The sequence below is a fragment of the Musa acuminata genome, chromosome BXJ1-11 (genome assembly GCF_036884655.1).
Source record: "Musa acuminata AAA Group cultivar baxijiao chromosome BXJ1-11, Cavendish_Baxijiao_AAA, whole genome shotgun sequence".
Classification (NCBI taxonomy): domain Eukaryota; kingdom Viridiplantae; phylum Streptophyta; class Magnoliopsida; order Zingiberales; family Musaceae; genus Musa; species Musa acuminata.
Genome location: NC_088337.1, coordinates 12,255,425 through 12,327,513, shown reverse-complemented (window position 1 = coordinate 12,327,513; position 72,089 = coordinate 12,255,425). Strand labels below are relative to the sequence as shown.

Sequence of the window (72,089 nt, the reverse complement as noted above, 5' to 3'; positions counted from 1 at the left end):
ACATCTAAAGAGAAGATGCAAATGTAACACTTGCCAAATTGTTTGCTTGCCTCATGTAAAACATTGTCTCTTGGTAGTTTAGCATTTTGCTAAGAAAGCAAAAATGACACTTCTCAAAAGAGAAGAAAGAGCTTGTTATCTTAAACATCACAAGCTTGCCTATCTTAAGAAACAAAAAATTTGCAAAAGTGCTATCTTGCCCATCACAAGAAGCAAAACTTGCAACTTGTACATTGCAATAGGGAGCAAGAATCATGAGCTTACACAAGAAAGCTATCTTGTATTTGCTTTCGAAATTTTTGCTAGCTTGTATGTTGCAAAACTTGCTCACTTTTTCAAACACTTTGCTAGCTTGTACTTTGTAAAGGAAGCGAAAATAGCACTTCTCAAAAGAGAAGAAAGAACTTATTATCTTGAACATCACAAAAATTTGCTACCTTGCATGATGTAAAATTTGCTAAGATCACTATCTCAAAAGAGTTGCTATCTCAAAAAAAGGCAAATGTGCTATCTTGCCTATCTCAAAATACAAAACATGCTACGGAAGCAAAATTGCTAGCTCAAACATTGCAAAGGAAGCAAAAATTTGCTAGCTTGCAACTTGCATATCATGAAAATTGCTAGCTTGTAGTCTAAAGAGAAGCAATTAGTTGTTATCTCAATAAAAGCAAACATGCTAAACTTACACATCTTTAATTGCTAGATTGCATGACGATAAAATTTGATACTATGTTTTTCATGCAATGTATGAAACTTTTTTTCTCTAAACACATAAGAGTAGGAACTTCTCCTTTTTGTTGATGACAAAGGGGGAGAAGTATATTGATGACTTCATGCATTAAATTGAATATTTTATATATTTGCATGATGGTTTAAATGTTTATCAGAACAAGTGATGAATGTTACTTGGATTTGGGATAATCCAAGTGTTCTATCAATGGCATATTGATAGGGGGAGTTTGGTTAAACTCCAGGGAATTAAGGTTAACTCCGTTAGTCATCAATTAGTTGTCATCATCAAAAAGGGGGAGATTGTTGAATCTCGGATTTTGATGATGAAACTAATTGATTGTGTTTAGATGTTTAACTGCATTTTGAGCAATGCAGGTCTACTCGATCAGGATTAGACAGTTAACGCAGGAGGAATTGACATTGCGCCGGAGGAGATCACGTCAGGATATTGGACGACAGAAGGCTTCGGACGTCGGGCATCGGGCCAAGAGCGGAATTGTGCCAAGGATATCGGGGTTGCGGAGGTCAACCGCCGATTGGGCAACAAGGCGTAAGAGAGGAAGATGTTAGGATCGAGAGTGTTAGGATCGAGAGCACTAAGAGGGGGGGGGTGAATTAGTGCAGCGGAAATCTTTCAGCGATTAAAAATGAAAGCTGCGTTCGTTCGATAAAAACGATTTCGATGTAAAAGCCGATTTTAAGATTACTTAAGATTAAGCACAGTTTTACTTCTAAACGCAGTTTACGTCTAAACACAATTTACGTTTAAATGCAGTTTGCGTCTAAACGCAGTTTTACGTCTAAACGCAGTTTCAAAGGGATCTGAACTTAGAAACTCGTTCGTAAAAGCGCAGAAGACAGTTTTGCAGAATCAAGGCGTAAACGTAAACTGCAATGTAAATATCGTATGAAAACAATGGTTTACGTCTGAAAGCATATTCGGACAGATCAGCACTTAGAAACTTGTTCGTGAAGGCGCAGAAGACAGTTTTGCAGAATCAAAACGTAAACGTAAACTGTAATGTACGAAAACACCGATTTATGTCTGAATGCATATTCGGAAAGAACAGCACTTAGAACTTGTTCATAAAAGCGCAGAGAGCAATAGTTATGAAGGAGGTTTGCAGTAATGATAAAGTTCTCAAAATAAACGTAAACCAGAGATTTAGAGTGGTTCGGTCAGTCTTGACCTACTCCACTTTTGGCTTCCTCCACCGACGAGGTCACCGACGTCAACTAGAGGCCTTCCTTCAATAGGCGAAGGCCAACTGCCCTTTTACAGTTTCTCTCCTTTTGACAGGCTCAGGAGACAACCTTTACAGACCTTTCTCTCCTCACTTTACAACTCAAAACTTGAAGAACAGAAGGAGACTTAAAGGCTTTACAACACTTTTGAGCTCTTAGAATCACAGAAAAGATCAAGATTTCGGTGTAGGTCTGTATCTTTTCAATGCTGAATGGGTGGGGTATTTATAGGCCCCAACCCAATTCAAATTTGGAGCTCAAAACGATCAAATCCCGGAATTCCGGGATCAAGCGGTTGCACCTCTTGACTGGAGAGGTTGCACCGCCTGGCAGAGCTCGAAGACTAAGCCCAGGCGGTTGCACCTCTCTGTCAGGGGCGATTGCACCGCCTGAGTCTGGCTCGGAGACTGAGCCCCAAGCGGTGCCACCTCTTGACTGAGGCGGTTGCACCTCTCTGCCAGAGCTCGAAGACCGAGCTCAGGCGGTGCCACCTCTCTGTCAGGGAGGTTGCACCGCCCAGTCTTGCTCGAAGACTGAGCTCAGGCGGTGCCACCTCCTGGCTGGGGCGGTTGCACCGCCCAGTCTCACTGGGAGACTTAGCCCAGGCGGTGCCACCTCCTGGCCTCGGCGGTTGCACCTCCTGGTGTAATTAGGGTCCGAATGGTTAGCTCCATTCGGCCCAATTTCAGTCTTTCAGGGGCCCAATTGCCCCAAGATTAAGCCAATGGGATCACCTCCCATTTTCCAACTTAATCAACATGCTAACTACGATTAAATCTAAGACAATTTCTGCAGCTTTGCTTCGGTGCGTCAATCGCTTCTTCCGGCGAGTTTCCGGCGAACTTCCATCGATCATCCGATGAACCCTCGGTGATGCTCCTGCGGACTTCCGGCAAACTCCTGGACTTTGCGACGATCCACTTGGCGAGTTCCGACGAGCTTCGCTTGGCAAGCTTCTGGACTTCTCGGATCTGTTCTCGCAGAACCTCCGACGACCGTCCGAACTTCCGTCGAACTCTCGAACTCCCAACGTGATCATGAACTTGACTCCGACGCAACTCCTGCTACTTGTCTAACTTTCATCATAGTTAATCCTGCACACTCAAAACAAAAACTTCGATCGAGACAATTAATCCTAAGCGATTAACCAAGTTGTCCGGCATGTCATTGGTCCCTCGACGCTTCGTCCGATTCTTCGGCGCATCATCCTTTCCTGCGGCCTATTGCCCAATCGGCCAGTTGGCTTCGCAACTCCGATATCCTTGGCACAATACCTGCTCTTCTTGGCCCGATGCTCGAGTCCACGGCCCGAAGCCTTCTGTCGATACGTCGACCGATCCACCGGCCCGACGTCCAATCTTCTGACATGTTCCTCCGGCACAACATGATGTTCATGCTTTAATTGTCTCATCCTGATCGAAGCACCCTGCGTCACTTAAAACGCAGATTAAATCATAAACATATATCAAGTAGTTTCATCATCAAAATACGAGATTCAACAATCTCCCCCTTTTTGATGATGACAACTACTTGATGACGGAGTTAAACTTAACTCCCGGAGTTTAAACAAACTCCCCCTATCAATATGCCATATTGATAGAAACTCTTAGATTCAAAAATCTAAGCAACATGTCATCATAAACAGAGTTAACCTTAACTCCCAGAGTTTAAACAAACTCCCCCTATCAATATGCCATATTGATAGAAACTCTTGGATTCAAAAATCCAAGCAACATGTCATCATAAACTTATGCATAACATGTCATATCATCAACATACTTCTCCCCCTTTGTCATCAACAAAAAGGAGAAGTACCACAATCAAGTGTTTGTGATGTAAGTTTTAACTCATTGCATGAAAAAAATAATATCTATTGTTACCATCATGCAAGTTTGCTATCATCAAATGGTAAGATATCAACATGTAAAATTGCGATTCAATTTCTTGATATCTTAATATGATATGACATTCATAGCACCTATTCATATGAATGCTGCTTTTGATATCTCATCATAATATGGCATTCATAATATCTATTCATATTCTTCAAATATGGCACTCATAGTATCAATTTATATATTTCTCCCCCTTTGTCATCAACAACAAGTAGACCGATATAAGCAAATTTTAAATATAAGTGCGATGCCATAAGTTGGTTCATGTCATTTTCCAACAGTGAGTGATAAGATACCAATTATGCAAACATCTCGAGGAAAACATGACATGGAGATAGCTTTTATTGCTTCTTCCTTTTTATTTGTTATCTTTTTACATGAAGGAGGAAAGCCATATATGAAGTTCAAATTGATAAGATATTAAAGCATACTTCATTTTTGCAAGGATTAAGATATGTAAGTGAGTCAAATCCTTGTATGTAAAAATATCTTCCTTTTATAAGAGGGAATCATCAAATATGTTTCTCGAAAAATATTTTTCACATGATAAGTGCATTTGTTAGATGATTCCATGTCAAAAATCAATGATGTGAATTACACTTGATATGACATATGCTTGTTAAATTCGGAAGAGGATAATGTATCAAGAAAATCCAATTGTTAGGATCAAGAAAATCTGAAAATGAAATTTGACACTTTCATACATTCGGACAGGGTTTTACTAGAGATATTCAATTACAATCATGAAGGTAAAACATGCTTATTATCATGGAAATTTTTGTATTCAAGCACATAATTTCCAACATGTAATCATGGCAAGTAATTGTATAAAATCATTATGGCAATCAAGTGATTTGATCATTTAATCAAAAAAGTCTGAAAAATAATTTTAACAGGTTTAATCATTCGGACAGATTTTTGCCATAGTTTTTCAAATATAATCATGAAGATAAGGTATGCTCATCATCATGGTAGTATGATAGCAAGTTTACCATATTCAAGCTAGCAAAAAATTTCTACATTTTAAGGCCCGCAAGCTAGCAATTTTGAGATGTTCAAGAAAGCAACTCTTGCTTCTTGAAATATAAGTTTTGCTAGATGTGCAAGTTAACTTTTTGCTTCTTGAGATAGGCAAGATTGCATTCCTTGGTAATGTTCAATATAGCTAAGTTCTACATCATGCAAGCTAGTGAATTTTATAACATTTTAGAACATACATAATCACCAAAGCATCATAAATTTTAATGATGTGCAAAATTACAAATTTTGCATGATTGCATTTGTGTGTCTTGAGATTTGCAAGATAGCACTTCTTGGTGATGTTCAAGATAGCAATTTCTTCTCTTTTAAGTAGTGCAATTTTTGCTTTCTTCTTGAATTGTGCAAGCTAGCTATCTCCCCTTTTGTCATTGTTAAAAAGATGGGAAAAACCCTTTACATCAATTTTTAAATCATGACAAAGGTTAGTATCAATCTCATTTGTGCATCATTATATTTTCAAATTAAAACATGCACATTTTCAAAACATATAAACTCATTATTATATGCATGATTCCAAATCATTATTCATATTATTTCAATCATTGTTTCAATCACCACTTATAGCTTATCATGCACAATATATAAAATCATCTAACATGATACAATCATTTATTTTCAAAATATTTATCACTATTTTAATGTATGATAATGAATTATTCATGATACCGAACATTAAATCAATATGTTTTAAGTATTTATCACTTCATTTTAATCATGATTCCAAACATTTATCATTTAAAGCATTCATGATACACATCATAAAAAAAGCATATGCATTATTCCAAATCATAAATATTTTAAATCATCATGGTATTAATTTGTCACATTGCATTCTACCATGCATGATCGAAGCTTCTCATTTGCATACATCAAAATAAATTCATGAATATCTCATGCATTCATATCATCACTTGAGGAATATTGAAAAAGAAATAATTGGGTGATGAGATAAATATTTCATAAATACAAAGAATTGCATAAAAATCATATCAAGGAATACAAGTCACAATCATTCAAGAGAAAAATCAAGATCATGATTTTAATAAAACTCATTTCAAATTTGAATCATCAAAATCATTTTTATGGCTCACAAAATTTATAACATAAATATATTCATGATTTCATTGATAATATATTTTTTCCTTTTTAAGTGTTTCATTTTAAGTGGTCGATTTCATGTTAGCATGCCTTTTCATTTATGAAAACATGCATCAATTTTTTTAAAGCCACTGTTATTATCATGAAAATTGATAATCAAGAATCATCATACATAATTTCAAAAATATATACTCATTAATCATAACTTCAAATTAAACATAATTTCATATACTCAAAATCGAGAAATAACAATGGAAATCAACATGATACACATTATTACTTCTCAACCACATATAGCATGATTTCATAAGGTATTTTTAATCAAAATCATTTTGTTTATCATAAACATGCAATTTTCATGATTATTTTCAAAATTACTAGAATGATAAGCATGATTCCTAATTGTTTGTATTTTCATTATAAAATTGTTAAACATGCAATTTTCAAGAAAATTAAAAAAGGAGAAATGCTTTATGAAAAGCATCATGTAATTTCAAAGTAAATTAAAGGCATTTTGATTACCTCAGTGTCGAAAGGCGTAAAGGCGTAGTTTGCCACCTCGCCTTTGTTGATTTTCTCCTCGTCTTCGGAGGAGCTCGATTCATCCCAGTTTTTGTTCTTCTTCTTGCGTTCAAAGCAAGTAGTTCCGTTCTTTTTACTTTTTAATTTTTGTTTCATTTGTAGTTTAAGTTCACCATCACTTGAGCTTATGCTCGAGTGGTCTTCAAATGTTCGATGTCCCAAATCCTTCCTGTTCTTTGGAAGGTGGTTCTCAAGTTCTTCACGTGCATTGCACGTCATTTCATATGTGATCAATGAACCAATTAGTTCTTCAAGTGGAAATTGGTTCAAGTTTACCGATTCTTGAATAGCAGTTACTTTTGAATCCCAAGTTTTAGAAAGTGAGCGCAAAACTTTGTTAACGAGTTCAAAATCCGAAAAGCTTTTACCAAGTGATTTTAAACCATTGACGACATCCGTAAAACGGGTGTACATGTCAACAACGGTTTCGCTTGGTTTCATATGAAAAAGCCTGAAATCATGCAGTAAAATATTAACTTTCGAGTCTTTGACTCTACTAGTTCCCTCGTGCGTGATTTCAAGAGTGCGCCAAATATTGAAAGCCGTTTCGCACAAAGAAACCCGATTGAACTCATTTTTGTCCAAAGCGCAAAATAAGGCATTCATAGCCTTTACGTTTAAAGAAAAATACTTCTTCTCTAAATCCGACCATTCGTTCATCGGTTTAGAGGGAAGTTGAAAACCGTTTTCAACGATATTCCATAAATCCTGATTTAGAGAAATCAAGAAAACTCTCATTCGAGTTTTCCAATAGGTGTAGTCCAATCCGTTAAAGAACGGTGGACGAAAGACCGAAAAGCCCTCTTGAAGAGCCATTTCTCTCGGGTGTAAATCTGAAATGAGAAATACCCCGCTCTGATACCAATTGTTAGGATCGAGAGTGTTAGGATCGAGAGCACTAAGAGGGGGGGGGGGGGGTGAATTAGTGCAGCGGAAATCTTTCAGCGATTAAAAATGAAAGCTGCGTTCGTTCGATAAAAACGATTTCGATGTAAAAGCCGATTTTAAGATTACTTAAGATTAAGCGCAGTTTTACTTCTAAACGCAGTTTACGTCTAAACACAATTTACGTTTAAATGCAGTTTGCGTCTATACGCAGTTTTACGTCTAAACGCAGTTTCAAAGGGATCTGAACTTAGAAACTCGTTCGTAAAAGTGCATAAGACAGTTTTGCAGAATCAAGGCGTAAACGTAAACTGCAATGTAAATATCGTACGAAAACACTGGTTTACGTCTGAAAGCAGATTCGGACAGATCAGCACTTAGAAACTTGTTCGTGAAGGCACAGAAGACAGTTTTGCAGAATCAAAACGTAAACGTAAACTGTAATGTACGAAAACACCGATTTACGTCTGAATGCAGATTCAGAAAGAATAGCACTTAGAACTTGTTCGTAAAAGCGCAGAGAGCAGTAGTTATGAAGGAGGTTTGCAGTAATGATAAAGTGCTCAAAATAAACGCAAACCAGAGATTTAGAGTGGTTCGGTCAGTCTTGACCTACTCCACTTTTGGCTTCCTCCACCGACGAGGTCACCGACGTCAACTAGAGGCCTTCCTTCAATAGGCGAAGGCCAACTGCCCTTTTACAGTTTCTCTCCTTTTGACAGGCTCAGGAGACAACCTTTACAGACCTTTCTCTCCTCACTTTACAACTCAAAACTTGAAGAACAGAAGGAGGAGACTTAAAGGCTTTACAACACTTTTGAGCTCTTAGAATCACAGAAAAGATCAAGATTTCGGTGTAGGTCTGTATCTTTTCAGTGCTGAATGGGTGGGGTATTTATAGGCCCCAACCCAATTCAAATTTGGAGCTCAAAACGATCAAATCCCGGAATTTCGGGATAAGGCGGTTGCACCTCTTGACTGGAGAGGTTGCACCGCCTGGCAGAGCTCGAAGACTAAGCCCAAGCGGTTGCACCTCTCTGTCAGGGGCGGTTGCACCGCCTGAGTCTGGTTCGGAGACTGAGCCCCAGGCGGTGCCACCTCTTGACTGAGGCGGTTGCACCTCTCTACCAGAGCTCGAAGACCGAGCTCAGGCGGTGCCACCTCTCTGTCAGGGAGGTTGCACCGCCCAGTCTTGCTCGAAGACTGAGCTCAAGCGGTGCCACCTCCTGGCTGGGGCGGTTGCACCGCCCAGTCTCGCTGGGAGACTTAGCCCAGGCGGTGCCACCTCCTGGCCTCGGCGGTTGCACCTCCTGGTGCAATCAGGGTCCGAATGGTTAGCTCCATTCGGCCCAATTTCAGTCTTTCAGGGGCCCAATTGCCCCAAGATTAAGCCAATGGGATCACCTCCCATTTTCCAACTTAATCAACATGCTAACTACGATTAAATCTAAGACAATTTCTGCAGCTTTGCTTCGGTGCGTCAATCGCTTCTTCCGGCGAGTTTCCGGCGAACTTCCGTCGATCATCCGATGAACCCTCGGTGATGCTCCTGCGGACTTCCGGCAAACTCCTGGACTTTGCGACGATCCACTTGGCGAGTTCCGACGAGCTTCGCTTGGCAAGCTTCTGGACTTCTCGGATCTGTTCTCGCAGAACCTCCGACGACCGTCCGAACTACCGTCGAACTCTCGAACTCCCAACGTGATCATGAACTTGACTCCGGCGCAACTCCTGCTGCTTGTCTAACTTTCATCGTAGTTAATCCTGCACACTCAAAACAAAAACTTCGATCGAGACAATTAATCCTAAGCGATTAACCAAGTTGTCCGGCATGTCATTGGTCCCTCGACGCTTCGTCCGATTCTTCGGCGCATCATCCTTTCCTGCGGCTTATTGCCCAATCGGCCAGTTGGCTCCGCAACTCCAATATCCTTGGCACAATACCCGCTCTTCTTGGCCCGATGCCCGAGTCCACGGCCCGAAGCCCTCTGTCGATATGTCGACCGATCCACCGGCCCGACGTCCAATCTTCTGACATGTTCCTCCGGCACAACATGATGTTCATGCTTTAATTGTCTCATCCTGATCGAAGCACCCTGCGTCACTCAAAACGCAGATTAAATCATAAACATATATCAAGTAGTTTCATCATCAAAATATGAGATTCAACAGATGATGCGCCGAAGAATCGGACGAAGCGCTAACCAATGACGTGCCGGGCAACAGAATGTCAATTCGCTTTGTAATAATTGTCTAGATCGGAGTAGAGTTTTGACTTATGTGTGCAGGATTAACAACGATAACGATGAAGACATAAAGAGAAACAAAGTGTCGGAGTCAAGCGCGAAGGATTTGTTGCGAGTTCAAGAGTTCGACGAAAGTCCGAAGGTTCATCGGGAATGCTGCCGGAACTAGCCGAGAATTAGTAGGGAGCTTGCTAAAGGGTTTTTCGGAAGCTCGCCGGAAGGTTTGCTGGAAGTTCGCGGAGCTCACCGAGAAAGATCGGAGCTTGCCGAAGAAGCTCGTTGGAACTCATCAAGATCAAATCGTGAAGTCTAGGAGCTTGCCGGGAGTCCGTAGAATGGTTTCCGAAAGTTTATCGGAAAACCGTCGGAAGTTCGTCGGAAGCTCGCCGGAAGAAGTCTTGACTTACGGACTTTGTAATAGCTTAGAAAATATCTTTAAATTCGTAGTTAGCATGTTACTTAGGGTTAGGGTTAGTTGTTAATCCTATAAACCAAGTAGGGGCCAATTGGGCAATAGTTCGGACTGGTTTGGGCCAATTTTGGAGCCCAACCAGTGAGCTGAAATAGTGTAGGCGGTGGCACCGCCAGATTTGGTGGTGGCACCGCCCAGCACCCGAGAGCTGGGCGGTGGCACCGCTTGGCTGGGCGGTGGCACCGCCAACATCGGGAACCAAAGAGAATTTAAATTTGGAGCTCAAATTTGAATCCTCTTGAGGCCTATAAATACCCCTTAAATCTCAACTGAGACAACAACCTTTTGAAATGCAATAGTTTGAGTAGAGCCTTAGAATAGTCTTTGCAAGCCTTGTTTTTCATATTGCTTAAGTGTTCACCTCCTCCCATCTTGTTGAAAAGAATTGTAAGAGTGTGAACCACTTGTAAAGGTTGTAAGAGGGGTATTAGTCCTTCCCCTACAAGAAATTTGCTAGTGGAAGTTGGAAGCCTCTTCGAAGAAGGCTTCGCAAGTGGATGTAAGTCATTTTGACCGAACCACTTTAAAAAATGCTGGGTTATCTGGTTTGCATCCTACTCTTGCCATTTACATACTGCAAACTTCTCTACTTAGTTACTACGCTTCCATACGTTTCTAAGTTATCAAGCTTCTAAAATCGGTTTCCATTGATATTGCTTTTTATCGTACGAAAGATTTATCAAAATCGAAGTTTTAATCCGCTGCACTAATTCACCCCCCCTCTTAGTGCCGCTCCGGTCCTAACAAGAAGAAGTTGCCAAAAGACGAATCGAGCTCCTCCAAAGACGATGAGAAAATCAACAAAAGCGATGTGTCAAACTATATCTTAACGGCTTTCGACGATGAGGTAATCAAAATGTCCTTAGTTTACTTTAAAATTACATAATGCTTTTCATGAGTTATTGTTAATTTATTTTAAAAAAATTATTTTTCTTAAAAATTACATGTTTAATAATGTAATGAAAATGTAAAAAATTGGGATCATGCTTATCTTTCTAGTAATTTTGAAAATAATCATGAAAATTACATATTTTATGATAAATGAACAAAAATGTTTGTATCATACTTGATGATTTTTATGCACGAGGACTTGAAGTAATGATTTGAAATTATATGTTTTGGAATTATACGTTACACTTTTTGATCTTGATGATTTTTTATCTTTCCGTTGATGCATGGTTTTGACATAAGAATAAATATTTGGGCATGCTAATATAAAGTCAATCACACAAATTAAAACTAAAGAAGTTTAAATATATTTAAGAATCATTCAACATTATGTTCAACGAAACAATACTTGAAGTCTTAATGAAAATATAATGATGATTTGAAAGCATGCTCAACGAGTTTATATTTCAAACTTATGCATGATAATTTTTACAATCTTTTGAAAGTTCTTTTTTTGGTGTTAATGAATGATGCATCGATTTGAAAGAAAAGAACATGCATGTATGAAATCAATCAATAAGTTGGAACAGAAGGAGGAAAGCATTTTTCTTGAAATTTTTTTTTTCTCTATCTTATCGATTTTTCACTAAGAGACCAATAAAATTATTTATGCCATTTTGAATCTCTTGAAAGAAATATTGAGATTTTGATGATTTTGACGATTTGAATTTGAATAAGTTTTATCAAAATCATGATCTTGGTTACTTGGAATTACTTCAGATTTTTTCAATCAAGATCTCTTCTTTGTACACCTACAATTTTTTATTCTTGTTATTTTATTTAAAGAAAAAGATTTACTACATGAATAATATCTTTTGGTATTCAAGTGGTCTTATTTTTTATGACATGATTTCTTTGTATTTATGACATGTATGCCTTGAAATGATTGAAATATTTTACACTATTATGTTCTTCCATTATCCTTTCTTGTTTATAATGATAAAAGGGGAAAAAGTTATGATTATGCATGGTAAGATGTAATTTGACAAATTGATACCATCATGATGTGAAATATTTATGATTTGGAATGATGCATATAATACTTATGCTTTTTATTATGATGATGTATGTGATGTATTGCATATGATGTGAATTATGATTAAAATTGCTTTGATTTGAATTCAAGGTTTATCTCAATTATGATATTTTGAAATAAGAATGATTACTTATCTTTGTCATACTTTGAAAATTATTGTAAAAGGAAAAAGAGATACAAAATTATATTCTTCCTTTCTTTTTTACAATGACAAAGGGGGAGATAGCTAGCTTGCACAAGTCAAGAAGATGTAAAAACTTACTTACTTGCACATCTAAAAGAAGCAAAAATTACAAATATACATATCACAAAAAGAGGCAAAACTTTTTAGTTTGCTCATCTTAAAAGCAAAAGTGTCATCTTGCCGATCTCAAGAAGCAAAACTTGCAACTTGCACATTGCAAAAGGAAGCAAAAATCGTTAGCTTGCACATTTCAACAAAAATGCTATCTTGCATTTGTTTTTGAAAAGTTGCTAGCTTGCATGCTCTTAAATGACATAAAATCTGCTAGCTTGCGTATTCTAATATGATGTAACACTTGCTAAATTTGCTAGCTTACAAATTGCATGGTGATAAAATTGAAGATTATGTTTAGTATGCGATGATTTGAACTAATATCCAAACACTTGAAAGTTACACTTCTCCTTTTTGTTGATGATAAAAAGAGAGAAGTATGATCTGCTAGTCATAGGTGCCTAGCAAGCCAATCACGTAAGTGATGGCACGTGTGACTTGATACAGAATCTTTTTGCTTATTATATTTTGACGTATATCACTTTATAACTATTGCATATATGCATATATATATTGTGATGTCCTTGGATTTGTGCAATAGGAATCGGATCGTGATGAGATCACGATAATGAGATCGATTCACCTTTAAACACATATCCTAAATAATCCCGATCATAGGTTACTCGAGAGGGACATCGTGATTACCGGACAGACTGGTGTGCTGTATACCCGTCCATATAATGGATGTAGCTGGTCTCATAGTTGCTTGTGTAGGGACACTAGGGATATAGTACAGGTGCTCATTGGAGAATGAGTTCACTGATTGATCCACTTACGGAATGCTGGATGGTTGAGGATGCCTTATTGTCAGACAGCGATTCTGTAGTCCTAGTGGTGTATCTGGTCCTTAGACTTGAGACACCAAGTATGTCCTGTATGAGTGCTCCACTCTTTGATACCAGACTTATAGGTTTAGCTGTCCCAAATCTAATACAGCTGGTCATTGGGAGTGGTAGTCAACCTTATGAGGGCTATTGAGTGTCGATAGAGGATCATCCACTCTCGGCGTCATGAGAGGAATATCCCATGTGTTCTTGCTCAGAAAAATCCCTAGCCAGGGTCATTCGGGTTGAGAGAGAAAGAGTTCTCCGGGAGAATCCGATTAGAGCGAGACTCTAGTAGAAACCGTATGGGTCTGACAGCACCATGCTCGATATACGGTCTTTGGGATATTAGATGGATGAGGGACTATAGATACACGGTAACTGAGGACAGACAGGTCCAATGGATTAGATTCTCCTGTATCGTCTGGGGACTATGGCGTAGTGGCCTAGTACGTCCGTAGTCGATGAGTCAAGTGAATTATTACAGAGATAATAATTCACTGAGTTAGAAGGAGTTCTGATAGGTATGACTCACGGCCAGCTTGATATTGGGCCTAGAGGGTCACACACATATGGTAGGCATTGCGATGAGTAGAGGTTCGGATATGAGATATCTGACGGAGCCCTTGTCTTATTGGATGTAGATCCAATACCCACTAGGGGAGGACCCATTAGGGTTTGACAAGGGACCTCTATAAATAGGAGGGATTCAGAGCCTCATAGGCTAGAGCCTTTGCTTGCCTTTCCTATTCTCCTCCCTCTCTCCACCTCAGAGCAGGCTTGGAGTTTTGAGGAGCGTCGTCGCAGCCCGACTGTGTGGATCGCCGCTATAGAGGAGGACGCTTGACCTCCTTCACCCTCTCCTAAAGATCTGTAAGGAAACATGGATATACGATCTCCCTAGGTAACACAATATACTCTATACGTAGTTTTAAGTTTCGTGGATTTTGCGCACCAATCTTCGCACGACGACGAACATCTCTTTGGGAATCGGGGATTTTGTTTTCTTGTTCTTTCTCTGCGCATGTGATGTCGCCCTCAAGATTTCCCAACAGTGGTATAAGAGCCAGGTTGTTCGTGTGAATGATTGGTTTTGAACTACGTGTGTTGTGTTTAGGAAAAACTTTTGACGTCAAAAGCGAGAAAGGGCAGCAACAGTTGCTGCCCTTGATCTACGTGCGTGCAGCGCAACCGCAGGTAGGCAGCACAGGGGTTGCGTCTGCAACAGCCGCCCGGTGGCCTGCTTGCAGCAGGCTTGCGTCCGACGGGGCTGGCAGCCCGCGGGCAGAGGCGCCTACGGCCGCTTCTCCCGCGGGCGAAACCCCCCCACAGGGGCGGTCGCCCGGTGGGACAGCACCGCCTGCGGGCGTTGCCCCACGGGCAGAACCGCTCGCGGAGGCGGCGGCGCCCGCGGGGGCGCCCACCCGCAGCGGTAGCACCGCCTGCAGGCGAGGGCAACGCCCTCGCCCCGCCGCACAAGCTGCCGCCGGCAAGGTGACGATGGAGACATCAGCAAAGGGGAGTAGGGCATTAGGGTTTTATGGGAAAAAGATAGTTTTGCCCCTCGGAATGTGAGAAATTCCAGCTTCTGTCTTTTGTCCAAATTATGAAAATACCCTTATGAATTCAAAAATTCTCTAATGTCCCTGATTTCATAAAATACTAATTAATTAAAAGGTTTAATTGATTATTAGTTTTTATCATTATCTAATAGTCTTACATAATGATGATTATTTATACATGTGATGTATGATGTGTAGACGGATGATTATGGACCGTGTGATGTGTGTACTTGTGATTATTCTTATTGAGGTCTACGAGCCTCCATTATATTTCTTGTTTATTGTCGGGCCTGCGTGTCTATGATTATGTTGTAATCACATGAGGAGGCGCAGCGGGAGAGTGGATGCAATAGCGGGACCCACGAGACGGATGATCGCGATGCATGAAGATGCATCAAGATGTCGACGGAACCAACGAGAACGAGATGGACGATCACAGGGCATGGAGATGCACCATTGCACACATAGATCTTGATGTGAGTGATTAGGCCTATTGGCTCGGGCCTAATCACATTAGGTTATGGTCCATGATCATCTGGTGTGATTGCTTATACACATACTAGATATGTATATATATTTGCATGCGATGTAGATATATATTAAATATGTATATGTGTGACATGTCATATTAGGAGATCAAATCATAGAAACATCTCTCTCGAGTAGATGGAAAGGTAGAGACCTATAAAGCAAGGCTAGTGGCTAAAGGGTATCGTTAAAGGCAATGTGTTGACTACGACAAAACCTTCTCACCCATAGCAATGCTAAATTCCATCAGAATTCTATTGGCTATTGCAGCACACTATGATTATGAGATCTGGCAGATGGATGTGAAAATCGCATTCCTCAATGGGAACCTCGAGGAGGAGGTGTATATGATGCAACCTGAGGGATTCGTGTCCAAGAACTGCCCAGATAAGGTATGTAGGTTGCTTAGATCCATTTATGGACTAAAGTAAGCTTCCCGAAGTCGAAACATAAGATTTGATGAGGCAATCAGATCTTATGACTTCGTTAAGTATGAAGATGAGTCTTGTGTGTATAGGAAGGTAAGTGGGAGCGCTATCACCTTTTTGGTGTTATATGTGGATGACATCCTGATCATTGGGAATGACGTAGGATTGCTATCCACAGTAAAGGCTTGGTTATCTAGACACTTCTCCATGAAGGACTTAGGGGAAGCATCCTATATCTTGGGGATTAAAATCTATAGAGATAGATCCAAGAGGATGCTTGGCTTGTCCCAGTCCAGGTACATAGAAACTATTGTCAAATGGTTTGGCATAAAAAATTCCAAGAGAGGTCTCATACCGATGAGACATGGGATATCGCTTTCTATGAGTATGTCCCCAAAGACTCCATAAGAAAGGGCGAACATGGATATGATATCTTATGCCTCAGCAATAGGGTCTATCATGTATGTTATGCTATATACTAGGCCTGATATAGCGTATGCTCTGAGTGTCACGAGCAGGTATTAAGCGGATCCAGGCTTGGAGCACTGGAAAGCAGTAAAGTGTATCATTAAGTACTTGAGAAGGACTAAGGATCTTTTACTAGTATATGGAGGTAATAGCCTTAAGGTTAAAGGCTACACGGACTCAAGTTTTCAGTCTGATGTCGATGATAGCAAGTCGAATTCAGGGTATGTGTACACCTTGAATGGAGGAGCAGTGTGCTAGAAGAGTTCCAAACAAGATACTATTGTTGACTCGACCACAAAGGCGGAGTACATTGCTGCATCGGATGCAGCAAAGGAGGGAGTCTGGGTGAAGAAGTTCATCACAGATTTGGGAGTCGTGCCAAGTAGCGAGGAGCCAACTTCCTTATATTGTGATAACTATGGGGCGATTACTCAAATAAGGGAACTCGGGTCTCATCAGAAGTGTTCTAAGGAGGTTCCAACTTATTAGAGAGATCGTAACCCGAGGAGATGTAGTAGTAGAAAGAGTTCCAACCAAAGATAACATTGCAGATCCATTGACAAAGCCGTTGTCTCAGATTGTCTTTGAGCGTCACAGGGGTCTGATGGGGATCAGACACATAGGTGATTGGCTTTATGTCAAGTGGGAGATTGCTAGTCATAGGTGCCCAGCAAGCCAATCACGTGAGTGATGGCACATGTGACTTGATACAGAATCTTTTTGTTTATTATATTTTGGCATATATCACTTTATAACTATTGCATATATGCATATATATATTGTGATGTCCTTAGATTTGTTCAATGGGAATCGGATCGTGATGAGATCACGATAATGAGATCGATTCACCTTTAAACACATATCCTAAATAATCCCGATTATAGGTTACACGAGAGGGACATCGTGATAACCGGACAGATTGGTGTGCTGTATACCCGTCCATATGATAGATGCAGCTGGTCTCATAGTTGCTCGTGTAGGGACACTAGGGATACAGTACAAGTGCTCATTGGAGAATGAGTTCACTGATTGATCTGCTTACGGAATGCTGGATGGTTGATGATGCCTTATTGTCAGACAGCGATTCCATAGTCCTAGTGGTGTATCTGATCCTTAGACTTGAGACACCAAGGATGTCCTGTATGAGTGCTCCACTCTTTGATACCAGACTTATAGGTTTGGCTATCTCAGATCTAGTACAGTTGGTCATTGGGAGTGGTAGTCGACCTTGTTAGGATCGGAGCGGCACTAAGAGGGGGGGTGAATTAGTGCAGCGGATTAAAACTTCGGTTTTAGAAAAATCTTTCGTACGATAAAAATGGAACTTGAAAAGCTTAACTTGAAAACGTATTCTTAGAGTTGCGCAGCAAAGGTAATAAGGAACTAATGCATGTAAGAAGGTTTACAGTAATGTAAATAGGGATAATGAAATGCAAACTAGAGATTACGCCTGATTTTAGAGTGGTTCGGTCAAATGACCTACATCCACTTGTGAGGCCCCTCTTCGATGAGGCTCCCACCTTCCACTAGCAAATCTCTTGAAATGGAAGGGTAAGTACCCCTCTTACAACCTTTTACAAGCAGTTCAACCTCTTACAAGTTTTCAATAAGAAAGAAGGAGGAGAACTCTCTAGCAAATTGAAAACAAGAATTGCTAAGACTTTCTAAGACTTTTCTCTCAATCAAATGCTTCTCAAAAGTTGTAATCTCAGCTGAGATTTGAGGGGTATTTATAGGCCTCAAGAGGATTCAAATTTTGGGCTCCAAAATTTGAATTCTCTTTGGGTTCCCGATGTTGGCGGTGCCACCGCCCAGCGTTCGGGTGCTGGGAGGTGCAACCGCCCAGCCCAGGAGGTGTCACCGCCCAGCTCTCGGGTGTTGGGCGGTGCCACCGCCTGGCTCTCCGATTTCACTGGTTTGGCTTAATTTTAGCCCAAACCATATCTGACTTTGGGCCCAGTTGGCCCCTAACCAGGATATAGGATTATCTCTTAATCCTAATCCTAATTACAAGTGAACTACATAACAAAAACACATCCTAAGCAAGCTTTCAACCGCGAACGTCGAGTCTTGTTTCGGCGAGCTTTCCGACGAACTTCTTCCGACGGACTCCCATCAAGCTCCCGATCTTGTGATGACTTTAACGAGTAGCCGAGCCTTCTCGGTGATCTCCGTGAACCTTCGACGATCTCTTCGGCGAACTTCTAAAAATTCCGATAGGTTCCCGATTTCTTCTCGGTTGGTTCCGGCAGCATCTCCGACGATTCTTCGGACTCTTAAACGTCCATCGATCTTGACTCCGGTATTCTTGCTTTGTGTTTTCTGGTTATCATAGTTAATCCTGCACACTTAACTCAATAATATAGATTAGATCAATTAACCCATCAATTGATTTCATCATCAAAATCCGAGATTCAACAATCTCCCCCTTTTTGATGATGACAATCAATTGATGACGGATTTAAACATAACTCCCCCTATCTATATGCCATATTATGAGAAGATGAAAACACTTGAATTCCATCCATAGAATTCAAGCATAAACCGATAAGTTCTAACCGTAGAACTTATCGTCATTCTCATTAAGCAATAGTAAATACAAAACTTCGATGAAAATCGTGATAAGAGACAATTTTTACTACGATAGAAGATAAAGATTTTCAACATGAATTTCATGATGTAAATGTAAGGCATGCCTGCAATATGATCAATCAATCTTGCGATATTTTCAAGGATTTTGCAAGGCATATAAGACATTCATATCACACAAGTTTTTGTAATTCATATAAGTCATGCTATTGTTATGGTGTAAGTCATCACTTCTCCCCCTTTGTCATCAACAAAAAGAGACAAGCCAGCTAATTGATGATCATAGAAAAAATGTTTAGCATTTAATAGGAACCAAAGTTCATCATTCAAATTTGCCAGAAATAGTTTATCCAAAAGACATCATCATTTATGCAGATCAAAACAGTAGTTATCTAAAAGGAAGGATTAGTTATCGTTCAATTGATGACAAACTTTGAACTTGTTGTTAAAAGCAAACAGAACAGAATAAAAAGATACATCAATTTAATCCTTAGGAGGTAATCCACAGTGCTGATACAGGATATCTATTTTTTCATTCATTTGTCGTAGTGTCTTCAAAATTTCAACTTGTTGATTCTGAATTTGTACTTGCTGAGATTTGATCTGAGACAGTTCCGCCATAATGAGATCTTCAGAGAAGGAAACAAGAGCTGAAGGTGCTGTGCCAAAGGGACTAGGAGGAGAAGATTCATTTCCCATAAGAATTGGTGTTTCGGGGTGTTCTATTGGTTGAGGAATTGGATCCGTCCTTCTAGGCTGCCTAACCCATATGCCATTGCTATAAGTGCACCTAAGTCTTTTCAGTAGGTTTATATTTATTATGTTATATCGATCATTTTGAATAGATTCTTCATCGGGTGGAATGCAAATGTTATAGGCATGAAGAAATCTAGTGATTAACCTCCCATATGGCAATATAGTATCTTTAGCTATAATATCCTGCATGTGTTGGCGAATTAAGTACCCAAAACAATTATGTTGACCGGTCATAATCCAATACATGGTTCCTATCTCTATTTGACTTATTTCGTCAAGATGAAATTGTTTGGGGAATATGATGCTTGTGATAATGTGATGAAGAATTTTAGAGTTGAAAGGCAGTAAGTGTTCACAGCTCTTGGGTAGGAAGTCAAGGTTTGGATTTGCAAAAATTGTTTCTACGGCTTCAGTATAGGTTACTCCTATTGTGTTGACGTCCCATTTACCTTTAAAATAGCATCCCCATCTTTTTCAGTTATGCCAATTAGCTCACAAATAGTGCTGTCAAATATTCTAATGGGTGTTCCTAGAAGGTAAGTGCTTAGGCTATCGTTGTCCTCATATAAGTTGGCATAGAACAATCTAACTAATCGCGGATAGATTGGTTCATCTATTTGTAGTAGAGGTAGAGCTTCTAGGTGTGCAAACCACCTTATGGGTTCTAAGTCCTCTAGTTCATCCAGATCAACATATTTTCCCTTATGGATACATCGTGTTTCAAATTTTAGAAAGCTAAGGGCTACCTCTTTTGATCTAAAAAGATCATGGTCAAATGAATCTCCTTCAATCCTTTTTCCTTTTGATCTCTTAGGAGCCATTATCTAGACAAGATGATGATGAAATTGTGAAAAATAAGCAAGGGAAAGAGAAGAGAAAAGAGGGAATGGGATACCAAAAAGAAGGATTTCAAGTGTTACCTTATGGAGATTATGTTGAGAGATGGAAAGCTTGGACCACCAAGAATCCTTCTCCAATGCTTCTAAGAGTTAGAATGAGGGTTAGAGGGAATGGGAGAGGGTTTTGAGAGCCTTTTTTTCGAGTTGGGGGCGGTGTCACCGTCGGCCCTAACCCCTCGGGTTAATAAGGGTCGCTCGGTCGGTGCCACCGCTGGCATCCCGCGAAGGAAAGAACAAAAAAATTTTCTTCCTCCCTTTTGTTTAGCTTCTTCCCTCAAGATCATAAGTTATACTTTAATGGATCATTTTGAATTGAAGAAGAAGGAAGAAATCAAATCCACAAAAGAAAGGAAAAGGACGAGTCATTTTTCGTGAAGCTCATTTTAGGGACAATTTAACATGCCTAATTCCCTTCTAATGAATTCAAATTGATCTTCGTTCAAAGCTTTTGTAAATATATATGCTAATTGATGCTTTGTGTCAATGAATTCTAGAACAACATCATTGTTAAGGACATGATCGCGTATGAAATGATGCCTAACGTCGATGTGCTTAGTTCTAGAGTGTAGAATTGGATTTTTAGTAAGACATATGGCACTAGTATTATCACATTTTATGGGAATGTTTTTAAAGTGAATTCCACAGTCTTCTAATGTATTTTTCATCCAAATGACTTGTGCACAACATGCACTTGCAGCAATGTATTCGGCTTCCATCGTAGATAGTGCAACTGAATTTTGTTTCTTGGAAGTCCAAGAAACAAGTGCATGTCCTAAAAATTGGCATGTTCCGGATGTACTTTTTCTATCTATCTTGCATCCGCCAAAATCGGCATCTGCATAAGCTATTAGATCGAATTTTTCAGATTTTGGATACTACAATCCTAAATTTGGAGTTCCTTTAAGATACCTAAATATTCTTTTAACACTCTTCAAATGAGATAATTTAGGATTAGATTGAAACCTAGTGCAAAGTCCTACACTAAACATAATATCTGGTCTAGTCGTGGTGAGGTAGAGTAGACTACCTATCATTCCCCTATATGTTTTTCGATCGAAATTTTCACTATTTTCATCCATATCTAACTTAGTCGCAGTACTCATAGGGGTGTTTATTGCTTTTGAATTATCCATGTTAAATCATTTTAACAATTCTAATGTATATTTGGATTGGTTAAGAAATATACCATCACTAAGTTGTTTGATTTGTAATCCTAAAAAGAAAGTTAATTCACCCATTAAACTCATTTCAAATTCATGACTCATACATTTGGCAAATGATTCACATAGTGATTCATCCGAAGAGCCAAAAATAATATCGTCAACATAAATTTGCACAATAAGAAAATTATTTTCAAAATGTTTGATAAACAATGTAGTATCAACCTTGCCTTTGGTAAAATTATTTAAAATAAGAAAGGAACTAAGCCTTTCATACCAAGCTCTAGGAGCTTGTTTCAAGCCATAGAGAGCTTTAGTCAATTTGAATACATGATTAGGAAGAAGAGAATTTTCAAATCCGGGAGGTTGTTCGACATATACTTCTTCGGAAATAAAACCATTCAAGAAAGCACTTTTGACATCCATTTGAAATAGTTTAAAATTATTACTACTAGCATAGGCAAGGAGCATCCTTATGGCTTCTAATCGAGCCACGGGAGCGAAGGTTTCTTCGTAATCGATATCTTTTTCTTGGTTGAAACCTTTGGCCACTAATCTAGCCTTGTTTTTAACCACGATACCATTTTCGTCTTGCTTGTTTCTAAAGACCCACTTAGTACTTATGATTAAGTGGTCACTTGGTCTAGGAATAAGCTTCCATACCTCATTCCTCTCAAATTGGTTCAATTCTTCTTGTATTGCAATGACCCAAAAATCATCTTTTAAGGCTTCGTCAATGCATTTAGGTTCAATTTGAGAAAAGAAAGCGGCGTTAGCATAAAAATTCTTGAAAGAAGAACGAGTTTGAACCCCTTTTGTTATATCTCCTATAATTAGCTCCTTTGGATGAGCATCTACATACTTCCATTCTTTGGGTAAAGAAATTTCGGAAGAAGATGCATTAAAATGGCTATTTTGAGGAGGGGGTTCGTTTAAATTCAAATTATCAAAACTAAGATCATCATCAAAATCATTTTTCTTTAAATCAGAAATTTCATTAAAAACTACATGAATAGACTCTTCTATTACTAAGGTCCTTTTGTTAAAGACACGAAAGGCCTTAGAAACGGAGGAGTAACCAAGAAAAATGCCTTCATCGGATTTAGCATCAAATTTACCTAGGGCATCCTTTTCATTTAAAATGAAGCATTTACAACCAAAAACTTTAAAATAAGAAATATTTGGTTTTTTGTTATTCCATAATTCATAGGGAGTTTTTGATAGAGATGATCTTATTAGGACCCTATTTATGATGTAACAAGCCGTATTTACGGCTTCGGCCCAAAAATATTTGGGTAAACTATGTTCATTTAACATAGTTCTTGCCATTTCTTGTAGGTTTCTATTTTTCCTTTCAACTACTCCATTTTGTTGAGGATTTCTTGGAGTTGAGAAGTTGTGATTGTACCCATTAACTTCGCAAAAATTTTGAAAGTCACGGTTTTAGAATTCACCATCGTGATTACTACGAATTTATGAAATCATGAAGCCTTTTTTGTTTTGAGTGAGTTTACAAAATTTAGAGAAACACTTGAAGCAATCACTTTTGTGAGCTAAGAAATAGGTCCAAGTGTATCTAGAGTAGTCATCCACAATCACAAAAGCATATTTGCTTCCACCTAGACTTGTTGTATCAATTGGTCCAAATAAGTCCAAATGGATCAATTGTAATGGTCTAGTGGTGCTAATTTGATTTTTTGGTTTGAAGCTTGTTTTTATTTGTTTGCCTAGTTGACATGCATCGCATACCTTATCCTTAATAAACTTCATATTCGGAATCCCTCGTACTAATTCTTGAGATGAGATTTTAGATATTGTTTTCATGCTTGCATGACCTAATCTCCTATGCCAAAGCCAAGCATCATCATTTACGGCGGAGAAACACATTTCATTACTTAGTTCATCAAGATTGATGGTATAGACATTATTTTGTTTTAACGCAATCATAGTCATGTTATGATTTAGTTTTTCAATAATGCACATATTTGATTCAAATCTAACGATATAACCTTTATCGCATAGTTGACTAATACTTAAGAGATTGTGTTTCAATCCATCAACTAGTAAGACATCATCAATGGAAAAACTAAATTTGTTACCAATAGTTCCCTTGCCAATGATTTTGCCTTTATTGTTGTCTCCGAAGGTGACGTACCCTTCTTCTTTGCTAGTGAGCATAGAGAAATGAGATGGATCTCCAGTCATATGTCTTGAGCATCCACTATCGAGATACCATCTCTTGCTCCTAGCTTGTGGGTTTGTCTATAAAAGAGGATGATTTTTAGGTACCCATTTGATTTTGGGTGCCTCAAAAATTGACCCACTAACTTTGTTATTTATTATTGAATCCTTTATAGTTCCTTTAGGAACCCATATTAATTTTTGTGAGCTCATTTTCCTAAATGGACATTTGTAGGCAATATGTCCGGATTTGCAACAGAAGTTGCATTTCATATAAGAGGAAACATGTAATGTAGGTCCTTTTATGAAAGTGGTAGGATTTTGATGTAATCCTTTTACAAATCCAATTCCATTTCTATTTGCGATGTGACCCTTGTGTGCAAGGATCATATCTAATCCTTTGCTACCAACCTTAAACTTGTTTAAGGTTTCTTTAAGAAGCAAATTTTCATTTTTTATAGCTTCTAAATGCTCACACTTAGAGCATGGAGGAGTTTGAAGATTATCAAACTTTTCTTGTAGCAAAGCATGCTCTTTCTTTAAGATACTTAACTTCTTGCTAACAGTTCTACATTCATCAAATAATTCATGAAAAGCGATAGAGAGTTCTTCAAAAGATAAATCTTCATTAAATAAATTACATACCTCTTCTCCTAAAGCCATTAGCGCGTAATGAGCAACTTGCTCGGTGTTGGACTCCTCTTCTTCGGATGCGCTTGAATCATCCCACGTTGCCTTGAGCGCCTTCTTCTTTGATGTCCTCTTTTTGGCTTGAGGACAATCGTTCTTATAGTGTCCCGGTTTTTTGCATTCATAGCAAATCACTTGGTCCTTCTTTTGTTCAAATTTATTTTTTATATTATTTTTAAATTTGTTCTTTCTTAAATATTTTTTAAATTTTTGAGTCAAAAGTGCAATGTCATTGTCACTGTCCTCATCACTTGATGTTCCTTTCAAGTGGTCTTCTTGTGATTTGAGTGTCATATCCTTCCTGTTCTTTGGAAGGGGGTTCTCGAGCTCGTCATGAGCTTGACATGTCATTTCGTAGGTCATTAGAGACCCAATGAGTTCTTCAAGAGGGAATGCTTTAAGGTCTTTGGCCTCTTGAATGGCCGTAACTTTTGGATCCCAACTTTTAGGGAGGGATCTTAAGATTTTAGTTACTAGTTCAAAGTTAGTAAAATCTTTACCAAGAGCTTTGAGTCCATTGATGACATCCGTAAACCGGGTGTACATGTCTCCGATGGACTCACTTGGTTTCATTCGGAAAAGTTCGTAAGAGTGCACAAGGATGTTGATTTTGGACTCTTTCACTCGGCTAGTGCCTTCATGAGTGACCTCAAGAGTTCTCCAAATATCAAAAGCCGAATCACAAATTGAAACACGATTAAATTCATTTTTGTCTAGTGCACAAAACAAGGCATTCATAGCCTTTGCATTTAAAGCAAAAACCTTCTTCTCCGATTCATTCCATTCGCTTATCGGAAGAGAAGATTTTTGAAATCCATTCTCGACAATAGACCAAAGCTCAAAGTCCATAGAAATGAGGAAGATCCTCATGCGAGTCTTCCAATATGTGTAATCCGACCCATTAAACAAAGGTGGTCGTGCAATAGAATAGCCCTCTTGCATGCCGGAGTAAGCCATCTCTCTTGGGTATTAAACCAAATATGAGAGATAACCTCGCTCTGATACCACTTGTTAGGATCGGAGCGGCACTAAGAGGGGGGGTGAAATAGTGCAGCGGATTAAAACTTCGATTTTAGAAAAATCTTTCGTACGATAAAAACGGAACTTGAAAAGCTTAACTTGAAAACGTATTCTTAGAGTTGCGCAGCAAAGGTAATAAGGAACTAATGTATGTAAGAAGGTTTGCAGTAATGTAAATAGCGATAATGAAATGCAAACCAGAGATTACGCCTGATTTTAGAGTGGTTCGGTCAAATGACCTACATCCACTTGCGAGGCCCCTCTTCGATGAGGCTCCCACCTTCCACTAGCAAATCTCTTGAAATGGAAGGGTAAGTACCCCTCTTACAACCTTTTATAAGCAGTTCAACCTCTTACAAGTTTTCAATAAGAAAGAAGGAGGAGAACTCTCTAGCAAATTGAAAACAAGACTTGCTAAGACTTTCTAAGACTTTTCGCTCAATCAAATGCTTCTCAAAAGTTGTAATCTCAGCTGAGATTTGAGGGGTATTTATAGGCCTCAAGAGGATTCAAATTTTGGGCTCCAAAATTTGAATTCTCTTTGGGTTCCCGATGTTGGCGGTGCCACCGCCCAGCCAAGCGGTGCCACCGTCCAGCGTTCGGGTGCTGGGAGGTGCAATCGCCCAGCCCAGGAGGTGTCACCACCCAGCTCTCGGGTGCTGGGCGGTGCTACCGCCCAGCCAGGCGGTGCCACCGCCTGGCTCTCCGATTTCACTGGTTTGGCTTAATTTTAGCCCAAACCATATCTGACTTTGGGCCCAATTGGCCCCTAACCAGGATATAGGATTATCTCTTAATCCTAATCCTAATTACAAGTGAACTACATAACAAAAACACATCCTAAGCAAGCTTTCAATCGCGAACGTCGAGTCTTGTTTCGGCGAGCTTTCCGACGAACTTCTTCCGACGGACTCCCATCAAGCTCCCGATCTTGTGATGACTTTAACGAGTAGCCGAGCCTTCTCGGTGATCTCCGTGAATGTCCGACGATCTCTTCGACGAACTTTCGAAAATTCCGATAGGTTCCCGATTTCTTCTCGGTTGGTTCCGGCAGCATCTCCGACGATTCTTCGGACTCTTAAACGTCCATCGATCTTGACTCCGGTATTCTTGATTTGTGTTTTTTGGTTATCGTAGTTAATCCTGCACACTTAACTCAATAATATGGATTAGATCAATTAACCCATCAATTGATTTCATCATCAAAATCCGAGATTCAACAGACCTTACGAGGGCTATTGAGTGTCGATAGAGGATCATCCACTCTCGGCGTCATGAGAGGAATATCCATGTGTTCTTGCTCAGAAAAATCCTTGGCCAGGGTCATTCGGGTTGAGAGAGAAAGAGTTCTCCAAGAGAATCCGATTAGAGCGAGACTCGAGTAGAAACCATATGGGTCTGACAACACCATGCTCAATATACGGTCTTTGGGATATTAGATGGATGAGGGACTATAGGTACACGGTAACTGAGGACAGATAGGTCCAATGGATTGGATTCCCCTATATCGTCTGGGGACTACGGCGTAGTGGCCTAGTACGTCCATAGTCGATGAGTCAAGTGAATTATTACAGAGATAATAATTCACTGAGTTAGAAGGAGTTCTGATAGATATGACTCACGGCCAGCTCGATATTGGGCCTAGAGGGTCACACACATATGATAGGCATTGCGATGAGTAGAGGTTCGGATATGAGATATCCGACGGAGCCCTTGTCTTATTGGATGCAGATCCAATACCCACAAGGGGAGGACCTATTAGGGTTTGACAGGGGACCTCTATAAATAGGAGGGATTCAGAGCCTCATAAGCTAGAGCCTTTGCTTGCCTTTCCTATTCTCCTCCCCCTCTCCACCGAGCAGGCCTGGAGTTTTGAGGAGCATCGTTGCAGCCCTGCTGTGTGGATCATCGCTAGAGAGGAGGACGCTTGACCTCCTTTACCCTCTCCTAAAGATCTATAAGGAAACAGGGATATACGATCACCCTAGGTAACACAATCTACTCTATACGTAGTTTTAAGTTTCGCGGATTTTGCGCACCAATCTTCGCATGACGACGAATATCTCTTTGGGAATCGGAGATTTTGTTTTCTTATTCTTCCGCTGCGCATGTGATGTCGCCCCCAAGATTTCCCATCATGATCATGTTATGCATGATGACATGTTACAAATATTCATGATGAAATTTATAATGACTTGAATTCAGCTTGAATTCAAGGTTATATCAATATGACATTGATAGGGAGAGTTAAGGTTAACTCCGTCATCAATTGGTTGTCATCATCAGAAAGGGGGAGATCGTTGAATCTCATATTTTGATGATGAAACCAATTGATAAGTATTTATGATTTACTCTGCATTTTGAGTGATGCAGGATGCTTCGATTAGGGAGAGACATTTAAAGCAGAAAAAATAATATTAGGCCTGAGAAACATGTTAGAAGATTGGATGTCGCGCTGAAGGATTGGTAGACGTATCAATAGAAGGCTTCGGGCCATGGTTTCAAGCATCGGGCCAAGAAGAGCAGATATTGTGCCAAGGATATTAGAGTGGTGGAGGTCAACCGACCGATTGGGCAATATGCCACAAGAAAGGATGATGCGCCGAAGAATCGGATGAAGCGTTGATGGACCAATGACATATCGAACAACATGATTCATGCTTAGTAATAATTGTCTAGATCGAAGTGTGTTTTACGTATTGCAGGATTAACTACGATAGCAAGGCATAAAGCAAAATGAAGTCCCGGAGTCAAGAATGTAATTTCGTTGGGAGTTCGAGAGTTCATCAGAAATCTGGACGTTCGTCGGAAGTTCTGCCAAAATTGATCGAAAAGTCCAGGAGCTTGCCAAAGAAGCTCGTCGGAACTCGTCAAGAAGATCGTCGTGAAGTCTAGGAGCTTGCCGAGAGTCCACTGGAATATTTCCGAGAGATCGTCGGAAGTTCGCCGGAAGCTCACCTGAAGAAACTAGACTTACGGACTTCTTTAGCTTATTAAATGTCTTAAAATTCGTAGTTAGCACTGGGATTAGAATTGGGCCAACCCAATTAGGGGCTAGTTGGGCCCATGTATGAACTGTGTTGGGCTTAAAGAAAAGGCCCAAACAGTGACCCAAGAGGTGACACCGTCATGGCATAGTCTCCCAAACTGTGTCAGGTGGTGGTACCACCCAGATAGTCTCCGAGAGGCTACAAGCGGTGGTACCGTCCAGACTTAGCGGTGGCAACGCCCAGTGGCAGAGTGCCAGGCAGTGGCACCGCCCTTGTCAAGCGGTGGTACCGCCCAGTGTCAGACTGAAACTAGCGGTGGGTACCGCCTAACACAGGTGATGGTACCGCCCAGCACAGGCAGTGGTATCGCCCGTACGCAGGAAACCCGGGATGAGACCTTTTTAGGCTCTAAGTTTGAATCAACTTGAAGTTTATAAATACTCCTCTCATCCCTGGTTAAAATACACAAGACTTGAGAGTGAAAAAGAAAGAAACGCTACTATAACATTGTGTGAACTCCTCTAAAAGTTCTAAGTGTTAGAATAGTTTGAGAGAGGAGTGAGTGAGAATGTAAGGGTTATCTCCTAAACCCGGTAAAAGGAGAATCGAGTTGTAAAAGTTAGTTGATCTTCGCCTATTGAAGGATGACCAATAGTGGATGCTAGTGGCCTCGACAGAAGAGGAATAAGTAGAGTGGATGTAGGTCATGATGACCGAACCATATAAAAATCTGATTTGTGTTTCCTTCTTGCAATTTACTTTTATAGCAATCTGTCTTTCCTCCTTACTGTGCTTTTAGTACGCCTATGCTTACGAACAAGCATTGAATTTCAAGTTATCTTCAGAGTTTGGTTTTTATTATACGAAATATTTTTAGAACTGACGTTTTTACCACTATACTAATTCACCCTCCTCTCTCTTAGTGCAGACTCATTCCTAACAAAGATTGGATAAATGAACCAAAATCTTAATGGGTTCGGCGATCACCGTCACATAGTTCATTAATTTCTACGTGGTCTTTTAATAACTATCTTTAATTAAAAATGAAACCGACCGGATTCGATCGGATCGGCACTGTCTTCATCGGTTCAATTTAACGGGGTTCAGCTGGTAGGTGCGGCTTGTGACCGGAGAGGTCGACTCGAAGCTTTTAGTGCTCCGGGCGTTTCTACGTCACGACAATCTTCGATCCCAGTTGCGCTCTTCCGATTGCCAATCCGCTTTTGCATGGAGTGATCGACTGATCGCGTGAGGCGGGCAGCGCATTATTTTTGACAAACATGTCGGCAATTGGAAGTGGATCCGTAAGTGGCTCACAGATTTTGTTTCTGTTTCGTTTCTTTTTGGGTTCACTTGAATCACATCGGTTGACGATTTTGATTCCTTTGCTTCTGTTCTCAAAATCTGATGCGATGCTCCTTGATCCTGTTCTAGGTTCTGAGTTTTGGTGAAGATTTTCGGGTTTTTGGTGTTGATGGTGGAGTTAGGGATTCTGATGTGATTGAGTCAGTGTGTTCCTTTTTTGTTTTTGGTTGGAATTTTGGTAGTTCAGGAATGATCTAATTACTTTATCTGATGAGATTTTTTGGCATTTCCGAGATGCCTTTACGTTTCTTCCCCCTTTTGTTCTCTGCCTCAGCAACAGGATCGGTAAATGCCAAGTTTGTGGATGAAGCTGCTATCTGATCCGTTACAGCCCTATTGGTACCCCTCGGCCCTGGATGAGATTGAGAATATCTAATCTAGCTTGCGCCATTTCTTGTAAAATATCAACCACCTGCGATTTTAAGCCTCATAATGAATCATAAACACGGAAAGGTTTTTGAGTAGGTAGCCTCCATTGGAATAGGCATATGTTTTATGTCAACTTATGATTGAACACTAAGGTGATAAATTTTTGGATAATAAAATATTTTGTGGAAGTTCTAGAGGACGTGACCTTTTTTCTTATGTACATGTGGACCAAATTTGAAAAACAATGATCTTGCAAAGGTTGGATGCAATATCGTAGTTGACGACCAGCCAAGTGGATTTGGTGTGTAATCGTTTGTTAATTGTGCAGACCAAGAAATTAAAATTAGATGTCCCTATGCAATTGAAACAAGATTAATACCATTGTATTCTGCAAATGAAAAAGTGTAGCACTGCTGCATTGCATAGTTGGAAATAACTTAAATTAGATAAGATCTAAAAGTAAATGTTCAATTATTGTATGTGATTAAAATGAAGGTGACAATTGTGCACTTAGTAAGAAAGCAACGAGCATGAATTAATATTACTCTACCAATTAAATTAAGCCTAACTTGCAAATACATCTATCACTTCAGTTTCGGCCTGAAGCTGAACCCTTTTCAGCTCTTCCTTATGATGGAGCAAGAGACTTGATTCCTTCTCCTTGTAATTTTGCTCGATTTGTATGATCTGATAATGCAAACAAAGGCCGAACAAAATTAATTAACAGGAAAAGATGCAGTATTTTTGCAAAAATTAAAATCAGAAAAGATTTATGGAAGTTATAAAAATCATAGTGAAATACTTCAAAAAGCTTTATGTGCATTATTAAATTTAATATGGATCGATGAGGTTTAGAATTCAGCATTTTTGAGACAACAACAAAAGCAAAGTTTAGAGTAGGTCTCCTTGGAATGAACCTCTAGTTAGTTTATATAACTCATAGTTATTTAAGTTGAAAGAATGATTATGGCAATGGTGGATCCATGTAAGTAGACCGATTAAGATTAATTTTCTAGAACATGGTTGTCAAAATCCCAATTTGAATTGTGGAATCTTATGATATTTACTTAAAGGTCAACAAATGTCTATTTCATGATAGATTAGAGGATTGAAACTATAAAACTATTAATAATTTTTTCTTCATCTCACGTGATCATCATAGGTTCATCCTCTTTCTCACTAGAGTAATAGTCATCATTGGACTTCTGTCGAATTTAGCATATTGTTTCATTTCAGCAGACAACCTTTCATAACAACCCTTAGTTGGATCTTACTCCACTTTATAGTATTGAATATGATTGTAGAGCTTGTACAAAAATGCCCTTTGTACTTAGATAAGTTAATTATTTTTTGATAATTTGTATCAGCCCATGGATATATATGTTTATCATATTGTTCACTTTTTTTAAAGTCTTGGTTTAACCCTAAAGATTTTTCATCAATTTTATGTAGGGTCTTTATTTCGCCAAACTTTATTTAGAGAATTCATGTGGTTCATGACCTTGAGTTGAAGCCTTGCTTAATCCTGCTATAATCTACTTGTCACTAGTTTTAAAAAATGTCAATGATTTTTTAGCATTGTTATTATATAGAGTGAAAGCCTTTTTGAAGTGTTAAAATGGTATCTATAATGCATCTATAGCTTATGAAGATGACACACTATGCTTCACCTTGCTCTAAATTTTGCAGGCCATTCCTTAACTCTATGAACACAAAACAACACAAATATTATAATATTCTATGACTTAAGGTTTTTATTAACATGAATATTAAAACATCAAAAACTGTTTTCATGGTTATAACCATGTAGGCAGTGTCTTTCAACTTTCCTTTGTACAATAACTGTGATCTCTTTCTTGTGGATATGCAAAAGAAAGGACAGGCACAAAGAGAACCTTATGGAAATGCAGTCTGATTTAACAGCAAGGTTTTACTGAAAGATAAGCATATTCAGATGACAAGGTGAATTTGAAACATGAATTGGATGTAATTTTGGAAGGAGAGTGACACTTGATAACTAAATGATGCCATTGTCGTAGAGAATTGCCAAACGATTATATTGCTGAGGAACGGACGACCCATCCTTTTCTAGAGTAGCAAATCACTGAACATTTTCAGTTGAAGAAGTGCTGTTATATGTTTTTTGATTCAGACCTAAACGCTGAAACCTTTAATGAATTTCAGCATTTGTAGTGATTGTTCTAATGAGTTGTCCATAGATAAAGAAAGGAATATACTGTTGATCCCTGTAATTTTTTTATAGTGATTTCCATATTGGATTAAAATGTTGCACTTGTGAAGTAGACAACTTTACAGTTTCCTAGAATAACCATATATATGTAACTTGATTTTTTACATTTAAATTACTGTTGGCTATATTAACAACAGATCAAAAAGGTTGTTACTTTGATTTACCAACAGAAAGTGGAGCCCGAAGATAATACTCAGTTGTTCACATATCTTTCACCTTGAAAATGCTGGCAATAACTTTTGAATGTCATCAATGAATAAATTTACTTAAATGAATTCAAATTTCTTAATATTATCAGCAGTTCATCTGCTATAATGAAAAGCATTTTTTTTTGTCATCTCAGTTTCTAATATATGGTTCATGAAAGTGAAGTAGATCATTTGCAAACATATATGAGAGATTGTAGGGCCTTACCTGAAAATCTATATTTGGAGTATCCTTCATAAATAATCTTTTTCCTCAAAAATATGAGAGAGCCTCTCGGATATGATACAGAAAATATCAAATGAAAACATCCATCCTTCACGCGAGCCACTTTGAGTTTGTAAAAAAAAAAAAAAAAATCAATTGCTACAGAATTGATCATCATCAAGTGCATAACAGAGGAGGAAAATTCTTAATGAAGAATGTAATTCTTGAGAACCCCATACATGCAATAATTGAATTTTCACATGCTTTAATTGATTTGCCACCGTAGCCCTTTTCCACATGCTATAATTGAATTCTTATTCTTTTTATGGAGCATCACCAATGGCAATTCTTGCTTCCAGTATCCTTTTTTGTGGGGGAAGATTTGCTTATGGTTGAACTTTAAGACTAGGTTGATTAGGGAAGAGTTATTGGCTTTTATTATATATGAAGGATATGATCCAGATGAGTAATATGGAAAAAAAGGGTGTTATTTGGCCTCAACAGGGAATTGGGAATGTAGGTCTTGATCTTGTTTAATCTTTTTATGTATTGTAAGCAATGATCAAGCACAGTATTTTTTGACTGAAAATTAGACCAGTTATGTTCCAGTTTAGTATTCTTATATGAAGTTTTTCAGGCAATGGTTATGGTTTCTACTGATTAAGACTTCTGCAAAGAAGGAGCTTGGTTAACTTGAATGCAAAATTGTATTATTGTTCTATTTCTTGCTTGAAAGTGTCATAAATTCACTCACAGTAGATTTAACGAGGTAGTACAACAGGAGAAAGGAGGCAATTTTATGATGGCCCCAGCATGTATTAAAGGAACCTTTGAAAGATCTGTGTACCAATTTTATGATACGTTTTGATTCTTCTGAAACGGTCTGCATCACTAGAATTTTGGGAATAAGAAAGAAAGGAATGAAGTATTTGTGAATTAACCTTGAATTATTGTGATATTGTACTTTCATTAATAATTTCATGATTGAAGATTAGTGTATCCTGCGATGATTGCCATGACACATGCCTAGCTCTAGTGAGCTGACATCATGATTCGAGATAAATGTATCCTGCAATGATTGCCATGACACATGCCTAGCTTTAGTGAGCCACAACTCAGCAAGGCATTTGTTATGTGTTGTTCCATGTGCACCTATCCGGGCAAGCATGTGCCTGTTGATGCATTTGCCATGTGTTACATCATCATGCACCTTCCTGGGTCAAGCACTCGCCATGGCACATTTGGCTTTAGCCAAATACCCATTTACATCGCCAATCATTTGCTGACACTATGAGCCAGGGAGGATGCATCATCGTAGTCTGAAATCGGTGCTTGGTATTTACTGGTAGTTGTGATTTTTAACCACTTTCTTTTTAATCTGTTAGTTTCTGAATGCTTGTTTGCTGCCTGATTGGAAAAGAAGATACAATATGCATTTAAAAAAGATGTTCTGAATAATTTACTATTTGCAACTATGTAAGTTCTCAATGATTCTTTACATCCTAGGCAGATTTTCGTGCGATGCTATGTGATGCATATACTCTCTATCGTTGTACATTTTCTCCAGCAATACCATTTTATTTTTATTCACTATTGCAGTTTGTTATATTTTGCCTCACTTGTGCAAATGCTTTTTGTAGGCACCCATCAAGAACCTTTGTTTGCTATATAGGACTGAACTGGTTCATCATTTCAGTGGCTGGAGGTTAAGTTCTGCTTCTAGGTCATTAAGCACCCAAGCTGCAACAACAGGAAATACACCTCAGCCCCCACCACCACCTCCACCTCCAGAAAAGACTCATTTTGGTGGTTTGAAGGATGAAGATCGCATTTTTACCAACCTTTATGGTTTGCATGATCCTTTGCTCAAAGGTGCCATGAAGCGGGGTGACTGGTATAGAACCAAGGATTTGGTAATTAAGGGTAGTGACTGGATTGTTAATGAAATCAAGAAATCTGGTCTACGAGGTCGTGGAGGAGCTGGTTTTCCATCTGGCCTTAAGTGGTCTTTCATGCCGAAGGTATCTGATGGCCGCCCTTCTTATCTTGTCGTCAATGCTGATGAAAGTGAACCCGGTACATGTAAGGACAGAGAAATCATGCGCCATGATCCTCATAAACTGCTTGAAGGGTGTTTGATTGCTGGAGTTGGTATGAAGGCAACAGCTGCTTACATATACATTAGAGGGGAGTACGTAAATGAGCGATTGACTTTGGAGAAAGCTAGAAAAGAAGCATATCAAGCCGGATTGTTGGGAAGGAATGCTTGTGGATCAGGTTATGATTTTGATGTGCATATACACTATGGTGCCGGTGCTTACATCTGCGGTGAAGAGACAGCATTGTTGGAGAGCCTTGAAGGGAAACAAGGGAAACCAAGACTGAAGCCTCCTTTCCCAGCTAATGCCGGATTATATGGCTGCCCAACAACTGTAACAAATGTGGAGACTGTGGCTGTATCTCCCACAATTTTGCGGCGAGGGCCTGAATGGTTTGCAAGCTTTGGCCGGAAAAATAATTCTGGTACAAAACTATTCTGTATTTCTGGTCATGTGAATAAACCTTGCACGGTGGAGGAGGAGATGAGCATCCCATTGAAGGAATTGCTCGAGAGGCATTGTGGTGGTGTTAGAGGAGGTTGGGACAACCTTTTGGCAGTCATCCCAGGAGGTTCCTCTGTTCCTCTCCTTCCCAAGCACATTTGTGATGATGTCCTGATGGATTATGATGCTCTCAAAGCTGTTCAGTCTGGACTGGGTACGGCAGCCGTGATCGTGATGGACAAGTCCACAGATGTTGTGGATGCAATAGCAAGGCTGTCTTACTTCTACAAGCATGAAAGCTGTGGTCAGTGCACACCTTGCAGGGAGGGGACTGGATGGCTGTGGATGATTATGGAGAAGTTGAAGGTGGGGAATGCCATGCTGGAGGAGATTGATATGCTTCAGGAAGTCACAAAGCAGATTGAAGGGCACACTATATGTGCTCTGGGTGATGCTGCTGCATGGCCCGTGCAGGGGCTTATCAGGCATTTTAGGCCAGAACTAGAAAGGAGGATCAAGGAGAGAGCGCAGAAAGAGCTCTTGGAGGCTGCAGCTGCTTGAGTCCTCTGGTTTGACCGTGTCGAAGTGCCAACTTTTTAGCTTACTTACGAAAATAATGAACTGCAGTATGAAAAATGCAGCCTTTGTGCTTCTTCGGACACTGTCCTTGATGCAACAGAACCATTTTTCTGAGCTTTTCCTAGAGCAGGTCTCATGCAGCTCCGTGGCCAAAACCCTGAAACTTCAGGTTCTGGAATAATTTCCTTTCTACCTTCAAGCTGAGAATTCATTTATTGTGTCATTAAAACTTTAAATTCAGTGAAATAAAATCTGTGCAACTTTCCTAAACCATTTGGCTGCTTTAGTATACATTTCAAATAACAGTGATGATAACTTGATCTAGTCCAGTCTGGTGATAACAATCCAGAATCCTTCAGCAGAACATAATAATATTATTTGGAGCCTTTTTTGTTGCTTTAGCATGTTCTGAACTTCTTTAACATAATAAGAATAATATATTATTATGTGATAGCAATCCAGAATCCTTTTGACTGTAGCTTGTCTCGAGCATTATTGTTACAACTTCATGGATTACTGTTGATGTTATCTGTGGAGTCTAAAACCTAATGCTCTATTCCTGCATGATAGTTTATAGAGTGTGAAACCTCATGGTCACTTCTCAGGTCATAACTGGCTTCAACAAATTTGTTACTGTTAGATGAAGTGCGGATTAAACATGTTCAAATCTTAGATAATAATAAAATGATCTAAAATTTCCAATTTATAGTTGTATTTTTATATACGTAAATAGGTAATAATTGTATTCTTTTATCAATTTCCTAAGGAATTGAAGCTTCCATTAGTGATATTAGTGAAAGAAAATAGTAACTCAGTGTTTCTAGAATTCTTACCAATAAGGAGCACAAAAATTAAGAATTTTATTGTACCTTAAGTAAAATCATTTCCCATTCCCTTAAATGGTTCATATTGCAAATATTCAATCAGATCTACCTTAATAGGTTTGAGAGCACCAAATTTAAAATAAGATCCTCGGTGCATTTAATGGGGCTAGTTCATATCTTGTTAGTGGTTTATGATGAGAACATTGTTTAGATTTAATATATATGCCAATGTAAGATAAAACGGAATTATTTATCTACCTTTCAAAGTTTAAATGTATCATAGTTAACATTTTAAAATTTGATACATCCAGTCAAATATTTAAATTTTACATCCTCCAAATATTTAGATCGTACATTCATCTTGCTCATATTAGTATTCCTTCAATAAATTACACCAATGAACTTTAAAATATTTTAGTTTTCTTTATTACTTCATTGATTTTTATTTCCTTTCTTTTTCATTGTGTTAAGTTTTCTTGTTTTCACACACTAAACTTCTATTTTGGAGAGAATATATACTTAAAATTAATTGAAAAAGCATGTGTCGCTCCTAAGCAATTCTAAGTTTTTTTGTGTTGCATGTGATAGATTAATTTATAAAAACAGTGTATCGATTCAGTCCTGAGTTTTTTATACTGGAATTTTATCTGTCTTTTATGATTAGAATCTTTATGATGAATAGGTTATTTGAGTATATTTTGCATAAAGAAACTCGAAAATAAGATTAAAAAATTGATGTAATTGAGTTAGATCGGATGGAAATTTATTCATGTTCTACAAGATTCTTATTGAGAGGGAGATTTGGGGGTATATTTTTGGACAGAAACACTTAGGATTGATTAATGTACTTATATTGTTTCCAAGTATTCTTATAATTGATCGTAACTTGATTAAATTTTACTCAAATTCTGTGAGATCGACGTTCGTGATATAGATGTAGTTAATATACACCTTGATTAAGATAAGCCCAAGAGTGAGATAGTTATATCGGCTTTAATACATAGTGTAATTGCTAAATCTTAAGTTTTTAAACCGAACAGTAAAGTACCCTAAAACCAAAAAATATTACCTTTTAATATTTAGAGATAGTCTTTTTATGCTTTCTAGAATATTCTTTTTTTAAGATTCTTTAATATATATTTAAATGTATTTTTTAATATATGTGTATAAGTAATTATTATTTAAAAAAGGCATATAATGTCTTTTCCAATGTCTTGAATCGGAATCAGACCAACAAATAATCGACTAAAGAAATAGAAGATGAATATAATATTGAAATAACGAAAAAGAGAAGTAATATGCGGAAAATTATAAAAAAGGATTCTGTTTGAAAAGTATCGAAATAGAGGGTCTTTTTCCTAAAATTCGCCTAAACGGACCTCGGGCCCTCCAAAACGAAAACTGTGATTGCTCCGCCACCGGTTTTCAGTCTCTCCCCCGGCCTCCTTTCTCCCTCGACGACTTCCACTCGGAGCAATTCGGAAAACCCAACACCTCCGCCGTCGTTTTCCTCCTCCATCTGTATCGACTCTTCTGCTATGCATATATACGCCCTCTCGATCGGTACCACGCGCGATGTTTTCCATCCTCTCGTCCTCCTTCCGCGAGATCGTCATCAGCAGCAGCAATTCGAGTTCAGATGGGAAGGGGCGAGGCCACCTTCGCTGGCGATGGCGGGGGCGCGAAGAGCCGCCGGCGATGGGCCTGGGCGGCTGCCGGAGCCCTGACCGCCGTCGCGCTCGCGATCTTCGTCGGCTCCAGGAACGCCCTCGAGATCCCTGCCTCCGTTACCAATTCATGCTAATGCCCCCCGGTATGTTTCCCTGTTGGAGGTCGGCTTTTGGTGGGTTGTGGTGGCTTCTGTTGCAACTGGGGCTGATTTGGTGTGAGACGACGGTGTCGTAGGGATCGAGAAGCTACACAGGCTTGGTGGAGGATTGTTGCTGCGATTACGAGACAGCGAATTCGCTGAACGCGCAGGTGCTGCATCCGATACTACAGGATCTCGTGAAGACTCCCTTCTTTCGTTATTTCAAGGTACATTTATTTCTTGGTCCGATCCCTTGGAGTTATGAGGGTTGATATAACGTCCTGGGTTAGTCCCATGTCAGAAATGGGTGAAAGTATGAATTGGCTTGTGCATTTTGGGTCGGAATCACCATATTTAATAGGTTACTTATCTCATCGGGTTGGATCGTGACAAATAATAGAGGAGTCGATCTATTGTTTGATAGGGTTAGGGGCTCGACCAAATGGAATTACTTATGGATGGGGCTACAGAGCACATCATAATATGAAGTCAACATTGGATGAATCTCACGTGTATGATTTGATTTTGTTAGTATGTTGGTACATACTCAACAAAGTGAATGGGTCTGTTAAATTTGATTTTGTATTATGTTAGTACATACTCAACGAGGTGAATGGGTCTGTTAAACCGGCTGGATCGTGGCTATTGATCCATGACAACAACAATACGTAAGTGCTAATGAAACTACATTACTAGTTCTGTTGCTGCTTTATGAGATGTGTGATGTTAATTCAAAAGGAAGAACACCATGTCTTAAGCATAATTACATGTCGTCAGGACTAAAAATTGTGCCTTCATTATGCTCTGGGTCGGATCATAATGCCCATTCTCATTGAATAACCAAGTCTTTGTTGGTTTTCTGCTTTGAGAATTCAATTACCACTCCTTGCAAACGTATTTGGTGGTTTTTCCTTTCTTCCGTATTAGTGAAATCTTTCACCTTATCATGGATTATGAGTTTTTTAATTGAAACTTGCCACAAATTTCATTGCAGGCTATAATTTCTTTTGAATTAAACCAATGATTTAAAAAGGTGCTCGGGCGCTTGCCTAGGCGCTCGGGCGAGGCGAGGCGAGGCCCGAGCGCCTCGCTTCACTTCCAGGCGCTCGCCCGAGCCTAGGCGCTGGGCGCTTTGGGCGAGCGCCTGGGTTAAACCAGGCGACCGAACCAGGATTTTAGGTCTAGTCCGGTCTCCAGTGCTTTAGTTGGTTCAATCGAACCAACTAAAATCGATACCAGCTGTCGTTGCCCAACCCTAACCCTGCTCGTTGCCGCTGTTGCTCTCGCTCCCGCTGCACGCCGCTGTCGCTACTCGTTACCGCTGTTGCCGCTCCCCGCTCCCGCTGCTCGCCGCTCCTGCTCCCGCTGCCGCTGTCGTTGTCGCTGCTCGCCACTGCCACTGTCGCCGCTCGCTACTCCCGCTCCCGCTGCCACTGTTGCCGTTGTCGCCGCTCCCGCTCCCGCTGTCGCTGTGTTACGGACAAACTTCTAAACAAGATGTTTGATGTAATGCTTATGTATGTCTGTGTCTTTTGGTATGTTCATGCTTTGCACAACTTGTAGAGGGACGACCGAAGGCTTAATAGTCCCATTTTAGTTGGATTTGGTGGCCGCTTTAGGCTTGTAAATAAATGTTGTGTCATGTGGACACTTGTGAGAGATTTTCGATCTGTAGTAAACCATTTTGACCCTTTGTTGTGCAACTATTCAGAGCTTGTAAAGTCTGCTTGTGATTTGCATTGTCTATGAAGTGTTTCCTGGAATGTTTGCTTGTGGATCCCGAGTGAGGCGTTCTCTCTAACCCGTTTTCTCTTTTGTAGGTCCTAAGGGACCATGGGAGGCTTCGGGGAGGCTGACCTATGCGGACGGACACACAAGGGTGCCGCACGACTTAGGCAAAACTAGATAAGTCCGTGACAGATGGTATCAGAACGGGACAAGCACTCATAGAAACACTTGGCATGCAAACGTGGGGGACCTAGCCGGGTTGCGTTGAGGGCAGTCAGCACACGCGCGACCGTTTGGGGGAAAAATGGGCATGGAGATATAGGGAAAAGGAGTCGCTCGGACGAGCGGACATCTGAGATTGACATTCAGAGGAATGGCCAACCCTTTACGCAAGAGGCACCACGAGAACATGCAAGCTTGGAAGTATGCAGAGTGCACAATGGTTGGGATGGCTGAGTTTGAGCTATGGCTCAACGTTGACAACTATACTTGATGGTGCTCAAGGCAAGCGAGGCGTGTGGTAAAGGATGAGGATATGCAAGGTAGAATGAGTTGCTCAGCGACCGAAAAAGTTGTGCAAAGCTCACAGAAGTGAGGGAAATTGCTAACTCGAAGAATTCGGTACTCATATATGGGCTTGTATGCGGACGATGGAATGTTCGCGGCCATCCTAAGGCGACTGAAACTCGGCGCCATGGAGCATTGAAACTTTCTCTTCGGCATGTAAAGGATACGTCCGTAGGAGGCTGAAGTGTGCAACGAGTTCAGCATGTTGCTAGGCCTTGAGTGGTACAGCGGGGGCTATATTGACGTGGAGTTGCAATCTAGCAAGTGCGTTTACAGGAGGCAGAACAATGTACAGTTTGTTTAGCAAATCGGAGTAGTCCAAGGGGATGGTGGTCTCCGAAATGAAGAGAGATGTTGCTCCAACGAGATAATTATCTAGGAGGGATAAGTCCCGGCTCTCTAGAGGGAGAATTATGTGGGACAGACCGCACATGTTGAGGAGGAGTACCTCAACAAACAACAACTACACGAAGCTCAATGGACCGAGCAAGCGGCGAGGAGTCGTTGCATGATCTCGCTTGAGAGAATGCATTGGTGGATGCATTGCGAGATTAAGTGGGGGAGCGACCCAAAGCAACACAAATGAAGGCACACTTGGAGTCGATATGGAGATCGGACTCAAGGGATGGCTGACCCATGGAATGGTGGGCGCGAGGGCCACCATCAACTCAATGCAAAAAAGAGGAGCGGAGTAACTTGGGTGTAACTTGGTGAAGTACCCAAGCCGCATGAAGAGAGCCAGCATAGAAGATGGAACATGGAGCGGAGGCACAATTCTTTCCTTGGACAGAGGTCAAGGACATGAACTCTTGCAGAGGCAAGAGCAGGATCATATTGTTCCATGGGTCCTTCATTTTGACGGAGCAGACTCATCTTGCACAGTGCCAAGGACGAAGGGAGTTTCTGGGCATATACACCTTACCTCGGAGAAGCATTTGATGGAGGAACTAAGGCGACTCAACTTGCGGTGGCGAAGTTGGGTTCAGAAGGCCTTGAACAATATGTCACAGTGTTGCCAGTCAAGTTGCTAGGCAGGAAGCGGTGCGCAGCGGAGATTGTGCTGGTAGGGGAAAAGGCCCGGGATTCAGACAATGGTGCACCATTTTCAGCGAATTCGGTGGACTTCGGGAGCTACTAGGCGATGGACTGTCCTAGAGCGGTGCTTCATCTAGGTGTGACCCAAGAGTGGGTGGATGAAGGTTGATTGCCAAAGGAGCGAATAAAATCGAAGGTGAAAGAGACCCTACGATGTATTAACAGAGGCCACACATGGAGGGATCACAATCCGAGTTCATCCCACAAGGATCAGAATGCAATAGAGATGTCACCAGGAGGCGACATGGTGCAGCGGATCGTGGTGGAACGGTTCGTGGCAATGTGATACACACGACATAGTCCCGTGAGGGACTATATCATATGGAGGTATGATCGGGAGCTATTGGAAGTTGTACTTCGGTGAACAACACGACGGCAAGTAGGGCTATGGATTCAAGGAGTGAAGGCCATGGTACCGTAGAGGCGAGTCTTCTGTACGTGTATCAAATTTTGCATCGGATGAAAGCCTTGGTCATCAGTATATGGGGGCTGTGTTCTACCAAGGAAAAAGTTTGAATGCATGTACCAGTGAGTCCTATGGGAGGGACTTGATCATGCAGAGGTATGATCGAAGCAGCTGGAGAGTTGGACTGCTCCAGAGCCCATATTCGCTTAAGGGACCCGACAAGTCAGAGGACAAGGTCGAGTAAGCGAACGTTGCTATCAAGGAAGCTAAGGAGAACAGAATCGGTGTAAATCCTATAACGTGATGGCAGAGGCCATGTATGAGAGTTGTAGTCTGTCTTTCCATCGACCAAAGGGAGCTGCTTGGAGAACACAGAGGTGTTGAAGTAGGGGGTCGAAAGGAGCGAGGAAGCGACGACGAGTTCAGAGGGACTTAGCTACCCAAAATCAAGCATCAGTTAGAATTGAGGTGTACTCGGAGGAGTGCCACAGAGACATATCTACTGATCGTGAAGAAAAGGGATGCAGATGCGAGGCGACGGATAGTAGGGTCATGGGCATGGCAGCGCCATGGTACCATAGAGGTGGGACTTTTGTGAAAGTCATTGATCCCTTGCTCTCATGGAGGGAGAGCGCTTGGTCGTGAAAGGGGCCGAGAAGGTGGAGCATGCAGAGGCAAACTCCAAGTACCGAGACAAGGTTGAAGGGCAGAGGCCAAGGAACTTCGTAAGACCGGTGTCAACGAGCTTCTCATTAAGATAGCCGAAAGTGAAGGACTTCGGGTCATGCAAGAGTGCACGACCAAGGAACGAAGCAGGCAGTACGCGATGCTGTACCTTTGCTACTCAATGGAGTAGGTGGCAAGGTTGATGGAGAAGACGGTACAATCCTAGAGGCGACCAAATCTATTAGAGAATTACTCCAAGTTGGGGTGAAAACTTCTTGCATTCCAGAAGTTCGATGGCATTGAGAAAGTGAATCACAGTAACTAACTCAACACAAGGAGTGCAAACACTTCAAGTGCTTCAGAAGTGTGAGTAAAGAGTAGGCGAAGGCCAGTAACCAACTCGATGCATGGAGTACAACCTCGACGAAGCAGGCGAAGTTGAGTAACCTTTGCCTTCTCAACTCTTAAGAGAATGGGCGAAACCGAGTACCCCAATTCTCTTATCTATCCAGCAGAAGAGCTCTGCACAGGTTCAAAGACCCTTCGAAGATAATGGAAAGCAATAGTTGTCAAATCCTCACCAACGGTGATCAGTGCTACTGAGAGTAGATTGTCCGCTTCATTTCCCAACGAAATGCCAATTGAAAGAGGAAGTGATGCGAACCTACTTGGAAGTGACAACTAAGTGAAAGAAGAGTCAATGGACAAATTTTGTGGAGGAAGGACCCAAAACTTCAGAAGTTTGCGAGACAATGCTCGTTAAAGCTCCAACAAGCATCCACCCAGTTCAAGCAACATGAGGCATTTGAGAGACTGTCGCATAGTAAGGATGATCTTTTCCTTCATCTGGAGGATCCGCAAGAACCAACAGAGATCAACATAACTCAGCCAACCCCACACTAGAGTCGGAGTCATTGGCGAGTTGAAGCAGCATGACGGATCAAATGTTCGACTACTCAAAATCAACAACGGAGAGCAGCTGGGAGCCAGGAGGCGCATTGCAGTTGGAGCAGAAGATTGAAGACTCAGCAAAGGTAAGAAGTTGCAGTGTCGGCAAAGGCTTCGACGAGGACGTCGAAGGAATAAGTGGGGGAGAATGTCACGGACAAACTTCTAAATAGGATGTTTGATGTAATGCTTATGTATGTCCGTGTCTTTTGGTATGTTCATGCTTTGCACAACATGTAGAGGGACGGTCGAAGGCTTAATAGTCCCATTTTAGTTGGGTTTGGTGGCCGCTTTAGGCTTGTAAATAAAGGTTGTGTCATGTGAACACTTGTGAGAGATTTTTGGTCTGTAGTGGACCATTTTGACCCTTTGTTGTGTAACTATTCAGAGCTTGTAAAGTCTGTTTGTAATTTGCATTGTCTATGAAGTGTTTCCTGGAATGTTTGCTTGTGGATCCCGAGTGAGGCGTTCTCTCTAACCCGTTTTCTCTTTTGTAGGTCCTAAGGGACCATGGAAGGCTTCGGGGAGGTTGACCTATACGGACGGACACGCAAGGGTGCCACACAACTTAGGTAAAACCAGCTAAATCCATGACAGCTGCCTCCTTACACTCCCACTCTCGCTACCGCTACCGCTTCCTCTTTTCTCAGTCAGTACCCCCTTACACTCCTCTTCCTTCTTCTCCTTTTGTATACTGTTAACAGTATACTAATAATAGTATTTGTATTTATTAGATTAATAATATATTATTTTAATTTTAATACTGTTAAATAATTATATTTATTAATTATATTATATATTTTAATATTTTAGCGCTTCGCTTCGCTCGGGCGAGCGCCTAGCGCCTCGGGCGTTTTTGGACCTTGACGCTTTTTATCATCTAGCGCTTTTTAAATCACTAAATTAAACTCATCTCTCTTGGCATTCAAAGATTTTTTTTTCTTCAATGTATTGTTGTCAAGGTTGCAACAATTTGACTTGTAGCTACCTTATAAGCATTAGCTTTAAATGGATGTTGCCAAGCACCAGTCGACACAGCTCTATAGTATTCATGAGACAATTGTCTTTCATCCTCCTTTCATGCTTTCCTATACTTGTTATCCACTTGCTTTATTTAGTCATGCTTTCACCTTTCTCATAGTGTTACTAGGCTTGTATTAGGCATATTCCACCGAATTCCTAACTGTTGTATAATCCTTCTGTTTCTTTTTCTGCCTTATCCTGGATATTATTGATGGATATCTGATGTAGTTACAGATTGGAGGCTGATTTTGTGGGTAAACCTACTGTTTATTGGAATTGCGTGACACATCTAACCCCGCATTGGAAGGATATCACTAACTGGTCCTTAGATGCATCAATATAGTTCAGTTATCTCTGTTGATAAATTTCGTTAAAATGGTGCATCGTGCTTTTATAGGTTTCCTATGCAACTTGGGATTTCTATAACCTTCTTCCTTTGCATACATTGCCTAAAGAACACTGGTATACTTTGGTACGGAACTAATTTGTGGCAGATATACTCAATTTTGCAGTAATTTGACAACATTTTGTATCTCCATTTTCTTATACCAAAATTTATAAGAAAACTTATGTAGCTAATTAGTATAAAATGCACATTTGATTTCATTTTGCTTGTTAGATGTTGTAATTAACTTCTTTGGCTATTTGAATGAACAAAATGGATTCCTATTTTTGCACTTAGATCTGAGCATAATAGGAAACCTTTTTTCAACCAAAACTGCTGATGTCTAATTTGGTAGACGAGCTTTGACCTCATATTTCTAGTATCTTTCTTTGATCACTTTCTACATCTGTACTTTTTTTCCGAGGAAAATGTTGTTATGCCCTACTTCGATATCTTCAAGTTTTGCAACTTGAATCTTGTTTCTTCAATAAGTTGTTTTATTGGTGGTTTGATAGGTTAAATTGTGGTGCGATTGCCCATTCTGACCTGATGATGGGATGTGCTATCTCCGAGATTGTACTGTATGCGAGTGTCCAGAAAGCGAGTTTCCAGAGCCCTTTAAGAAATCATCCAGATTGTTTTCTGCTGACGATGTGATTTGTCAGGAGGGAAAACCACAGGCTGCTGTGGATAGGACCCTTGATGATACAATTTTCAAAGGATGGATCCAGATTGACAATCCTTGGACATATGATGATGAAACTGATGATGGTACCCACCAGCTCTGGTTTACTCTTAACTTCATTTTGTTTTAGATGTTGTTGTTCTCCTCCATGGTATTTGACTTTGTGAACTTGAATCTGGTTGGTGCATTGCATTTTTCTGCAGCAGCTATGACATATGTGAATCTCCAGCTGAACCCTGAGAGATACACTGGTTATGCAGGTCCATCAGCTCAAAGGATATGGACTACTGTTTACAAGGAAAATTGTCCACAATGTTAGTCATCTGTCCTCTTTTTTTCTCTGTATCCTGGCATTTTTGTAATGTTATCTTATTTTGCTAACACCGAGATAAAGTAGAACTTATCATGTTCCGTCTGATATTAGTTACGAGTCCTTTTTTCATTATTTTTCTGTACATACTCAACTTTAATAATTGCTTGAATTAGGGAATTCCTCAACTTCTATAAAAATTTTAAGCTTCTGAAGAAACTCTCATGAATTAGATAATTCTCTGTATATAACATGAGAATGCATATTTTTCATCAACTAATTTGTTGCATTGCTCAGTTTTGGTTAAAATGTTTACATACTGAAATAAGTTTTAGCTAGTACTATATTTTTTATCTCAAAAATTTTCTTTTCCAGATCCTTCTGAAGAATGGTGCAATGAGAAGAAAGTGATGTACAAATTAATCTCTGGGTTGCATTCTTCAATTTCAGTTCACATAGCATCTGAGTATCTCCTTGATTCATCTGCCAATTTGGTATCTTTGTTTACACTTCCTTTCACGATAAGTTAGCTAGAAAAGAAAACCATTTTTCTTAATATGCTTTTTATTAGCCATGAATCTCTAATGTTCATTCTTCTGAATGAACCCAGTGGGGGCAAAATGTTCAGATGCTTTATGATCGAGTATGGAAACACTCAGATCGGGTCAGAAATTTGTATTTTATATTTCTCTTTGTTTTGCGGGCAGTGACAAAGGTAAGTCAATCTCATTTTGCTGCAATATCGGAATTAAATGATCCATATTTAGAGAGATTAGTTCATGTGTTTATGATGCTTCAGGCTGCAGATTACTTGGAACAAGCTGAATACAACACTGGCAATCATGTGGAAGATTTGAAAACTCAGTCATTGATGAGACAGCTACTCTACAATAACAAACTTCTATCTGCTTGTCCGGTACCTTTTGATGAAGTCAATATCTGGCAAGGTCAAAATGGGCCTGATCTTCTGCAGCAGATTCAGAACCAATTCAGAAACATCAGGTTTGCATTGCAAATTTGACATGTTAACCATGAGGACTTGCTTGTTAAATTAAACAAATTATTTTGTGCTGCAGTGCAATCATGAACTGTGTGGGATGTGAGAAATGCCGATTGTGGGGAAAACTTCAAGTCAATGGTCTAGCAACAGCTTTGAACGTTCTATTCTTTGTTGATGGCAAAAACAATGTAAACAAGACAGTATGCTACTTTCCTTTATTCGCCAACTTTTACTTATCTAATTTGTTTGTCTGTGTGTATATAAGGTTTTCTAGAAGCTTCAACCCCATGACATTTCTTTCTCCTGTTTGTTTGCTTATATGTTTGTTTTCTTCTTGAACTAAAAGAATTATCTTCTGCATCCTCTCAGTGGTTGAATCTATATTTAATATTTATGATTTTTAGATCTTACTCGTGGTTGCTATTGACTTATGTGATGACTGGTTTATTCTTTATCTTTCGGCCTTCTTATTTCTAAAGCATATGTTTAAACATCTTGAAAAACATGAATTATATCTCTTTAAAGGTAACCTATACTATTGTGTTTGGCAACTTGACAGTTGAGATATATTCTTTTAGGTTCTTGAATCTTTTCATGAGAGAAGCTAGTCATACTACTATTGTCTGATTATTTGATACTAGTAGTCATGGCGGAAGCTTAAACTTGGAAAAGCGTGTGGGTCAGCATATGTGGCTTCCATAGTATGAGTCTTGGAAGAGTCAATCTATAGAAAATAAATCGAAAACAAAATGGTAAATTGAACTTTAAGAAATAATCCATATATTCACTCAAAACAATTCTTTTTTAACTATTTTTTTTCCTGATATGTCTTTCTCTCTTTACCTTATGAAATGTTCCGAAGTATCTGAAGATAGATATCAAGGTACTTTCCTAATGTGTTCTGATGTCAGCTTATTGGAAATTTAGCTGCAGCTGCAACGAAATGAAGTCGCACTGTTTAACCTTCTAAATCGACTCTCTCAGTCTGTAAAATTTATTCATGACATGGGACCTCTCATGGAGAAGATGGAAAGGCATGATTCTTCCCCTACAGGCAAAACTCCCTGGTAGTAATATGAATTTTCTTGGTCTAATACTGGTGAGCCTTCTCCCCTCCACTCTTGTTCTTCCAACTTATTTCACCTCACATTTCTCAACAATTTGCTCTCTTACTGACTTGCCAGGTTTTCGCAACTTCATGACGGAAGATGCAGACATGATCCTTCACTTTTTCTTTAAAGATATAAACTTGATGTTGTTGGTTTAGGAAATCATCTCTGATAGCTTTAATGAGACAATGTATATTAGTGATCAAGATGCACTATGGGATCAGGGGATGACTCCTGCTGTAATATCATAAAATAAGACTTTATGTGAAAAAAAGGAAACAAATTTGCTCAACACAATTATTCTGTATACGATTCAATTGTTCGTCTTTGGCAATGTTTTTGTATTATCATGATGTGAAAAATCTTTTACACTTTTGTGTATAGTCTTATCCTTGCAATCATATAAACAGTTTCTGTGAATCATTGGCTAATGTTCTTGATAAAAGTAAATTATTCATTAATCTTTAATCATTAATGACAGGTGAGTTTGGTTCGAGATAAGAACGAATGGATATGGGGACGTGATAATTGAAGCTTATTGCACTCAACTTGGTTGTCGTGACCCAACCGGAATCTAGTCCAAGTATCGAAAGAAAGCCAGTCCATTATATTTCCATTGCAAGCCCATAAGGATAGCCAGGCTTAAGCCCATATATAGGTCTCAGGTTGACGCACAAGACGAGACGCTTGGTACGCTCTCTCTCTCTCTCTCTCCTCTCATGAAGCCCTCGATCCAAATCAAAGCCGTCACTACCGCCACCTCCTCCACTCCGACGCGTCTATCCTCCCTCTTCTCTTCCTCACCACCAATTACGCAGCCGGCCCCCGCTTCGCCATGTCGCCGCCTCCCTCCGCCCACCTTCATGTCCCGCCTCTACTGCTCCATCTGCGCGAGCCCTTGTCCGAGCCCGGCTCGCCTGCGAACATCTCCCGAACGGCCTCCGCCCGCACCTTCGCTCCTGGAGCCTCCTCTCTCGCTTCAGCTCCGCCGGCTTCGTCGCGAGCCCGGCCTCAGGCTTCCCGCCGAGACCCTCGGCACCATGATCCACTACTTCGTCCGCAATCGCCGCATCGCCGAGGCCCAGGCCCTCGTCCTCCGGCTGGTCCGCCGGCGTAGTGCCTCCCGTGCGGAGGTCGTCGCTGCGCTGGCCACCAGCTACGACTGCTGCGAGGGCCCCGGCTCGGCCGTGTTCGACCTCTTGATCCGCACCTACGTGCAGGCGAGGAAGCCGAGGGAGGCAGCGGAGGCGTTCCGCTTGTTGAAGGCCCGGGGCCTCTTTGTCTCCGTCAACGCCTGCAATTTGCTCCTTGCTGGATTGGTCCGGATGGATTGGGTCGACATGGCGAGGGACATCTATGGTGAGATCGTCGAAATGGGGGTCCATCCGAATATCTACACTTTGAACATCATGGTGAATGCCTTCTGCAAGGATAGAAGGTTTGACCAGGTAAATTCGTTCTTGTTGGAGATGGCAAAAAGAGGGATTTTTCCTGATGTTGTAACGCATAATACTTTAATTGATGCACACTGCCGCGCTGGGCATTTGGAAGAATCATTGCAATTGCTGAACTCGATGGGCGACAATGGACTAAAGCCTGATGTCGTGACTTATAATGCTGTTCTGAATGGGTTTTGCAAGAATGGTCTATATGACAAAGCAAAAGAATTGCTGGGGGAAATGTTGGATGCTGGTTTGGTGCCGAATGCTTCTACATTCAACATTTTTCTCAGTGGGTTTTGTAAGATTGGTAACACAAGCGAAGCCATGAGGATTTATGATAAGATGGTCGGTAGTGGACTTGTTCCTGATATAGTAAGCTTTAGCTCTGTGATAGACTTGTTTTCGAAGAAAGGTGATATGAATCGAGCACTTGCATATTTTGGGGACATGAAGACCATTGGCTTGGTTCCAGACAATGTTATCTACACTATGCTTATCAGTGGATTTTGTCGGATTGGTTTGATAACGGAAGCTCTGAAGATGCGTGATGAGATGGTAGATCATGGTTGTTTGCCAGATATTGTCACCTACAATACAATCTTGAATGGCATATGTAAAGAACAAAGGTTGTCGGATGCTGATAAACTTTTTCATGAGATGGTAGAAAGAGGAATTTCCCCTGACTTTTGCACTTTCACTACTCTCATTGATGGATACTGTAAGGGTGGTTTAGTGGAGAAAGCTTTAAGACTGTTTGATAAAATGCTAGAAAGCAATTTGAAACCAGACATTGTTACTTACAATAGTTTGATTGATGGTTGTTGCAAAGAAGGGAATATGGAAAGAGTAAATGAGTTGTGGGACGACACGTGTCGAAGGGGAATGCTTCCTAATCACATTACCTACAGCATTTTAATAGACAACCACTGTAGTAAAGGACAGGTGGAAGAAGCCTTTAGGTTCCTGGATGAAATGGTAGAAAATAGAATTGCACCTAATGTTGTGACATATAATTCGATTATTAAAGGTTATTGTCGGTCTGGCAATGCAAAAAAAGCTGAAAAGTTCTTAGAAAAGATGATTGATGATAGTGTCATTCCTGATATAATTACGTACAACACTCTCATTTATGGATTTGTCAAAGAAGAGAAGATGCATAAGGCTCTTCATTTGATCAATAAGATGGAGAACAAAGGGGTGCCACCTGATGTTATCTCATATAATGTAATTTTGAGTGCATTTTGTGAACAAGGGGAGATGCAAGAGGCTGATTCTGTATTTAAAAGAATGGTCAGCAGAGGAGTCCAACCTGATGGATCTACATATACAACCTTGATAAATGGTCATGTTGCAGTTGACAACTTGAAAGAGGCATTTCGTCTCCATGATGAAATGCTACAGAGAGGTTTTGTGCCTGATGATAAATTTTAGAATTCCTTTTTGTGCAGATTTGGGAGCTTTGAAAGAAAAATAGTTGTCCTTGCTGATATATTCTGTTAGGCACTAGGAATTATGGGACATGAAGTGGTTGACTTGGATGGCAGGCAGGTTACACATTCCACAGTGCCAAGATGTATGGTGCAGCTGATTATGATCATCCTAGGGTATGCACTAGCACCCTTGATGGGTACTCCATAACCTGCAAATGCTTATTGAAACCCAGGTTGGTCCTTCATTCATCTGAGTGGGTGTGTGGATGTCAAAGTCACTTCACAACCTTCTCCCTTTTACCCATATCTTACCCATATCCAAAGTAAGGTAGGTTTACTCAGCTGAGTCACTCAATTGGCTGGTCCTTTACATCCACAAGAAGATTTTTGGTCTGCAACACTGTGATAACAGTATGGTGCTACTGGTTATAGCTGTTGGTGCATTTATCAAGGGCTTAAGGATTCTGTTGGAGATGATGAGACAATATTTCATTCATGCAAGAACTTAAACCAGCAGGCAAGTGTTTTTGTCAGATACCTGTGACTTGATTAGTGAAATACTCCCTCTCTTCAAAAAAATGTTTTTTTACCAACACAAAAAGAAAATATTTTGTTGCGAATGATCAAGATGGTAAGAAATTATCCATATGTAAGATCATAATTATTGATATGGATATTTTCCACATTAAAAAAAATCTTTTGTTTCAATAGAGCCAGAATTGATTTGGATCATTCAAAGATCGAAGTTAATAGAAAGAAGGTATAAGTGAACTTCTATGGAATGGTTTCATGGGATTCAGCCAATTGTCTCCATCAAGCTTTTACTTTGTTTATAAGATGATATCAGAGGGATGCTAGGTAATGGCATCGTGGTATTCATTTTAATTTGTGAAGTATGAACAAGAAAAGAATTACATGACCTGAATGGTTAATTAAGAAGGCCTGAGAGATTTGTCTCCAGAATTCTTGGCAATGGTCATATTAATTGAAAAATTTTCAGGGAAACATTTATTGATTCGTCGCTGGTAGCAATAAGAGTCCTTGATTTAACAAGGAAATTGGTCATACTTATAAAACTGAAGATTAATCATCATTTCAAGGAGCTGGAATATTGTAACGAGTTATTGGACTTGCTGTTAATAAACATTAATGAACAGCATCTGTGAATCTTAACTTGATAGTTCACTTATTTGAGATTGCTTGTGTGGTTGTCAGGTTGCTTGTGGCTGTGAAGATGAGAAATACAAATTGGCTAACTTGCACTTATTTGTAAGTTCCCATTTCTTATTGTACAAAGCATCATTCTGGACTAATTTGACAGCAGTTTTGCTGTTTGCTGTGGTTGACGAATAGAACACTCATATTCATGTGCTAGAGCTTCAATTTTGAAATAAATGAAGTTTCAATGTAACTAAAACTTGGTATTCTCATGTCAATAGTTTTACTTGGGAAATTAATCCATTTTATGAATGTAACAGATTGAGTGCAAGCCAAAGTGGTAATCAGTTTTCTTTAGGATTTTGGATAGTCATACTGGTTGGCAATGCTGGCACATGTAACAATGTACCTAGCCAAAAAGGTTTTGAAAGTGCCACTGATCCATGACATGGGTGTTGACATATGGTTAGACCAACTTTGGGCTTGTGTTATGCAGTGCAAGAGTGAGTCAACGAGCACAAATGGAAAAGAAACCATATAAAAAATGTTTGATGAAATTATTCTGTCACCTGAAAGAATTCAACATACTTGTTGCTTCTCTTTCATCCTCTTTTAGGATTTTTTTCCAAACTATGGATGAGTCTGACATAGTGAATATAATTAAACCTGGGTGCAGCTGGAGTTCTCAACCCTGTTGAGTTAAAATTAGCCCTGATGGCTTATTCATTAATGACATTGTTCTAGATGGAGCTGAATATATTTATGAACTGACAGATGCTTGTCTATTTTGACAGGAGCAGTTGGTCGGACATTTGGTAGTGCTTTGGACCTGGCGGTTTAGCCTTTACCAGAGCTTCCAATATTTGACTAACTTGCTCAGCTTCGTCAGCAGAGGGATGAGATTGCTTGGTGCATTAGGAATACGATTATGGAATATGGACTCTATTCACTCCTTTCAACCTTTTGCTTCATTAATACATATTTTCATCTTTGTTGTCTGGTTCGTTGCCATTAGACTTTGATAGCGCCCGTCCAATCCTTTTCTGGTTTGCTACATGGAGATGCTGCAGATATGATTGCTATCATCAATGCTGCAATTGTCCAGTTCTTTATTGAGTTGTAGCATCCTTGAGTTGTCTGTGTTTTAGATTGACTCCGTTTTTAAGCTTACCAAAATGGTTGATGAATGAGAGCTGTCAGTGTCATATGACTAAACTATCTTTGTCTAAGTTAGATCCAGAGTGTTCTACTTCAGTCTTAAGGTTCTTTGTACTGTCATTACTGCACAGTTCTAATATTGGAAGATTTGATGTCTGCTTAAGCTTCTTTTTGTGTTGAGAGAGGTGTTTCTTATCAGCTACAGAAAAGAATAATTCAAATAAAAATCCTTTTTAGATGTGGCTTAATGTGAAGGTTTTGTCTTTCTAAAGTTTAAATTGGTGTCTTCATTTCATTTGTATCATTGGATAATCCAGACTACTTTTGTGCTTCAGAACATTGGACTTTAGCAATAATATATGGCACAATTTGTTAGTGTCATTGGAGCAAACGTTGTACAACCTAACCTCTTTCTCTAATATTGTGCATATTGTCGTTTCTGAAAATTGATTGTCCATCGAGAATGCTTGAATTTATTATTCTGTAGACTTTATTATTCCTTTGTGTCTAGACTTTGGTGCAAAATTATGTTAGGATATATTTGATAAGGCTTCTTCAATGTTTATATCAATGAAAAATATAAGGAAATTAGTCTAATTAGTCTATTTTGAAGAGTTTAGAGATGAACGCATATCTAGAGAATTATCTTTTTATGATCCTCAGGATATCAGAATATTATCTTTTAAAAATTATATTGATTGAGTATGATATCAGAATATTTTCTTTTAAAAATTTATCTCATATAATTAGTTCTCTTAAATATCTCAATCTCTAAATTTAAAAAATATATATTGAAATCTTTATAGTTATAAAAGCAAAATATCTAATCCTATTTATCCTAACATCAACGGTAAAATCGATGAAAAATACAAATATAATAGCACGTGCATGAATGACAGGAAAATAATGAGAAAAAAAATAATTTTAACGATGGTGGTGGATGGTATTGTTGTCGGTGGTTATTCTTCTGGTGGTCAATGAGAATGACATGGTGGTTGGTCTTGTTGATGTCAATTCGAACATCGACGAGGAGGAGAAAGAGGCGACAGAGCAGTGAGGCATCTGCAGTGACACCGAGGAAAAGGAGGGAGGTGAAGCATTTGCGTCGGTGTCGCATCGCTCTATCTCCTCTTTCTCCTTCGATGTTGCTTTGCATCTACATTGGCGTCGGAGGAGGAATAAGAGGCAAGTGAGGCATTTGCATTGTTGACGACTACGAAGGAGGAAGAGATGCCTCATTTGCCTCCTCTTCTGACACGGGAGTGTCTAATTTAATACAATCTGATCATATGAACCTTGATTATGATATGGTATTGTTTTTTAGCCAACAATGATGCCTCATAATCTTCAACTCAGCCCACTCAAATATGACAGCTCATCAACAAAGTTAAAGCTGTTTCAAGGTGCTTTTTTTCATGACCAAGGAATGCATTAAAGGAGTTGGTTAGCAACTGTGAACAATTTCTTCATAATCAAGGAATGCATTAAAGGAGTTGGTTAGCAGCTGTGAACACTTAATTTCGAAATTCCCTATGCACGAAGGGTTGTTTCATGCACTAGTACTTATGTTGGTGTTTAGGGCTTAGAAAGGACTTTAGAAACTCTTTTGAAGTGCTCTAATAAACTTTGTATCTCTTGGATGCATCCTTGAGTGGTGAGTCTTTTATTTTCTAGTTCTGTATCCTTGTTTAATTTTCGTTGGATGGTGAACTTTCTATATCCCATTGTGATTTTAAACTTGGTGGTGAGCTACTTTTCGTTTTTATCAAAGTTGCTTTGTTAGTTCGCTCCTTTTTTATTCGACAAATTGTATTATCGATTTTTTTTCGAATTCTATTCTACTACACCCCCCCTCATTCTGCATCACACCGGTATCAAAGCTAAATGTTAGAGATCATGGTAAGGCGGAATGGAAAAGATATAGTTGGTGAAGGTAGCGACCATGAAGATGATGCTAAGACATTGAGGCTGTAGCTACGAAGATTGCTACGTAGTCTATAAGAAAAGAATGAAATAATCGAAGAACTTCAAATAGACAAAATCAGCATGAAAAATAAATATAGTCCATGAATATACTTCTTGTGAAGATACACCTCCTTCTCTTCCAAGGGAGTCGAGAAGATGTCGAACAAGAAATATAGTCCAAGACAAGTGGTAGAATAAATATAACCCAAGATTGGAGATTCAAGAGTTTGAAGGTAAAATAAATGTTGATGACTTTATCGATTGACTTAATGTAGTAGAAAGAATTTTTGATTTTTATGAACCTCTAGAACAAAAGAAGGTCAAACTTGTGGCCCTTAAACTTAGACGGAATGCATCTTTTTGGTGGAAAAATATGAAGAAACAAAGAGAATGTGAGGGGAAGAGTAAAATCGTGACATGGAAAAAAAATGAAAAGGGAGCTGAAGAGAAAATATTTTCCTCACAATTATAGGCAAAAGATCTTTCTCAAAATCCATGATTTCAAGCAAAAAGATCTTAGTGTGGAGGAGTACATTACAGAATTCGAGAAACTGATGATATTTTGGCAGAAGCTCTCTTGGAGTGCTCTCATAAACTCTGTATCCCTTGGATGCGTCCTTGAGTGGTGAGTCTTTTATTTTCTAGTTCTGTATCCTTGTTTAATTTTCGTTGGGTGGTGAACTTTCTGTATCCCATTATGATTTTAAACTTGGTGGTGAGTTACTTTTTGTTTTTATCAAAGTTGCTTCGTTAATTCGCTCCTTTTCTATTCGACAAGCTGTACTATCAATTTTTTTTCGAATTCTATTCTACTATACCCCCCCATTATGCATCATACCGGTATCAGTTTGGTATCAGAGCCATGTGGAATCTCTTCCAGTATAACATCTTGAAATTCCTCTAGGATTGGTTTCATGATTTCTGGTATCTCCTTATGTTGTTTGTTTTCGTCTACTACCATTAGGGCCAAAACATGACCACCCTTGTCTAATTCATATTTGCATTTACCATAAGACATAAAAGCATTAACTTCCTTTTTTGGTGGACTGATTTCGAAAGATTGTAATGGAGCTAAGATAATCTTCTTTTCATTCACTTTAAAAGAATAAGTATGTTTATAACCATCATACAACACCCTTTTATCATAATGCCATGGTCTTCCCAATAGTAAATGACAAGTATCCATAGGAGCAACATCACACCACACTTCGTCTTTATAATACTTGCCAATAGAAAATGAAACTAAACATCTTTTAGTTACCTCGATGTCATTTCCTTTTTGCAACCAACATAATTGGTATGGATGTGGATGAGGGATTGTGTCCAACTTCAGCTTCTGCACCATCTCCAAAGAAATCACGTTCTCAAAACTGTCGCTATCGATGATCACCAAGCACACCTTGCCAAGAGAAGTGTATTTAGTGTGAAACACGTTTTTTTGCACCCAAATTTCATCATCGGCCACATAAGAAACTTGCAGGCTACGTTGCAATATAATAGACAAACCATGATATGCATAAGTAACCTCTTCCTCATCTTCATCATATTTTGGTTTGTCGTAGGCTTCATCTTCTCCTCCATCACTATGATCTTCAACCAAAGTTACAATCCGCCTATTTCGATAATCTGCTGTTAAAAGGAGAGTTTGTGGAACTAGAAGAGCAAACTATTGCAAGATACTTAGGAGGTACGAAATATGAGATTGCTAAAGTGGTTCAACTGCAGCCATATTGGTCTTTAAATGATATGAGCAAGTTGGCTTTAAAAGTTGAAAAGCAACAAAAGTTTGAAAAAAGTTCTCAATACAGTTCAAAAGAACGCTATATAAAATAAGAAAGTTCCAAGCCTACTGTCCAAAGCAAGGTAATATCAAAAGTATGAGAAAAGGGTGAAGAATCTGCTGGCAACAAAAAAAACACCAAATTCTACTATCCTAAGTGACCGAAAATGCTTCAAATGTTATTGTTTTGGGTAATATTGCTTTAGATTGTCCAAATAGGAGGATTGTAACTTTGGTTGAAGATCATAGTGATGGAGAAGAAGATGAAGCCGATGATAAACCAAAATATGATGAAGATGAGGAAGATGTTACTTATGCAGATCATGGTTTGTCTATTGTATTGCAACGTAGCTTGCAATTTTCTTATATGGCCGATGATGAAAGTTGGGTGCGAAAAAATATGTTTCACACTAAATGCACTTCTCTTGGCAAGGTGTGCTTGGTATGTTAGAATCAGGGTCGGTACTAAGAGGGGGGATGAATTAGTGCAGCGGATAAAAACGTCAACTTCGTCAAATCTCTCCTATGATAAAAATTGTTTCCGAGATAAAACCGATTTCGGAAACTTAACTTGAAAGCGTACGTAAATGTATTGAAGGCAGTAAGCTATTGAAGGGGTTTGCAGTAAGGTAATAGCAGGAAATAAAATGCAAACCAGAGAAGATGGGAGTTTATAGTGGTTTGGTCAATCGTGACCTACATCCACTCCTCCGATTCCTCTTCCGTCGAGGCCACCGGCACCCACTAATAATCTTGCTTTACTAGGTGAAGATTAACCTCCTTCTTACACCCATCTTCTCCTTTTACCAGGTTTAGAAGACAACCCTTACAAGCACTCACACTGCTCTTACAGAATTTTAACACTTAGAACTTGAGGAGGATTCTCACAAGGGATTTCTACAGCATTTCTTTGCTTTTAAACTCTTTATGCTTGTGTACTTTAACTAGGGATGAGAGGGATATTTATAAGCTTCAAGTTGATTCAAACTTGGAGCCTAAAAACATCTCATCCCGGGTTCCCCGAGCACAGGCGGTACCACCGCCCAGTGTCAGTTTGACTGACACTGTCCTAGGTGGTACCACCGCCCAGGTCTGGCAATACCACCGCTTGAGGCATAGTGCTGGGCGGTACCATCGCCTGGCATCCTGCCAGGGGTGGTATAACCGCCCAAATTGGCGATACCATCGCTTGACACAATCTCGAAGATTGTGCCACGACGATGAGTCTTCTTTGGGCACTATTTGGGCTTCTTATTGGGCCCAACACAGTGATTACATGGGCCTAGCTTGTCCTTAATTAGGTTGGCCCAAATCCAAGCCCAATTACGTGCTAACTATGATTCCTAAGACATATTCTAAGCTAAATACGTCTGTAAGTCTTGGTTCTTCCAGCGAGCTTCCGGCGATCTTCCAACGAACATCTAACGATTTCTTGGCAATGTTCCGACGGACTCCCGGCAAGCTCTTAGACTTCATGACGATCTTATTGGCGAGTTCCGACGAGCTTCTTGGCAAGCTCCGTGACTTCTCGGCTGGTTCTGCTAGAACCTCCGACAAATGTTCGGACTTCTGACGAACTCTCAAACTCCCAATGATGTCGCGTCCTTGACTCCGGGACTTCAGTTCGCTTCATGCCTTGCTCTCGTAGTTAATCATGCATAGATCTAGACAATTAATACTAAGTATTAATCAAGTTGTCCGGCATGTCATTGGTCCCTCGACGCTTCGTTCGATTCTTTGGTGCATCGTCCTCTCTTGTGGCCTATTACCCAATCGGCCAGTTGACTCCGCAACTCCGATATCCTTGGTGCAATATCCGCTCTTCTTGGCCCGATGCCCGAATCCACGGCCCGAAGCCTTCTGTCGATATGTCGACCGATCCACCAGCCCGACATCCAATCTTCTGACATGTTCCTCCGGCCCAACATGATTTTTCCTACTTTAATTATCTCATTCTAATCAAAGCATCCTACGTCATTCAAAATGTAGATTAAAATATAAATACATATCAATTGGTTTCATCATCAAAATATGAGATTCAACAATCTCCCCCTTTTTGATGATGACAACTAATCGACGATGGAGTTAACCTTAACTCTCGGAGTTTAAACAAACTCTCTCTATCAATATGCCATATTGATAGAACCTTGAATTCAAGCCGAATTCAAGTCATTGCAAATATTCATCATGAATATTTGCAATACGTCATCATGCATAACATGATCATACTTCTCCCTCTTTGTCATCAACAAAAAGGAGAAGTTCCACTATCATGTGTTAGAAAGATATAAATTCAACTTATTGCATGAAAAACATAATATCAAGTTTTATCATCATGTAATTTGAAGCTAGCAAAATTTAGCGAGTATAACATCATGCTTAGAACATTCAAGCTATCAAGTTGTAGATATGCAAGGTAATAAGATAGCATGTTCTACTTCAAACAAGCTAGCAAATTTAAAGATGTTCAAGAAAGCAACACTTGCTTCTTGAAATATGCAAGTTGCAAGCTAGCAATTTTTGCTTCCTTTGCAATGTTTGAGCTATCAATTTTGCTTCCGTTGCAAAGTGCAAGTTAGCATATTTTGCATCTTGAGATAGGCAAGATAGCACTTTTGGTATGTAAATTTATAGTATGCAAGCTATCAACTTTTACACATAAAAAAGTTAGCAAAATTTTACATCTTTTGAGATGTGCAAGATGGACTATTTTGCCTCTTTTTGAAATGTGTAACTTGGCAAACATTGCTTCTCTTGAGATTTGGAAGATAGCACTTCTTGCTTCCTTTTTGAGATTAGCAAGCTAGCAAGTTTGCGTTCTAGCATGTTTTGCTCCCCCTTTGTCATTATCAAAAAGAAGGGAAGACCCTTTATTTCATACATTGAAATTATGACAAAGGTATGTATCAATCTTGTTTGTGCATCATTATATATTCAAATTAAAATATGTACAATTTTAAAAATCTTACATTTCATTTTTCATACACGATACCAAATAAATTAGTCATCATTACGAGCATATCATGCATATTAAGCATTTATTAATATTTTGATGATGATGCCAAACATTCATCATTTAAAGCATTCATGATACACATCATATGCAATACATCATTATCATAAGTATTGCATGCATCATTACAAATTTATGAATATTTCATGCATTCATATCATCACATAAAGAATATCAAGAAGAATTAGTTAGGTGATGAGATTAATATTTCATGAATACAAGGAATTTTACATAATAAAATTTAAATTATAAACCTTAAAAGATGTCAAATAGCATATCATTGTTTATTAGAATTAGTCTTCTTTTTAGTGAATAGCAAAAAGAATAGGAGAGCAAGATCTCAATTCATGCATATCAAATCTTCAATCATCAAAATCATGATTCATCTAGAAAATTCTCCTCTTTAAATATTCAAAGAGAGATCTTAGGAGATCAAATAATAAAATATATTCAAATAAAATTTTAAGTCATGAATTTTGAAAAAGATATTCTCTTTAGTAAATCGTAAAGGAAACGTAGGAGAAAAAGATTTCAATTTATACATAAGAACTTTTATGATTCATATTAAAAATTTTCTCAAAATGCAAGAGAATAAAAAGTAAGAAATCTTGATTCATTAAAGATTTCAATTTATAAATCTCGAGAAATCAAGATCATGATTTCGATAAAACCTATTAAATTTAAACCATCAAAATCAATTTCATGGTTCATAAAATTCATAACATAACTAGATTCATGATTTTAAATCTAATAATATATTTTCCTTTTTATGTAATACATTTTAAGTGATTGATTTCATATAAGCATGTTCTTTTCTTTCAAATCCATGCATCATTCATTAACACCAAACAAAAAGAACTTTCAAAGATCGCAAAAACTATCATACATAAGTTCGAAATATAAACTTGTTAAGCATGCTTTCAAATCATCATTACGTTTTCATTAAGACATAAAGCTTAGTTTCGTTGAATATAATGTTGAATGATTCTTAAAGATATCTAAACTTCTTTAGTTTTAATTTGTGTGATAGATTTTATATTAGTATGCTTAAATATTTGTTCTTATGTTAAAACCATGCATCAACATTTAAAACGGAAAGATAAAAAATCATCAAAATCAAAAAGTGTAACACAATTCCAAGACATATGATTTCAAATTATTACTTCAAGTCCTCATGCATAAAAATCATCAAGCATGATACAAACATTTATTATGATAAGGCATACAAGCTAAAGAAATCATTAAGCATAAAGTATATTCATCAATCATGGTTTCATTGAGCATAAGGCATTTTCAACCAAAATTATTTTGTTATTAAATATGTAATTATCATTTTCAAAATTACTAGCATGATCCTAATTTTTGTATTTTCATTTTTAAACTTGCAATTTTCAAGAAAAAATAATTCTAAAAAAAATGCATCATGGAAAGCATCAAGTAATTTCAAAGTAAATTAAAGGGGTTTCGATTACCTTATCGTCGAATGACGTTAAGGCATAGTTAGCCATCTCGCCTTTGTTGAATTTCTCCTCATCTTCGGAGGAGCTCAATTCGTCCCAATTTATGTTATTCTTCTTGCGTTCAAAGCAAGTAGTTTCGTTCTTTTTGTTCTTTAATTTTTGTTTCATTAACTTTTTAAATTTTTTAGTGAGTTGTTAATGTTCACCATCACTTGAGCTTATGCTCGAGTGGTCTTTAAATGTTCTATGTCCCAAATCCTTCATGTTCTTTGGAAGGTTGTTCTCGAGTTCCCTTTTTGCTACATTGTTCATTTCGTAGGTCATTAAAGACCCAATTAGTTCTTCGAGTGGAAGGTTGTTTAGGTTTTTAACCTCTTGTATGGCCGTTACTTTAGAGTCCCAAGTTTTAGAAAGCGATCGTAAAATCTTGTTTATAAGTTCAAAATCCAAAAAACATTTGCCAAGAGCTTTTAAACCATTGACGACATCCGTAAAACGGGTGTACATGTCAACAATAGTTTCACTCGGCTTCATTCGAAAAAGCTCGAAATCATGCATTAAAAAATTAACTTTAGAATCCTTAACACTACTTGTGCCTTCGTGTGTGATTTCAAGAGTGTGCCATATGTCGAAAGCCGATTCGCAAGTAGAAACCCGATTAAACTCGATTTTATCGAAGGCGCAAAATAAAGCGTTCATAGCTCTAGCATTTAAAGAAAATGTCTTCTTCTCCAAATCATTCCAATCTTTCATTGGAAAAGAAGACATTTTAAAACCGGATTCGACAATGTGCCATAAATTCAAATCCAACAAAAATAAGAAAATTCTTATTTGAGTTTTCCAATAAGTATAGTTTGTCCCATTAAAAAAAGGAGGACGAATGAGAGAGTGACCCTCTTGATTGTCGAAAAGAGCCATTTCAATTTGGGTGTTGAACCAAATATGAAAAATGAGGCTCTAATACTAATTGTTAGGATCAGGGTCGGCACTAAGAGGGGGGGTGAATTAGTATTTTCGACGTAAAATCGATTTCAGAAACTTAACTTGAAAGCGTACGTAAATGTATTGAAGGCAGTAAGCTATTGAAGGGGTTTGCAGTAAGGTAATAGTAGGAAATAAAATGCAAACCAGAGAAGATGGGAGTTTATAGTGGTTCGGTCAATCGTGACCTACATCCACTCCTCCGATTCCTCTTCCGTCGAGGCCATCGGCATCCACTAATGATCTTGCTTTACTAGGCAAAGATCATTCTCCTTCTTACACCTCTATTCTCCTTTTACCGGGTTTAGGAGACAACTCTTACAAGTACTCACACTCTTCTTATAGAATTCTAACACTTAGAACTTGAGGAGGATTCTCATAAGGGATTTCTATAGCGTTTCTTTACTTTTAAACTCTATGTGCTTGTGTGCTTTAACCAAGGATGAGAGGGGTATTTATAGGCTTCAAGTTGATTCAAACTTGGAGCCTAAAAACATCTCATCCCAAGTTCCCCGGGCATGGGCGGTACCATCGCCTGGGGCGCAGTGCTGGGCGGTACCATCGCCCAAACTGGTGGTACCACCGCTTGGCACCCTGCCAGGGGTGGTACAATCGCCCAGACTGGCGGTACCACCGCCTGACACAGTCTTGAAGACTGTGCCACGACGGTGAGTTTTCTTGGGACACTATTTGGGCTTCTTATTGGGCCCAACATAGTGATTACATGGGCCTAGCTGGCATCTCTTATACTAAGCCCTTGGGGCTTATTTTAAACCATAGAGAGTTTTAGTTAATTTAAACACATGATTAGGGAGGCTATTATTTTCAAATCCGAGAGGTTGTTCAATATAAACTTCTTCGGAAATAAAGTCATTAAGAAAAGCACTTTTAACATCCATTTGAAACAACTTAAAATTATTATTACTAGCATAGGCAAGGAGCATCCTTATAGCTTCTAATCGAGCCACAGGAGCGAAGGTTTCTTCGTAATCGATACATTCTTCTTAGTTGAAACCTTTGGCCACTAATCTAGCCTTGTTTCTAACCATGATACCATATTCATCTTGCTTGTTTCTAAAGACCTATTTAGTACCAATAACTAAATGGTTATTTGGTCTAGGAACAAGCTTCCACACCTCATTTCTCTCAAATTGATTTAACTCATCTTGCATTACGATAATCCATGAATCATCTTTCATGGCTTCATCAATACATTTAGGTTCAATTTGGGAGAGAAAAGCGAAGTTGACACAAAATTTTTTAGGATAATAACGTGTTTGAACCCCCTTATATGTGTCTCCTAGGATTAGCTCCTTAGGATGAGCATCTACATACTTCCAATCCTTGGGTAAGGATATTTCGGAAGTGGATGCATCCAAGTTGCTAGTTGGAGAAGGGGTTTTATTTAAATTCAAAGAATCAAAATTAACATCATTATCAAAATTAATTTTCTTGATTTCGAAAATCTCATTGAAAACAATATGAATGGATTCTTATATAATTAAAGTTCTTTTATTGAAGATACGAAAAGCTTTAGAAACCGAAGAATAACCAAGAAAAATTTCTTCATCGGATTTAGCATCAAATTTTCCTAAGGCATCTTTTTCATTCAAGATAAAACAATTACACCCAAAAACTTTAAAATATAAAACATTGAGTTTTTTGTTGTTCCACAACTCATAGGGAGTTTTGGTGAGTAAGGGTCTTACTAGAACTCTATTCAAAATATAATATGCAGTGTTTACGGCTTTGGCTCAAAAATATTTGGGTAGGCTATGTTTATTCAACATGGTTCTTTGCCTTTTCTTGTAAATTTCTATTCTTTCTTTCTACTACTCCATTTTGTTGAGGATATCTTGGAGTAGAGAAGTTGTGATTGTATCCATTAGATTCACAAAATTCTTGGAAATTACGGTTTTGAAATTCGCCACCGTTATCACTTCGAATTGATGAAATCATAAAACCCTTTTCATTTTGAACAAGTTTACAAAACTTGGTGAAATATCTAAAGCATTCATTTTTGTATTTTAAGAAATAAGTCCATGTGTATCTACTATAGTCATCTACAATAACAATAACAAAGGCATATTTGCTACCTCCTAGGCTTGATGTAGAGATTGGTCCGAATAAGTCCATATGGATCAATTGCAAGGGCCTAGAGGTGCTTATTTGATTCTTAGATTTGAAACTACCTTTAATTTGTTTTCCTAGTTGACAAGCATCACATAAATTATCTTTGATGAACTTGATATGACGAATTCCTCTTACAAGTTCTTTGGATGATATTTGAGTGATTAGTTTTATGCTAGCATGACCTAATCTCCTATGCCAAAGCCAAGCATCCTCATTCAAAACCGAGAAACACATTTCATTACAAAGATCATTGATGTGAATGGTGTATATGTTATTTTGTTTTAATGCAATCATAGATGTGTTTTTGTGTGGTTTTTCAATGATGCAAGCATTAGATTCGAATTTGACAATATATCCTTTATCACATAGTTGACTAATGCTCAAGAGGTTATATTTTAAACCATCAACTAATAAAACATCTTCAATAAAGAAGTTGGATTTGTTACCTATGGTTCCTTTGCCAATGATTTTACCCTTGTTATTGTCTCCGAAGGTAACATAACCTTCGTCTATACTAGTTAGCTTAGAGAATTAAAATGGATCTCCGGTCATATACCTTGAGCATCCACTATCGAGGTACCATCTCTTGCTCCTAGTTTGTGATGGTATATGTTTTTACAAGAAAGGATGATTTTTAGGTACCCATTTACTTTTGGGTGCCTCAAAAACTGATCTAAATTGTTTATCATGTTGCATAGAATTTATCATTGTTCCTTTAGGAACCCAAATCAGTTTGTTCGGACTAATATTCTTGAATGGACAATGATAAGTTCTATATCCATGTTTGCAACAAAAGTTGCATTTGCTTTGGTGTCAAACATGTAAGAGAGGGCCTTTAATGAAGGTGGTTGGATTTTGGTGAGGACTTCTCATAAATCCGATTCCACTTCTTTTAGGAATATGACCCTTATTTGTAAGGATCATATTCAAAGACTTGCTACCAACCTCGAATTTCTTCAAGGTGTCCTTAAGTAGCAAGTTCTCCTTTTGGAGAGTTTCTAGATCATGACATTTTATATATGGAGCTAAACTATTATGATATTCAGTTTTTAATTTATCAAAATTACTAATAAGACTATCATGCTCCTTTTTTAGCAATTTATATTTTCTACTAATTGTTTTGCATTCATCAAATAAGTCATGGAAAGCATTTAATAATTCATCAAATGATAAATCTACATCAATTAAATTCGTTACCTCCTCTCCGATGGCCATTAGGGCATAGTGAGCAACTTGCTCGGTGTTGGACTCCTCTTCTTCGGATGCACTTGAGTCATCCCATGTTGTTTTGAGCGCCTTCTTCTTTGATGTTCTCTTCTTGGCTTTGGGACAATCATTTTTGTAGTGTCCTGGCTTTTTGTACTCGTACCAAATAACTTGGTCCTTTTTGGGTTCAAATTTATTTTTTGTATCATTTTAAACTTGTTTCTCTTAATGAATTTTTTGAATTTCCTTGTTAGAAGTTCCAAGTCATCGTCACAGTCCTCATCACTTGAGTTTTCTCTCAAGTGGTCATCTAAAGTTCTAAGTGTCATATCCTTCCTATTCTTTGGAAGGATGTCTTCTTGCTCTTCATGAGCCTTGCAAGTCATTTCATAGGTCATTAATGACCCAATTAGTTCTTCAAGAGGGAAGTTGTTTAAATCTTTAGCCTCTTGAATAGCAGTAACTTTAGGGTCCCAACTCTTAGGAAGGGATCTTAGAATCTTATTTATGAGCTCAAAATCCGAAAAACTTTTGACGAGTCCTTTTAGACCATTGACGACATCCGTGAAACGGGTGTACATGTCGCCAATAGTCTCGCTCGGTTTCATTCGGAAAAGTTCAAAAGAATGTATCAAAAGATTGATTTTTGACTCTTTTACTCTACTTGTGCCTTCGTGAGTCACTTCGAGTGTATGTCAAATATCAAATGCGGTTTCACAAACCGAAACACGATTGAACTCATTTTTATCAAGTGCACAAAATAAGGCATTCATAGCCTTTGCATTAAGAGCGAAAGTCTTCTTCTCCAATTCATTCCAATCGATCATTGGAAGAGAAGACTTTGAAAATCCATTTTCGACAAGATTCTAAAGTTCAAAATCTATTGAAATAAGGAAGATCCTCATTCGGGTCTTCTAATAGGTGTAGTCTATCCCATTGAACATGGGTGGACGTGTAATAGAGTGGCCCTCTTGGTTTTCGGCATATGTAATCTCTCTTGGGTTTTAATCCATTTGAGAGTTAACCTCACTCTGATACCAATTGTTAGGATCAAGAGCACTAAGAGGGGGGTGTGAATTAGTGCAGCGGAAAAATTTTCGTTGATTTCAAACGACGTTCGTACGATGAAATCGTTTTCTATGTAAAACCATTTTCAGAAACTTAACTTGAAAGCGAGTTCGTAAAAGAGTGCCGCAAAAGTAATGAGGAAGTAAAGCACATATGGAGGTTTACAATAAGGTAAACAGCAAGAATAAATGCAAACCAGAGAGCACCGTAATTTTAGAGTGGTTCGGTCAATCTTGACCTACATCCACTTTTGGCTTCCTCATCCGACAAGGTCACCGACGTCCACTAGAGGCCTTCCTTCAATAGGCGAAGGCCAACCACCTTTTACACCTTTTCTCCTTTTAACGGGCTTAGGAGACAACCCTTACAGAATTTTCATGAAGTCCGGATATTCGTCGGAAGTCCTATCGGAACTAATCGAGAAGTCCAGGAGCTTGCCAAAAAAGCTCATTGGAACTCGCCAAGAAGATCGTCATGAAGCCCATGAGCTTACCGGGAGTCTGCTGGAACATTGCCGAGAGATCGTCGGAAGTTCGCCGGAAGCTCGCTGGAAGAAACTAGACTTACGGATTTGTTTAGCTTAGTAAATATCATAGAATTTGTAGTTAGCACATAATAGGGATTAAAATTGGGCCAACCCAATTAGGGGACAGTTGGGCTAAGTTTGGGCTATGTTGGACCAAGAGAAAGGCCCAAACAGTGACCAAACAGGTGAAACCGTTGTGGAATAATCTCCGAGACTGTGTCAGGCGGTGGTACCGCTCAGACTCAGTCTCTAAGACTGTCTGGGTGGTGGTACCACCAGTCAGTACTTGTTAGGATTAAGAGCAGCACTAAGAGGTGGGGGGGGTGAATTAGTGTAGCGAAAAACTTTTGTGATTTTAGAAAATATTTCATACATTCAAAGGAAATCGATTCGGAAAGATAGTAACTTTAAAACGTAAGAGAGTGTCAGTGTAGTGAAAGCAAGATGAGGAGAAGCACTTTGCTATGAAATGATTTACAGTTAAAGAAAATTGCTCAAAATGAAATGCAAACCAGATTTAGAGTGGTTTGGTTAATGTGACCTACATCCACTATCAGATTCCTCCTCCGATGAGGTCTCTAGCGTCCACTAAAGGCCTTCTTGTTAGGATCAAGAGCACTAAGAGAGGGGGGGGGGGGGGGGGGGGTGCTGAATTAGTGCAGTAGAAAAACTTTCGTCGATTTCAAACGACGTTCGTACAATGAAATCGTTTCCGACGTAAAACCGTTTTCGGAAACTTAACTTGAAAGCGAGTTCATAAAGGAGTGCAACAAAAGTAATGAGGAAGTAAAGCACATATGGAGGTTTGCAGTAAGGTAAATAGCAAGAATAAATGCAAACCAAAGAGCACTGTAATTTTAGAATGGTTCGGTCAATCTTGACCTACATCCACTTTCGGCTTCCTCCTCCGATGAGATCACTGACGTCCACTAGAGGCCTTCTTTCAATAGGCGAAGGCCAACCACCTTTTACACCTTTTCTCCTTTTGACGGGCTCAGGAGACAACCCTTATAGAATTTTCACTCCTCTCTTGAATGATCAAAACTTGGAAGAAAAGAGGGAGGAGAACTTTTGGCCTTTACAACACTTTTGAGCTATAAAATCACAGAGTAAGATCAAGCTTTTGGTTACCCTTTCATGCAGGAAAGGGTGGGGTTTATATAGGCCCCAACTGGTTTGAATTTGGAGCTGAAAAGTGTCATCTCATGATTTTTCGGGATCCTGGTGGTACTACCGCCATAACTAGGTGGTACTACCGCCTGTCATCTGTCACTGAGCGGTACTACTGCTCAGTTTGGGCGGTACTACTACCTGACATCGCTCGGAGATCGAGCTCAGGCGGTACCACCACTAGCAGTAATAACTACTGGCGGTACCACCGCCCATAATTCCTGGGAGACCAAGTCTCCTGGGCGGTGCCACCGCCGGCCCTAACGGTGCCACCGCCGGCCAAGAAATCTGGGTCAGAATGGGCTGATCCATTCGGCCCAATTTAGGTCTAATAAGGGCCCAATTGCCCTCAGATTAAGTTAATGGGATCACCTCCCATTCCTAACTTAATCTACATACTAACTACGATATTTAAGACATTAATACTGCAACATGCTCCGGTGCGTCAATCGCTTCTTCCGGCGAGCTTCCGGCGAACTTCCGGCGAACATCCGACGAACCCTCGGCGATGCTCCAACGGACTTCCGACAAACTCCTAGACTTGCGATGATCCACTTGGCGAGTTCCGACAAGCTTCTTTGGCAAGCTCCTGGACTTCTCGGATTTGTTCCCGCAGAACCTCCGACGATCGTCCGGACTTCCGTTGAACTCTTGAGCCCCCAACATGATCATGGTCTTGACTCCAACGAAACTCCTGTTGTATGTCTTACTTTCATCATAGTTAATCCTGTATACTTATCTCAACATATGGATTAGATACCAAATGACAATTGACTTCATTATCAAAATCTGAGATTCAACACTTCCTTCAATAGGTGAAGACCAACCACCTTTTACAGCGCTTTCTCCTTTTCACTGGTTTAGTAGAGAACCCTTATAAGTCTCACATCTCTCTTGAATGATCTCAAAACTTAGAAAGGGAGGAGGAGGAGAACTCTAGCACTTGTTTACAACACTTGTACACCCCAATAACTCAAGATTATAATCACACTTTGGTTGCAATTTCATGCTGAAAAGGGTGGGATATTTATAGGCTCCAATGACTTTTAAAAATAGAGCTAAAAAGTATATCATCCCGGATTTCTGGGGTACTGGTGGTACCACCGCCATTAGTGGGTGGTACTACCGCATGACATCTAACACTGGACAGTACCACCGCTCAATCTGGGCGGTACCATCGCTTGACAAAGCTCGGAGACCGAGCTCTGGTGGTACCACTGCCTGACAAGGGCGGTACCACTACTGGCAGTAATAACTGTCAGTGGTGCCACCGCCCAGTCTGGGCGGTACCACTGCCCAGACCACCTGGGGTGCTGTTTTCCAAGCGATGCCACCGTCGGCTAGGAATTCAACATCCTGATTGGGCCTTGATTCCGGCCCAAACCAACCCAACTCCGAGCCCACTTGGCCCCTATCAGAGTTGATGAGATTACCTCCCAAATCAACTCTAATTATCGTTCTAACTACGATTAAGGCAAGCATGGTTCATCAATTTTTCACTCGGCGATCTTTCAGCGAACTTTTCGACGAGTCTTCCAGCGAACTTTTCGACGAGTCTTCCAGCGAACTCGGACCAACTCTCGGTTAGTCTTCCGGCATGCTTCCAGCGATCTTCTGACTAGCTTTCGATGAGTCTTCTAACGTGCTTCCGGTGATCTCACGATGAACTCTTGGTGAGCTCCCGGTATATCGTCTAAGTCTTCGACTCCGGCCCATCATTTGCTTTACACCTTACTATTATCGTAGTTAATCCTACATACTTATCTCAACACATGGATTATATCAAATAATTTACCAATTGATTTCATCATCAAAATCTAAGATTTAACAGTACCACCCAATGTCAGGCTACAGTCGGTGGTACCACTTAGTGCAAGCGGTGGTATCGCCCATACCCTAAAATTTCGAGGGTTTGAATTTTGGGCTTCAAATTTGAATCCATTTGTGGCCTATAAATATCCCAGCTATTCCTGCATAGATAAGCAAGAAATATTGAGCGAAACCCTATGATTCTAAAGTTGTAAACCTTAGAAAGTTGAGTTCCCTCCTCCCAAAGCTTAGTGAGAATTCTAAAGGAGGTGCGAGAGAGATACCTTGTAAAAGAGGGTTATAAAAGGTTGTCTCCTAAACTTGTGAAAAAAAAAAGAGGGGTGTGAAATGGTAGTTGGTCTTTGCCCATTGAAAGAAGACCGATAGTGGATGTCAGTGGCCTCGACGGAAGAGGCCATTGACCTACATCCACTCTGGTTGCCATTTACTTTACTGTAAACTATTTCTATTGGCGTGTGAAAAAGAAAAGAGGGGTGTGAAATTGGCATGTTCTCTGGTTTGCATTTCTATTGTTGCCATTTACTTTATTGTAAACTATTTTACTTGCTTACCACCTTCAATACATTTACGAACATGTGTTTCTAGTTAAGTTTCTGAAATCGATTTTTCATCGGAAATGGATTTACTCACAACGAAGTTTTAAACCGACGTAATTTTTACCGCTACACTAATTCACCCCCCCTTAGTGCCTACTCTTTTCCTAACAATTGGTATCAGAGCATCGTATTTCTTATTTGGTTTAACACCCAAGAGAAATAACTATTTTCGGCTTTCAAAAGGGTCACTCTCTCATTCGTCCTCCCTTGTTCAATGGGACAGACTACACTTATTGGAAAACTCGTATGAGAGTTTTCTTACTTTCATTAAACCTTGATTTATGAAATATTATTAAAAATAATTTTCGAAGGTCTTCTCTTCCAATGAACCATTGAAATGATTTGGAGAAGAAGACTTTTTCTTTAAATACTAGAGCGATGAATGCTCTATTTTGCGTCTTAGACGAAACTGAGTTCAATCGGGTTTCTACTTACAAAATGACTTTCGATATTTGATACATTCTTGAAACCACACATAAAGGCACTAGTAGAATAAAATACTTTAAGATTAATATTTTAATGTATGATT

The 72,089-nt window shown here is 39.3% G+C and overlaps 2 protein-coding genes and 1 pseudogene across 2 annotated transcripts; all 3 read left to right on the top strand.

The window, feature by feature from the left end:
- Nucleotides 1-29,709: 29,709 nt before the first annotated feature.
- LOC135597221 (NADH dehydrogenase [ubiquinone] flavoprotein 1, mitochondrial-like) lies at nucleotides 29,710-36,206 on the top strand. The gene is made up of 2 exons (XM_065089875.1): nucleotides 29,710-29,874; nucleotides 34,607-36,206. Exons 1-2 carry the CDS (start codon nucleotides 29,851-29,853, stop codon nucleotides 36,068-36,070), a joined length of 1,488 nt encoding a protein of 495 aa, XP_064945947.1. The 5' UTR covers nucleotides 29,710-29,850; the 3' UTR covers nucleotides 36,071-36,206.
- A 2,094-nt stretch (nucleotides 36,207-38,300) lies between these two features.
- LOC135597220 (endoplasmic reticulum oxidoreductin-1-like) lies at nucleotides 38,301-48,994 on the top strand (annotated as a pseudogene).
- Nucleotides 48,995-49,316: 322 nt separating this feature from the next.
- LOC135581031 (pentatricopeptide repeat-containing protein At5g01110-like) lies at nucleotides 49,317-53,999 on the top strand. The gene is made up of 3 exons (XM_065089874.1): nucleotides 49,317-52,033; nucleotides 52,732-52,785; nucleotides 53,469-53,999. The coding sequence occupies exon 1, from the start codon at nucleotides 49,364-49,366 to the stop codon at nucleotides 51,515-51,517; it is 2,154 nt and encodes a 717-aa protein (XP_064945946.1). The 5' UTR covers nucleotides 49,317-49,363; the 3' UTR covers nucleotides 51,518-52,033; nucleotides 52,732-52,785; nucleotides 53,469-53,999.
- Nucleotides 54,000-72,089: the final 18,090 nt, after the last annotated feature.

Bases quoted from the DNA above. Each gene is read 5' to 3' on its own strand.
- LOC135597221 (XM_065089875.1), top strand. From the start codon at position 29,851: ATGTCGGCAATTGGAAGTGGATCC. The intron at 29,875-34,606 runs GTAAGTGGCTCA...TGCTTTTTGTAG, and splicing joins CGGCAATTGGAAGTGGATCC to GCACCCATCAAGAACCTTTG.
- LOC135581031 (XM_065089874.1), top strand. From the start codon at position 49,364: ATGAAGCCCTCGATCCAAATCAAAGCCGTCACTACCGCCACCTCCTCC.